We start from the raw sequence: 72,089 nt of genomic DNA, 5'->3' as shown, positions 1-72,089 counted from the left end.
TCATCAGTTAAAGTCATATAGAAGCGGTTAGCATCCCTTGTGGCGGTTCTAAAGGGCCCACACACACATGTGTGTATAAGATCCAACAAACCTTCACCCCTTTCACAAGTGCCAGTGAAGGGTGACTTGGTCATCTTTCCAAGTAAGCAAGATTCGCAAGTGTCATCCGACCTTAAGTCGAATGACTCCAAAACTCCAGCCTTTTGGAGTTGGACTATGCGCTTCTTGCTGGCATGTCCAAGACGAAAATGCCACAAGCATGCCTTATCCAATTCATTGGAAGAATCGATGTGCAAAACATTATTTCCTAAGTTGTGTACAACCATCATAGTTTCATATACACCATTACAAGGCAATGCTTTGAAACAAAAAACACCATTATAATAAGCATTAATAGCACCAATTTCACTATCAAATGAAAAACTAAAACCTTGTTTGTACAAATCATGAAAGGAAATAACATTTCTCGCCATTTCAGACGAGTAGCAACAATTATTTAAATCTAATTCTAACCCACTACTCAACAATAAAGAATAAACTTCAATCTTGGTGTCAGGTGAAACCTTCCTATTCCCCATGATCAAGTTTATCTTCCCGTGCTCCACATCCTTACTTCTTTTTAGTCCTTGCAAATCAGAAAAAATATCAATTCCACAACCTATATCAAGGACCCAAGAACAAGAATGTGATGAGTTATTAGATAGAATAGTATAAATACCTGCATGGGTGGCCTTAACCTTCCCATCTTTGACATACTGTAAGTATTTGGGTCAGCTTCGCTTCCAATGCCTTTTATCATGACAGTAGAAACACTCTACTTCCTTAGGAATGGAAAAGGGAGCAGCAGAACCAGCCTTGGTCCCACTTGAAGAGGATCCATCAAGATACTTTCCCTTGCGGCTATTGGAAGGAGCATTCCTCTTCTTCCCCTTTCCTTGTCCAATTGCCAGAACAGGGGCATTTGCTGTAGGAGTAGGAACAACCGATTTACCTTTGAGACTACTTTGAGCAGTCCTCAAAAGCCTTTGAAGTTTGCTAAGTGTGACCTCCTACTTGTTCATATGATAGGTCATGCGGAACTGATCATAACATGGAGGTAAGGAGTGTAAAATGATATCTATAGCCAGCTCCTCATCGAAGTTCACATTCAATTTTAGCAAACAGTCCACAAACCTTTGCATTTTCTGCAAGTGGTCCGTGATGGATTCACCATCCTTCATCTTGGTTGTTATCATGGAGACAATGATTTCATACCTCTCTTGACGAGCACTCTTATGGTATCTTTCCATCAGGTCCTGGTGCATCTCAAAAAGGTAGAAGTCCTCATACGACTTTTGGAGTTCAGCTATCATGGTGGCCAACATGATATAAGACACCTTGGTGGCATCCTTCCCATGAGTCCTAAACTCAGCGATCTCCTCAGGAGTAGTAGAAGACTCATCGATTTCCTTAAGCTCCTTGTCTAGGACATATTCCTTCTCCTGATAGCGAGTGACCATCCTGATGTTCCTAATCCAGTCATTGAAATTAGTCCCATCAAATATGACTCTCCCATAATATTTCACGAGAGAAAAGGATCCAGTAGGGTTTGAGCCAGAAGCAGTGTTGGAAGACATCTGAAAAAGAAAGAAAGACAGTTTAGATTAGATAAGAGTCCTTAATATAACACCCAAATGAAATATTAAGGCTAGGACCCATCACAATATTTTACAATTTGGAAGAGGGATACTGTAATCCAACTTGCAAAATATTTGAAGGTAGGTAAATGACGATTTACCAATTTCCACCATGCAAAATGAAATTGATTATTAAGTTTTAATTGGATTGAAATTCCTAGATTCCTTTGAGATTCATTAAACTTTTCAATGGAATGTTTAAATCTCGAATATGCCCTTCAAGTTTGTGACTGGGATACCGAGGATCACAAACAAGGTATGAATAACCGTGCAAATTAACTTGGTACACTTGATGTCATTTATCACCTAATCGATGTGCCGGTTAACCACACACGCTCCACCGATCTATGATAAACACCAAGATACCCTTTGCCACCCTTACTAGTCCAAGTTAGTGTGTCGGTTAACCACACAAGCTCCACTAACGACTTGGCAAGGTGCAAAGTGCAACTTCATGGATTAGCATCAAATTCACATTTTCCTAAAGTAACTAAGATTGGTAATTTAATAAAACATTTAGTTACTTTATAATTTTCATTATACTTTTAACGAGAACTAATGTCCTATCCTACCCATTCGGCTAAAGACCCTCCACCAGTCAAGGAAGCGGTGGGTGAGAGTGGACACCCATTAAACTGCCATTTTATAGGCAGTAACCTTACACCCCCCCCCTATAGACCGGCTTCGTGAATGAGGCCTACTAACGGTAAGACTGACTTGTCTTATACATATATATATATATATATATATATATATATATATAATTATTAAACTTATAATATCATAATAGTATAAGGGTTGAATTTTAAACTTTCAAAATTTTTGGCTTTGGAATTAAAGTATTCATAAGTGTGACTTTACAAATTCCAAAACTTGAGGACAAGTTTTGACACTATTCAAAACTTTTCATTTTCATAACTTATGAGTTTAATGGCTTTTAAGGAAAAGACTTTTGGTTTTCCATAACCTGAGGACAAGTTATGGAGTCCATTAAAACCATTAAGATCACTAATTTAATTAACACAATAATCAAAAATTCATACATGATCTAATTAAACTCATAAGCATAAGATAATTCATATCATCAATCTTCAAGAAATTAGCCTAATCATATAAACTAATACAAATCTTGAAATTATGACAACTATCTTTTAATTGGACAAGCATGATCATTACCTTATGAAAAAACAGATTTCATGGTTCAAAAAATAGTTTGGGGTAATGATCCTCATCTAATTTCTGGCCAAAAGTCGAAAATCTGCTCACTGGAGCACCAACTCGGTGAGTACATGAATTTGACTCGTCGAGTTGGTCATTTTATGAGTGGACTCGGCGAGTTCACTATACAGAATGCAGAAATTCGATTTTTGCAACTTTGAAAACCAATAAAACATCAAGTATAATAGAAAACAATCCTAGGCTCTGATACCACTGAAGGGTTGTTGAGCATCCTAACAACCTTAAGGTGCACAAACAACCCTAAATGCTTTAGATCTATGTTTTCTCTAATTCTACATGTAATTTGATTTTCCAAAGCATTTTCCTAACTAGCATACAAAACATGGGTGCTTGTATAACAAAAACTAGTTAGATGACATACCTTTTCTTATAGCTTGATTCCTTGGACCTTTAAGAGCCTAGCACCCCATATGTGATGCCTCAAATGCTTCACACAACACCACCTACAATGGATGATTGAGAGAGAATGGCTTGCACACAAAATCGGCTATGACTCATCCAAAGATCACTAGGTGCCGATTTCACTAACCAAGGGGCTTCTTATATAGTGTGGCAAAACTAGGGTTACACCATGTAAACCCTATTGTGCATGACCTTCCATATTCCTTATACTCCATGGGTTTAAACCACCATGGACCATCCATGGGTTATGACATTGGTTTAGCCCAACTGAAAGAACTATAGATCATTGGCCCACATTAAAAGAAACAATTATTTACACAATTAATCCCCATATGTTTAATTAGTCTCTTTTGATCACTAAATTAATTCCAAATTAATTATTGATCAATACGGTTTTGGCAATCACCCCAAAAGTCCTTGGGAATCAAACTCGATGTGAGTGCAGCTTATCACCCTCAAACAGACGGTCAAAGCGAAAGGACCATTCAGACGTTGGAAGACATGTTGAGGGCATGTGTGATAGACTTTGTTAAGGACTGGGATACCCACTTTCCACTCGCCGAATTCTCCTACAATAACAGCTATCACACAAGCATCAAAGTCGCACCATTCGAAGCCGTCTATGGACGCAAGTGCAGATCCCTTCTGTGTTGGGCCGAGGTTGGTGACACGCAACTGGAAAAAAGACGAGTGCTTAATAGCACACTCACCGTCCCAAAGATCATATGGGAAACCACAGAGAAGATCGTTCAGATCCGTGAACGATTAAAGGCATATCGGGACCGGCAAAAGAGCTATGCTGATAAGCGACGAAAACCCTTGAAATTCTAGGTTGGTGACCACGTTCTGTTGAAGGTATCTCCCTCTAAGGAATGATACATTTTGGCAAACATGGAAATCAAAATCCAAGGTATATCGGGCCATTTGAGATCCTTGCTAGAATCGGCCCGGTAGCTTACAAACTCCGACTACCACAAGAACTTAATAACGTACATCCCACCTTCCACGTGTCCAACATAAAGAAGTGTATGTCCGACGAGATTCTTATAGTTCCACTCGACGAAATCGAGGTAAACGAGAGTCTACACTTCGTAGAGGAACCTGTGGAAATCATGGACAAGGAGGTCAAATGGAAAAACAAAGCCGCGTACCCATAGTGAAGGTCCGCTGGAACGCTAAGCGAGGGCCCGAATTTACTTGGGAATAGGAAGATCAGATGAATCAGAAGTACCCACAACTTTTCCTCTAGTTGCAAGAACCCGCCCAAGATGCAAATTTCAGGATGAAATTCCCTCTAACGGTGGGCTGATGTGACGACTGGAAAATTTTGGAGTAAGCAATGTCTAAAATGTATCCATGTATAAGTACAACCACAATGTAACCTTGTGGTAATAAAAACCTGAAAGCCAAAAAGGTCATAGTTTGTATAAGTATATATACATGTATATATACATACTTTGAAAATCATGTTCGTGATAAACATTTAAAAGCCAAGCCAAGACAAGATACTTAGGATTTGATGCATGAATTATGTCATGATTTGGAGATTTAGGTTTTGGGGACCCAAGGACATGAGATTTTGGTTTTGGTAGGGTCAAGATTACAAGCCTAGGCCGAAAACACACCTAGGCCGAAATCCCCAAGACCAAAACCACTAGGACCAAAATCACTTGGTCAAACCATGCCTAGGACCGAAATCACATGTGATTTTGGTCATACTAGGGAGCTTTTAGTGGGTTTTTGGTCAAGATAAAGAGAAGATAAGGAATTTGACCTTATGATTACATATCTCACCCTTCTCTCGTGCAAAGTTCAGCAGTATCCCACGCAATAACCCAACAAATATCTTTACATTATCCAGCAGATAACTAAGCAACTATCCTATCATCCCTTCTTCCTTAACTACGACAGATCACCCCACAAACCCCACCCATTCCATTCTCTCTAAAGATTACATATATTTGTGATATATTAGTTTTCAAATGCAAAACTAACAAAAACAAATCATGATCTATGTTATAAAAATCATGAGAAAAATTATGATTTGAAAAACTATAAGGTTTTTGGAAGCTTTTTACCAAAATATAGTTTTTGTAACAAAAAGGAGCATATTTGTCACAACTAGCCTTTTTGGTTAGGAAATTCTGTCCGCAAGTAAGCAAGTACTATTGTGAGACTTGTGCTAACACTTCTAAGTGTATAATTTGAGTTCCTAATGAGCCATGAAGTGTTAGAATGAAAACTCTCCAAGTATGTGAAATCTCTCCCAATTCTCTCCAAGTATGTGAAATCTCTCCCAATTCTCTCCAAGCATGTGAAATCTCTCCCAAATCTCTCCAAGAATGCGAAATCTCTCTAAGAATAGTGAATCTCTCCCAAATCTCTCCAAGAATAGTGAATCTCTCCCAAATCTCTCTAAGTATGCTAAATCTCTCCAAGAATAGTGAATCTCTCCCAAATCTCTCTCATATGCGAAATCTCTCTAAGAATAGTGAATCTCTCCCAAATCTCTCCAAGTATGTGAAATCTCTCCCAAATCTTTCCACGAATCTCAAATCTCTCTCAAATCTCCCTAAGTACCTTCCTTAGTCGAAAACAGCTCAAAACCGGAAGAGGAAACCCCAAAAGGACCCTTTTTGGTCCGGAACCTCTTGGTCCGGAACCCTCTTGGACCGGACTCCTCTTGGTCCTGAACCTCTTGGCCGGAACCGTCTTGGTCCGGACTCCTCTTGGTCCTGAACCTCTTGGCCGGAACCCTCTTGGTCCGGAATGTCTCCTAAGGAAGCCAAGAGGAAGCTCATCTCGGAAGCCTCTCATCCGGATAGGTTCGCAGCTCCGGAGGATTTCGCTTGAAGCAGCTTCGGAATCTCCAGCCGGATTCGCATCCTCGATCTGAACTCACCTGATCTCGCACCCGACTCCGGAAGTGGGCATCGACTTCGGAAATCCGAGAAAGTGCTCCGTAAGTTACTGTGGACTCCGAAATTTGGATAAGAGCTTCGGAACTCGCCCAGCACCTCCGGAAATTGTAATACAGCTTCGGAAATTGCCCTAGAGTTCCGGAATTCACTATTTAGCCCCGGAATTTGGACTATTCCGGACATTTTCTTCATTTTGGGGTATTTTGAGGTCGGGAATCCCCCCAAACTCGTGTTTTTCTTAGCTAAGACCCCTAAAACCTTTATTTTATGCCAAATTTAATTATTTAAGTTATATTTACATAAAATAAAAAGTTAGGATTTAGGAAAACCTTATCCTAAATCAAGAAAAGGACAAAAGGATTGACCTTGTGATTTGATGAAATTCCTCATTTCCCATGCAAATCACGGTATTTCATGCCTTACCCACCAAATATCCATGCATGGACCACCAGATCCCCATGCATCAAAGATCCCTTTCTTTTCCTTATACTCCAAAGCAACGACAGTGAGGGAGTTTAGACTCCACTTTCTCTCTCACATTTCTCATTTCCTCTCAAAACTCATCTCCAAGCAAGAACAAGAACTTGCTGAAAACAAAATTCTAAACTTCTCCCTGGAGTTATGAGGTAAATTCCTCCACTCATCTAAGATTTTATAATATTTCAAGATGAATCCATATTATCTTATTCATAATAATATATGATGATCATCCTTAGGAAAACATCCCTCCCAGGGAAGTTCTTCATCTCAGCCAAAGTTCAAGCTTGAGATCTTCACTCCATAACTCCAAACAACAACTAACTCAAGGTGAGCTTCATACCCCACCTTTTCAATATTTTAATGTTTTTGGGGGAGAGTACAAGTCAAATCTTGCCTAAATACTTGAATAATTGCATATATATGTATGTTTCTATGTGTGTGTGAAATATTATTAAATTAATATTTTAGTAATATACTCATGAACGTAAGAATTCTCAATTTCATAAAGAACAGAGGAGACTTTGTACAAAAGATCCTCCCAACTATTGGATGTGTCCAACTTAACCCCTTTATCTATGCTTTCATGTCTAAAGATAAAAGTATTAATAGGGATCTTGATAAGTGGACACCATTTCTAGTAAATTTTCGAAAATGGAAACCTTGTGACTATCTTGCAAACTGTCAGGGGGTATTTTATAAATATTCAATATAAAAGTTTGCGTCAAGAAAATACACAAATATAGCCTTTATGACAGAAATATTGCATGTCATGAACTGCTGTCATAGAACCACCAGGAGCATAAGTAATGTTCTATATGTCATAAAACAGAAAATGCGTGTCATAACCGGCAGTTAATAATTTATATAAATTATAACTTGACACTTTTTCTCTTGACTAAAATGACTCATTTTTCAATAAACGAAAAGGAACAAACACGAGCATCTAGTTAACGAGCACAATCAGCGATACGGAACGAGAACGATATTTCTATTCAATAAGTACGAGTTTCGTTATTTATCTAACAAATAATGGATCTCTAACGATTGCTCAAAAGGTTGTTAATATTCTAGTCAGACAAATCTCAAAAGTACCTAAATATAAAAATATTAGTCTACGTCTAATTCCTGTAAGGAGTTACAGCCAGAGTCTCCTGGAGGGAGAGCGGGAATTTGTGTACAGATCTATACGGGGTTGACACCCCGCACCTTCGATGTTCGCTACAGCTAGACAGGCCAGTCTAGGGTGACAAATGTCTTTTTCCAAACCGAGGGCGCTTGAGTCTCGCCAAAACAGGCACTTCGTCAGATTAGTATGGTTATAACGACTCCCTATAATATGTTATATTAACTGGAAATTCACGTAAGGAAAACCTCATAAATAAACTTTGGCACATTGTGTTGACTGTCCTACACGTGATAGGTGATGGTCTGCATTTGTTGTGTTGACCGTCCTTCTTCATCGCGTAGAATGTCCACAATAGCCATGTTGATTCTTTCTACTACAAGTATAGAGTCGTAATACTGCTATTTTTACAAATTAAAAAGCGTATGACTCTATGGAAAACGTTTGTAAACGATTTTGATAACGATAAACTAACCCACACATATACATAGTTGGAAACTAGAACTTACGATTATTTTATAGTAGAAAATATAGGATTTTCTGGGGAAAACGATTTTTCTACGATTTCGATAACGATAAACTAGAAAGCACACACTTAATTTTACTCGATAAGAGGAACAAGATTTTCAACCATATTTCCTTTTTGAAAATAAGGGATTTTTCTTGAAACGGTTGATTGTTACTATTCAAACGAACTATTCTCGGACACAGTTCGCTTTTACAAATCACACTACTTTTCAAAATCACTCCTTATAAGGATGAACAAAAGTAATGTCATGCATACTCATATTCATGATTTTCAAGGCAGGACTTCAAACGATTTCATAGAAAATATCGGATTTTCTAAAAGTACAACAAGAACGATTCTAAACAAGTGTAACCAATTTTATACACAAAACTGCTTATGAACTCACCAACTTTTTAGTTGACGCTTTTCAAAACGACTTGTATTCTCAGGTATCTAGTAAACAGGTAACAAGGGACATGGATGCAAGACTTTTAGTTGTAGCTTGGATTTTTTCTGCTTATGTCTCTTTTGTGTAAATGGAAGAACAAATACAATATGTAAACAATGTAAGTTTGTTATCTCAATGTATGATGTTTGGATTGCTCTGTTTCATTTATATTCAATTGTTATGTGTGACAACCCGAAATTTCTATTCTGTACAACCATTCACTTCAATAGAAGTCAGAACTCTTTCTGCTAACTTTTAAGCTTTTTGGAGTCAGTTTGAGTGTTTTAAAGCTTAGTACTTCAAGAGATAACTGGAGAGAGGATACCCTAGGGTTTATTGTGCATCAATAAAGTCTCAAAACTCCAAGAGTTAGGAGTTTATGGCCCAAACATGGTGTTTACGGCCGTAAACTCTAAGGAGTATATATATGACACTTAGTCATTTTTATCACTTTTTCACCATTTCAGGACTAGAACTCAAATCCTCTCAAGTATCATCCGATTTTCCTTCTTGATCTTCAACTTTGTAAGTGTTTCTTGCCCTAATTAATTGATATCTTACTTAATCTAGTGATCGTACATGATTCCATCCGTGAAATCATTCCATTTGTGTAGATCTTCAAGTGTTCTTAGTTTCACCAAGAACACCAAGAACACACACTAGTGTTCTTGGACTTTTAACACCCTTTCAAGCTTCTATATAGTAAGTACTCTTACCTTGGCTTGTTATAAGGCTTGTTACACTTCTCAATCAACTAGAAAACACAAAGAAACACAAGATCAAGGGTGTTTACGGTCCAAACATGTTCTTGGACCGTAAACCCTAATGAAGGGGCCATTGTGTGCCCTAGTCCCTTACCAAGCCTTAGATACTAGTCTAGATCATATCCTTAAAGTGCTTAGGACCTTAAACATCAAAAACATCAAGGACCATTAGAGTTTACGGCCGTAAACTATTGGAGAAATGGTCCATGGGCCGTAAACTCTACAAAGGGGTGAAATGATGCCACAATCACTTCCTAAGGCTTAGACTTGAAGTAGGATGCTTCTTTATGACTTATAAAGCTTCAAAACACAAAATGGTAGAAGTACCATGGGTTTACGGCCGTAAACTCATGGGTTTACGACCGTAAACTCCATGAGAGTTGGCCCCAAAACCGTAAACACCAAAAGAGTTTACCCTTAGACCCTAAACTCAAATACAAGGCCCTATAACCCTTAGATGCAATCCTTAGTACTTATAACACTTGAATCAAGTGTTGTTCATGTCCTAGGGTGTCTTAACATGATTAATTAGTTGTTTCATGACTAATTGGATACATATATGTGTTATTATATGTTAATTAGGATCCTTGTGTGTGTTCAAGTCTTCACTTGACACTTAGCATCCTATATCATCCGTTCATCCAAACCACTCACTACAGGTGAGTTCATACCCCTTAATCAACCTTTAAATGATTTTAAATGCTTTTATAGGGGGGGGGGTGGAATACAAGTTGAACTATTATAATATTATATCAATCACATGTGATTAATAACTACCAAACAGGTGGATTTCTTACTTTTCAAACTGTGTTATCAAACAAACTACTTCAAACTGTTTTATTAAACTCTTTTACATGTCAAATACTTTTATTAAACTTCTGTACATGTCAAATACTTTTATTAAACTCTTTTACATGTCAAATACTTTTATTAAACTTTTGTACATGTCAAATACTTTTATTAAACTTATATTCTGCTAAATGTGTATCTATATAGATATAGTTATATAAGTAGGATTTAAAGGACTTAGGACTGATAGCTCACCTTACCTCCTGTTCCTTGTTTGGTTGTGGACATAGGGTATTGGTTGTTTGTCCGAAGGTCGTTTGAATCCTAGTCATATATCATGTATATGTGTATAGATATAAAAGGTTACTTCTTTCTATTCAATACCTTTGGGTAGCAAAGGTATACACACCTGTTCATACATTCAAACAACATTACTAGTAAGCTATAATAGGTATAGTTTAGGGAGATACTAATACTATTACTAGAACAGTGAAACATACAAAGAGTCAGTTCATAGATGAGTCAATACCATACAGAGAGAACATAACATATAGATAGAGAATAGTATGATGAGAAACAAACAATACCATACAGAGAGAACATACATACATACTAGACAGAGAGAGAACATACAATACAGCTAGTACATTCAATACATACATAAGTGCACTAATACAGTTATGTGAGCCACGTAACGGGGCATGGTATCACCTGTCATGGCCCGTTTTGTATCCAGAATCTCCTTAAATGGAGAGCGTTGAGTTTGTGTATAGATCTATACTGGATTGACTATCCTACACCTTGCTGCTAGCTACAGTGGGACTTGCAAGTCTACGGGTGCCAAACGTTATTTCTTCCGACGTCTTACATCGTCGTGTTTATAGTCGGTAGTATGGTACAGTCTGATCACATGGTACTTTAAATAACAATTGGTTTAAGGTAGTTAATACAGCAGTAGTTACTTAATACAACACTACAGTACTATTTCATTTTCCCATTGCATTCACTTTGTGATCTTCACACAATAAACAGTAATGTAAAAACTATATTTTTGGTTAATGATAGTCAGATTTGGGAAAATACATACTCTTACAAGAGACACACACACGACCACTAGATGCCTTGGTAGAAGGTATCACACCCCAAAACCGGAACGGCGGAAACGTTCGGGGGTGGAGGACGTCATGTTCAGTATCACAACAATGCAAAGTAGTAAACAAGCAACAACATCATCCATTGCATTAATAATATAATTTCATACAAGTGTGTTCTGTCAAGTTATATATACACCAAAAATATACATCAAAAATAAAAGATGAGTCTTGAACGAGCTCCATCTTCTCAGAACCTGGCACCGGTACCTGTCTACTGGTGACCTGAGAATACAAGTTATTTTGAAAGAGTTTATCAGCTTTAAAGCTGGTGAGATCATAAGTATATTAGTGTCTGTATTTTTATGAAAGTGTTTGTAAGTCTGTAATGTATAAGTTTTGTAAAAGTTTGTAATTGTTTGAACTCTCCTAGAAAACCCTATCTTTCCTACTAAAAGTAGTCTTCTACCAAGGCATCTAGTATCTGTGTGTGTGTCTCTTGTAAGAGTGTGTATTTTCCCAAATTTGACTATTATTAACCAAAAATATAGTTCTTACATTATTCTTTATTGTGTGAATATCAAAAAGTAAATGTAAAGGGAAAATGAAATAGTATTGTAGTGTTGTATTAAGTAACTACTGCTGTACTAATTACTTTAAACTATTTGTTATTTAAAGTACCATGTGATCGGCCTGTATCCTGCTACCGACTCTATAGTAAAACGACGATGTAAGACGTCGTAAGAAATGACGTTTGGCACCCGTAGACTTGCAAGTCCCACTGTAGCGAGCAGCAAGGTGTAGGATAGTCAATCCAGTATAGATCTATACACAAACTCATTCGCTCCCCACTTAAGGAGATTCTGGATACAAAACGGGTCATGACAGGTAGTGCCATGCCCCCGTTAAGTGGCTCACATAACTGTAAGTAATGTATATGTATATGTATATGTATGTGCTAGCTGTATTGTGTGTTCTTTCTCTGTCTAGCCTGTATGTTTTGTTTCTCATCACTGTGTATTATGTTTGTTTCTCATCACTGTGTATTATGTTTGTTTCTCATCACTATGTATTATGTTTGTTTCTCATCACTATGTATTATGTTTGTTTCCCATCACTATGTATTACTCATGAATGAACTGACTCATTTTATGTTTCATTGTTCTAGTAACAGTACCTTCCTAAACTATACTTATTATAGTTTACTAGTAATGTTGATTGTGTATATGAACATGTTTTTATACCTTTGCTACCCAAAGGTATTGAACTGAATGAAAGAAGTAACCTTTTAGATCTACAAACATATACATGATATATAACTAGGATTCAAACGACCTTCGGACAAATAACCTGAATGCCCTAAGTCCACAACCAAACAAGGAACAGGAAGTAAAGTGAGCTATCAGTCCTAAGTCCTTTCAATCCTACTTATATAACTATATCTATATAGATACATAGAATATAAGTTAAAAGAATTTAAGTAAAGGTATTTAACATGTAAAAGAGTTTGATAAAAGCATTTGGTATGTAAAAGAGTTTGTAAGACAGTTTGAAGTAAAACAGTTTGGTAACAGAGTTTGAAAAGTAAGAAATCCACTTGTTTGGTAGTTATTAATCACATGTGATTGATATAATAACTATAATTGTTCAACTTGTATTCCCCCCCATAAAAGCATTTAAAAACATTTAAAAGGTTAATTAAGGGGTATGAACTCACCTGTAGTGAGTGGTTTGGATGAACGGAATGTATCGGATGCTAGGTGTCAAGTGAAGACTTGTACACACACAATGATCCTAGTTAACATATAATAACACATATATGTATCCAATTAGTCTTCAAACAACTAATTAACAAAGTTAAGACATCCTAGGACATGTAAAACACCTTATATAAGTGCTATAAGTCCTAAGGATTGCATCTAAGTGTTGTAGGACATTGCTATTGAGTTTAGGGTTCAAGGGAACCCTTTATTTCAGTTTACGGTTTTGTGACCATAACTCATTGAGTTTACGGTCGTAAAACCATGAGTTTACGGCCGTAAACTCATGTTTCTTGACCCTCTTGCGTTTTAAAACCTTAAAGATCACAAGAAGCATTCCTACTTCATGTTTAAGCCTCAGGAAGAGATTAGGGCACCATTTCACTCCTTTTTAGGAGTTTACGGTCCTTGGACCATTTCCCTTTGGGTTTACGGCCGTAAACCCAAATGGTTTGTGGTCTTTTGATGTTTTAAAGATCTAAACACATTAAGGAAGCGATCTAGGCTAGTTTCCAAGGCTTAGAAGGGACTAGGGCACACTTTGGCACCCTTAATAGGGTTTACGGTCCAAGAACACCTTGGACCGTAAACACCTTGATCTTGTGTTTCTTGGGTGTTTTCTTGATGTTTAGAAGTGTAACAAGCTCTATAATACTCTAGGATAGAAGTACTTACTAGGTAGAAGCTTTAAAAGGTGCTAAAAGTCCAAGAACACTAGTGTGTGTTCTTGGTGTTCTTGGTGAAACTTGAAGATCTACACTTTTGGAATGATTTCACGGATGGAATCATGTTAGATCACTAGATTAAGTAAGATATCAACTTTTTAGGGCTAGAAACACTTACTAAGTGTCATATTTATACCCTCTTTTAGGGTTTACGGCCGTAAACACCTTTGTTTAGGCCGTAAACTCCAAACTCTTGGAGTTTTGGAATAATATTGTTGCACAATAAACCATAGGGCATCCTCTCTCCTGTTATCTCTTGAAGTACTAATCTTAAAATACTCAAACTTATTCCAAAAAGCTTGAAAATTAGCAGAAACAGTTTTGACTCCTATTAAAGTGAATGGTTGTACAGAATAGAAATTCCGGGTTGTCACATCATCCCCCCCCCCCTGTTAGAAGGAATTTCGTCCCGAAATTAGAATTTAAGCAAATAAGTAGTAATAACTATGTAAAAAGAAGAGGATATTTCAGTTTCATCTGATCCTCTCGCTCCCAAGTGAATTCAGGTCCTCGCTTGGCGTTCCAGCGAACCTCCCGGTCCATGATCTCTACTGGTTCTTCCACGAAGTTGAGGCTCTCGTTGATCTCGATCTCGTCGAGTGGGATTACAAGAGTCTCGTCGGACAGACACTTTTTCAAGTTCGATACGTGGAAAGTAGAATGTACGTTACTGAGTTCGCGTGGTAAGTTAAGTTTGTAAGCTACAGGGCCGATTCTTGTGAGAATCTCGAAAGGCCCTATGTACCTTGGATTTAGCTTTCCACGCTTTCCGAAGCGCATCAAGCCCTTCCAGGGTGAGACCTTCAATAGAACACGGTCGCCCACCTGGAATTCCAATGGTTTCCTTCGTTTATCAACGTAGCTTTTCTGTCGGTCTCTAGAGGCTTTCAATCGTTCACGAATCTGAACGATCTTCTCTGTCGTTTCCCGAATGATCTCCGGACTTGTGAGAGTGCTTTCAGGAACTCGTCCTTTAGCTAACTGGGTATCACCCACCTCAGCCTAGCACAGAGGGGATCTGCACTTTCGGCCATAGAGGGCCTCGAATGGAGCAGCCTTTATGCTCGTGTGATAACTGTTGTTGTAGGAAAATTCTACAAGGGGTAAATGAGTATCCCATGCTTTCTCAAAGTCGATCACACAGGCTCGCAGCATATCTTCCAAGGTTTGGATAGTCCTCTCACTTTGCCCGTCTGTCTGTGGATGGTAGGCTGTACTCATGTCCAGCCTAGTTCCTAGGGAACTTTGTAACGACTGCCAGAACCTCGAAGTGAATCTACTATCTCGGTCTGAGATAATGGATATGGGAACACCGTGCAGTCGTACAATCTCCCTAATGTAAGTTCTTGTAAGTTTCTCCTTCTTGTCTGTTTCCTTGATAGGCAGGAAGTGTGCGGACTTGGTCAATCTGTCGACGATGACCCATATGGTATCAAGTCCACCCGTTGTCTTGGGCAACTTGGTTATGAAATCCATAGTGATCCGCTCCCACTTCCATTCCGGTATCTCTGGCTGTCGTAGTAGATCGGAGGGTTTCTGGTATTCGACCTTGACCTTTGCGCAAGTAAGGCATTTACTTACGAAGGTAGCAATCTCTGCTTTCATGTTAGGCCACCAGTATAGCTTTTTAAGATCCAGATACATCTTATCTGAACCTGGGTGGACGGAATAACGAGTGTTGTGCGCCTCGTTCATGACCAAGTCTCTGAAACCACCAAGTTTCGGGGTCCAGATCCGATCCATGAGAAAATAAGCTCCGCCACCCTTAACCTCCAAGTTCTTATCCATCCCTCTCAGGGATTCACCCGCCACATTTTCAGGTTTCAAAGCGTCGAGCTGAGCCTCCTTAATTTGCGTGGACAAGTGTGAATGGATAGGCATAGTCAAAGATTTGACTCTACGACCAGAATATTCTTTCCGACTTAGGGCGTCAGCTACTACGTTGGCTTTACCCGGATGATAACGAATTTCGCATTCGTAATCACTGAGTAGCTCGACCCACCGTCGTTGTCTCATGTTGAGCTCTTTCTGGTAGAATATGTTTTGTAGGCTCTTGGAGTCTGTAAAGATTGTGCTCTTTGTACGGTACAGGTAATGTCTCCAGGTCTTCAGAGCAAACACAAGTACTCCGAGTTCAAGATCGTGGGTAGTGTAGTGGACCTCATGTGTTTTTAGCTGTCTCGAGGCATAGGCGATGACCTTACCTCGCTGCATCAGAACACATCCGAGTCCTTGATTTGACGCATCGCAATAGACAACGAAGTCTTCTATCCCTTCGGGGAGGGATAGTATTAGTGCGGTTCACAAGGATCTTTTGAGCGTTTGGAACGCTCTCTCCTGCTTCTCTTCCCAGTCAAAGGCCACGCCCTTCTGGGTCAGTGTCGTAAGAGGTTTCGCAATGCGGGAGAAGTTCTGAATGAACCTGCGATAGTAGCCAGCGAGACCAAGAAATTGACGAATTTATGTAGGCGTCTTCGGTGCTGGCCAGTTCTCAATGGCTTCAATTTTGGAAGGGTCCACGTGTATTCCCTCTTTGCTAACCACGTGCCCTAAGAATTCAACTCGTCGGATCCAAAATTCGCATTTCGAGAACTTCGCATAGAGCTTCTTCGAACGAAGGGTTTCTAAGACTAGTCGCAGATGTTGACTATGCTCCTCCTTACTACGAGAGTAGATAAGTATGTCATCGATGAAGACGATGACGAACTGATCCAAGTAAGGACGACACACCCTATTCATTAAGTCCATGAATACAGCAGGTGCGTTTGTTAATCCGAACGGCATCACTACGAATTCATAGTGCCCATAACGAGTTCGGAAGGCTGTCTTCGGAACATCCTCCCCTAGCACTCGTAGTTGATGATATCCGGAACTTAAGTCAATTTTTGAAAAGAAGTTCGCCCCTTGAAGTTGGTCAAATAAATCGTCAATACGAGGCAAAGGATAACGATTCTTGACGGTCAGTTTGTTGAGCTCCCTATAGTCGATGCACATACGAAACGATCCGTCTTTCTTCTTGACGAACAAGACTGGAGCTCCCCAGGGTGAGAAGCTTGGTCTTATAAAGCCCTTGCTGAGCAGTTCGTTAAGTTGACAGGACAGCTCTTGCATCTCTGCAGGTGCTAGACGATAGGGCGATTTGGCTACGGGGGTAGCCCCTGGAACTAATTCGATTTGAAACTCGACTTGACGTGGCGGAGGTAATCCTGGGAGTTCTTCCGGAAAGATGTCGGGAAAGTCGCGTACTACTGGAATGTTCTGAATGTCTTTCGCTTCTTGGCTCACATCGACCACATGAGCAAGGAATGCGCGACATTCCTTTCGCAAGAATTTCTGAGCTTGAATGCTCGAGATGATACGAAGGTTCGTGCCAGGTTTTTCGCCATAGACTACTAGAGTTTCGCCAGACGGCAGATTAAGGTGTACAGCCTTTTCGTAACACATGATGTCGGCACGATGAAGACTCAACCAATCCATGCCGATAATGACGTCGAAACTTTTAATAGAAACCGGCATGAGGTCGATCGAAAATGAATGGCTATCAAGTGTTAGGGTACACCCTATGAATATACTGCTAGTGCTATCTGTCTTTCCATTAGCCATTTCTACAGTGAACGGTTCTTTAAGTGCTCGTGATTTTTGCTTAAGTAAATGAGCAAAATTTTGGTTCACGAAACTCCTCCCTGCTCCATTATCAAACAGTATGCATGCATAAGAGTTATCGAGGAGAAACGTACCAGTGACCACTGTGGGGTCGGCAACCGCTTCCTCGTGGCCTATGGCCAGAACGCTTCCCACTCCACCGGCATTCCCTGCCTTCGGGCAGTTCCTTTTGTAGTGGCCCACCTCGCCACAACCGTAGCAAGTTTGGCTCACACCAGCGCCGGGGACTTGGGTGATTCGCCTCGCCGGAGCTTTGCAGAAATGGGCAGTGTGCCCCTTCCTGTTGCAGTTCAAACACTACATTTCCCGGCAGGCTCCTACGTGGTGGAAGTTGCACTTGTTGCACTTGGGCAAACTTCCAGCGTACTGCTTTACCGGAGCAGCAGCGGCAGGTGCTATCGCAGCATGAACTGCCACGACCTGCTGCTTTTTGGCAGCCTTTGTTGTTGTTGCGGCCGGGGTACGAACCCCATGGTCTATGAGCCGCTGTGCCAATCGCTTGGCACGATCGAATGTAGTGGGGTTTGAAGCCAAAACATTTCCCTGGAATGGAGGCACCAGCCCCCATATGTATCTTTCAATCTTCTTCCCCTCCGTATGAACCATGTTGCGACAGAGGGCCACCAGTTCACAGAACCTGGCGGTGTAGGAGACTATGTTGGAGCCCTTCATGGTTAGGCTCCACAGTTCTTCCTCTAGCTTTTGGATTTCACCCCTCGGGCAGTACTCCTCAACCATTAGCTCTCTCAGAGCTTCCCAGCCCATAGCATTTGCCACTATAAGGGATAGTGACTTGACATGGCTATTCCACCATGTTAGGGCTTTTTGACTCAAAGGTGCAAGCAGCAAACTTGACCTTGCTCCCTTCTGGATAGGAGCAGATCTCGAAAACCGATTCGGTCTTCTCGAACCATTGCGAGAGGGCAATGACTCCTCCAGTCCCTTTGAAGGACAATGGTTTACAGTTTGTGAAGTCCTTGTAGGAGCACTCTCTGGAGCGCACAGGGATTTCACCATGAGTAGATAGGACAGGGATTCCTCCTCCAGCGGAACCAGAAGAATGATATTGTGCCATGGCCGTAGCCACAGCCGCAGCTACAGCAGCATTCAGGGCTGTTGTGTCGAATTGAGGAGCAGGTGGTGTCGGTACGGGAGGATCGCGTCTTGTTGATTTACGTGGAGGCATCTTTTAACTATAAGTTTAGAAAGATGAAGATATTGAGAAGAATTTAATAGGAAGTAGATAAGAATGACTCATGGACTAACTCTCCATAGTCCAACAGCACAAATGAATAGCACGATTGAATAGTATGATTGAATGAAGGTCTAGTACTAACAGATGATAGCAATTGGATATTGATTTCCATAAGGTTAGATATATGTCAATAATACTGGAATTACAGATGTAATGAGTTCGGGAAAAATGACCTAGAAGTAGGTCTTACATCGACCAAGATGGAAAATTTTGACAGACTACTACCTAATCAAGACCTAACGGGTCTAAGATTTACAAAGATAGGAAATTAGACTAGAGTTTTTACACAAACTAGGTTATATCCAAAAGAGAAATCGATAAGACTCTATCGGCGATGAGAACTACTAGAGTGAGTTCTTGAATCCGACAGAAGGCGTTCTATGTCTCTCACGCGCCTATCAGATCTTGCTTGCTGAGCTCGAAGTTCCCTGACTTCAGTTTGGGTTTCAGCAAGTTCCCTCTGTAGAACTGCATTGCGGACCTGAGTCCTTTCATGAGCAGACTCTAGTTGGCGAATGCAGACTTTGTTAACGCCAGAGTTGGCGTCAATCTCCACGACTCGGTCGATAGCTTCTCGACCTTGCTCGGTGTTCCGAGCAATCCTACGGACTATTATGGGTAGGACCCTGTCAGCTGAACCTCCCTCGGTGAGGTTGTAGAAGCTTCTGTCTCCATTGTAGGGTATGGGTTGACCCTGTTCCTGACTCCATCTATTCAAGTTTGTGGCCCACAGAGGAGTGGGTCCTTGAAATGCTTGACGAGGGTTCAGGTTTGGGTCTTGAGCAGCTGGGTGTAGGTTTTTGACTGCAGGCTCTGAGTTAGAACCATTAGAAAATCCTTCAGCTTCGTGATCATCCAAAGGGATTGGGTGATCATCTTCTGGCTCTTCTCCCAGCCATCCTGCATTGTCGTTGTTGGGATAGTACGGGTCTCCGGGAAGATGGAATCCAGCCATTATATCTACGCGAGAAAAGGGATAAGGAAATAATTAATAGACGAACTAACTAGATAAATATAAGATGATCTTTATCATTTACTCCAACATTTTCGTAGTGCATACCAGTCATAGGTAACCTAGATAGGATAGACCTTCGAATAAGTGACCCTAACTCTAAGCCCACAACCAAACAAGGAACAGGAAGTAGAGCAAATATCACAGATTCTAAGTCTATGCCATCCTAGTTACCTATAACCTTAATGTATCCACCCCGCAACTATTAACATACCAATAAAGACCTTTTTACTTCTCAGATAAGTAATTAATAGACACACAAAATACTCCTATAGTATTTTAAGTTTATGTTCTGTTCTACTGTTCTCGTTGTAGTAGTGTTGGTAAGTTTTTAGACTTGTTGCAACCTCACGACCACACTTAGGCACATGCTAATCACTCCTCGAATAATGTAGTTGATCAGGCTACATCTTCCCAGGGTTGACCATATGTCTCTAAGTCTACTTGTGCTGTCCAACAATCATAATACTTTTGTTCTGTCCTAGTGACACTGATTTTAGTATGAATGCAGGTATGTATACTTAGTTAAATATTTTATTATTTAAAAGTATAAACTCTTTATCAGAGTATTTTAATCCCGCTGTGTTTATAGTTCGTATATCTTTTATGGGTTGATACACTCGATTCACTATAAACAATGCTCTGATACCAATCTGTCACACCCCAAAACCGGAATGGCGGAAACGTTCGGGGGTGGAGGACGTCATGTTCAGTATCACAACAATGCAAAGTAGTAAACAAGCAACAACATCATCCATTGCATTAATAATATAATTTCATACAAGTTTGTTCTGTCAAGTTATATAGACACCAAAAATATACATCAAAAATAAAAGATGAGTCTTGAACGAGCTCCATCTTCTCAGAACCTGGCACCGGTACCTGTCTACTGGTGACCTGAGAATACAAGTTATTTTGAAAGAGTTTATTAGCTTTAAAGCTGGTGAGATCATAAGTATATTAGTGTCTGTATTTGTATGAAAGTGTTTGTAAGTCTGTAATGTATAAGTTTTGTAAAAGTTTGTAATTGTTTGAACTCTCCTAGAAAACCCTATGTTTCCTACTAAAAGTAGCCTTCTACCAAGGCATCTAGTATCTGTGTGTGTGTCTCTTGTAAGAGTGTGTATTTTCCCAAATTTGACTATTACTAACCAAAAATATAGTTCTTACATTATTCTTTATTGTGTGAATATCACAAAGTAAATGTAAAGGGAAAATAAAATAGTACTGTAGTGTTGTATTAAGTAACTATTGTTATACTAATTACTTTAAACTATTTATTATTTAAAGTACCATGTGATCGGCCTGTATCCTGCTACCGACTCTATAGTAAAACGACGATGTAAGACGTCGTAAGAAATGACGTATGGCACCCGTAGACTTGCAAGTCCCACTGTAGCGAGCAGCAAGGTGTAGGATAGTCAATCCAGTATAGATCTATACACAAACTCATACGCTCCCCACTTAAGGAGATTCTGGATACAAAACGGGTCACGACAGGTAGTGCCTGTATTGGCTCACATAAGTGGCTCACATAACTGTAAGTAATGTATATGTAAATGTATATGTATGTTCTAGCTGTATTGTGTGTTCTTTCTCTGTCTAGCCTGTATGTTTTGTTTCTCATCACTGTGTATTATGTTTGTTTCTCATCACTATGTATTATGTTTGTTTCTCATCACTATGTATTATGTTTGTTTCTCATCACTATGTATTACTCATGAATGAACTGACTCATTTTATGTTTCATTGTTCTAGTAATAGTACCTTCCTAAACTATACCTATTATAGTTTACTAGTAATGTTGTTTGTGTATATGAACATGTTTGTATACCTTTGCTACCCAAAGGCATTGAACTGAATGAAAGAAGTAACCTTTTATATCTACACACATATACATGATATATAACTAGGATTCAAACGACCTTCGGACAATAACCTGAATGCCCTAAGTCCACAACCAAACAAGGAACAGGAAGTAAGGTGAGCTATCAGTCCTAAGTCCTTTCAATCCTACTTATATAACTATATCTATATAGATACACAGAATATAAGTTAAAAGAATTTAAGTAAAAGTATTTAACATGTAAAAGAGTTTGATAAAAGCATTTGGTATGTAAAAGAGTTTGTAAGACAGTTTGAAGTAAAGCAGTTTGGTAACACAGTTTGAAAAGTAAGAAATCCACTTGTTTGGTAGTTATTAATCACATGAGATTGATATAATAACTATAATTGTTCAACTTGTATTCCCCCCCCCCATAAAAGCATTTAAAAACATTTAAAAGGTTAATTAAGGGGTATGAACTCACCGGTAGTGAGTGGTTTGGATGAACGGAATGTATATGATGCTAGGTGTCAAGTGAAGACTTGTACACACACAATGATCCTAGTTAACATATAATAACAAATATATGTATCCAATTAGTCTTCAAACAACTAATTAACAAAGTTAAGACATCCTAGGACATGTAAAACACCTTATATAAGTGATATAAGTCCTAAGGATTGCATCTAAGTGTTGTAGGACATTGCTATTGAGTTTAGGGTTCAAGGGAACCCTTTATTTGAGTTTACGGTTTTGTGACCATAACTCATTGAGTTTACGGTCGTAAACCCATGAGTTTACGGCCGTAAACTCATGTTTCTTGACCGTCTTGCGTTTTGAAACCTTAAAGATCACAAGAAGCATTCCTACTTCATGTTTAAGCCTCACGAAGAGATTAGGGCACCATTTCACTCCTTTTTAGGAGTTTATGGTCCTTGGACCATTGCCCTTTGGGTTTACGGCTGTAAACCCAAATAGTTTGTGGTCTTTTAATGTTTTCAAGACCTAAACACATTAAGTAAGGGATCTAGGCTAGTTTCTAAGGCTTAGAAGGGACTAGGGCACACTTTTGCACCCTTAATAGGGTTTACGGTCCAAGAACACCTTGGACCGTAAACACCTTGATCTTGTGTTTCTTGGGTGTTTTCTTGATGTTTAGAAGTGTAACAAGCTCTATAATACTCTACGATAGAAGTACTTACTAGGTAGAAGCTTGAAAAGGTGCTAAAAGTCCAAGAACACTAGTGTGTGTTCTTGGTGTTCTTGGTGAAACTTGAAGATCTACACTTTTGGAATGATTTCACGGATGGAATCATGTTAGATCACTAGATTAAGCAAGATATCAAATTTTTAGGGCTAGAAACACTTACAATGTTGAAGATCAAGAAGAAAAGTCGATGATACTTGAGAGAGAATTGAGTTTTGGATCTTGAATTTGTGAAAAGTGATAAATAATGACTAAGTGTCATATTTATACCCTCTTTTAGGGTTTACGGCCGTAAACACTTTTGTTTAGGCCGTAAACTCCAAACTCTTGGAGTTTTGGAATAATATTATTGCACTATAAACCCTAGGGCATCCTCTCTCCTGTTATCTCTTGAAGTACTAATCTTAAAATACTCAAACTTATTCCAAAAAGCTTGAAAATTAGCAGAAACAGTTTTGACTCCTATTGAAGTGAATGGTTGTACATAATAGAAATTTCGGGTTGTCACAGAAGGCTACTTTTAGTAGGAAACATAGGGTCTTCTAGGAGAATTCAAACACTTACAAACATTTTCAAACTTATACATTACATACTTACAAACACTTCCATACAAACACAGACACTAATATACTTATGATCTCACCAGCTTTAAAGCTGATAAACTCTTTCAAAATAACTTGTATTCTCAGGTCACCAGTAGACAGGTACCGATGCCAGGTTTTGAGAAGATGGAGCTCGTTCAAGACTCATCTTTTATTTTGATTCATATTTTTGGTGTCTATATAACTTGACAGAACACACTTGTATTAAATTATATTAATAATGTAATGGATGATGTTGTTGCTTGTTTACTACTTTGCATTGTTGTGATACTGTACATGACGTCCTCCACCCCCGAACGATTCCGCCATTCCGGTTTTGGGGTGTGACAGATTGGTATCAGAGCATTGTTTATAGTGAAGTGAGTATATCAACCCATAAAAGATATACGAACTATAAACACAGCGGGATTAAAATACTCTGATAAAGAGTTTATACTTTTAAATAATAAAATATTTAACCAAGTATACATACCTACATTCATACTAAAATCAGTGTCACTAGGACAGAACAAAAGTATTACGATTGTTGGGCAACACAATTAGACTTAGAGACATATGGTCAACCCTGGGAAGATATAGCCTGATCAACTATATTATCCGAGGAGTGACTAGCATGTGCCTAAGTGTGGTTGTGAGGTTGCAACAAGTCCAAAAACTTACCAACATTACTACAATGAAAACAATAGAACAGAACATAAACTTAAAATACTATAGGAGTATTTTGTGTTACTATAATTACTTATCTGAGAACTAAAAAGGTCTGTATTAGTATGTCAATAGTTGTTAAGTGGATACACTAAGCTTATATGTACTAGGATGTCATAGACTTAGAATCTGTGATCTTTGCTTTACTTCCTGTTTCTTGTTTGGTTGTGGACTTAGAGTTAGGGTCACCTATTCGAAGGTCTATTCTATTTTGAGTACATATAACTGGTATGCACTAAACAAGTATTGGAGTAACTGATAAAGATCATCTTATAATTATCTAATTAGATCGTCTACTTAGTTATATCTTATACCCCTTTTCTCGCGTAGATTTCATGGCTGGATTCCATATCCCCGGAGACCCGTACTATCCCAACCACGGCAATGCTGGATGGCTAGGAGAAGAGTCAGAAGATGATCACCCAATCCCATTGGATGATCACCAAGCTGAAGGTTTTTCTGATGGTTCTGACTCAGAACCTGAAGTCAACAACCTACCCCCAGCTGCTCAAGACCCAAACCAAAACCCTCGTCTAGCATTTCAAGGACTCACACCTTTGTGGGCCACAAACTTGAACAGGTGGAGTCAGGAACAGGGCCAACCCATGCCCTACAATGGAGACAGAAGCTTCTACAACCTCACCGAGGGAGGTTCAGTTGACAGGGTCCTACCCATCATGGTTCGTAGGCTTTCCCGGAACACCGAGCAAGGTCGAGCAGCTATCGACCGAGTCGTGGAGATTGACGCCAACTCTGGCGTTAACACAGTCCGCATTCGCCAGCTAGAGTCTGCTCATGAAAGGACTCAGGTCCGCAATGCAGCTCTGCAGAGGGAACTTGCTAAAACCCAAGCTAAAGTCAGGGAACATCGAGCTTAGCAAGCAAGATCTGAAAGGCGTATAAGGGACATAGAACGTCTTCTGTCGGAGTCAAGAACTCACTCTAATAGTGCTCGTCGCGGATAGAGTCTCCTCGACTTCTCTTTTGGATATAACTTAGTTTATGTAAAAACTCTAGTCTAATTTCCTACCATTGTAAATCTTAGACCTGTTAGGTCTTGATTAGGTTGTAGTTCTGTCAAAATCTTCCCATCGTGGTTGATGTAAGGCCTACTTCTAGGTCATTTTTCCCAAACTTATTACATCTGTAATTCCAGTATTTTTGACAGATATCTAATCTCATGGAAATTATTATCCAAATGCTATCATCTGTTGGTACCAGATCTACATTCAGTCGTGCTATTCAATTGTGCTGTTGGGCTATGGAGAGTTAGTCCATGAGTCATTCTCATCAATTTTCCTATTAAATTCTTAACAATATCTTCATATTTCTAAACTTATAGTTAAAAGATGCCTCCAAGCCGATCAACGAGACGCGATCCTCCAATCACTGCGACACCACCTACTCCTCAAATCGATACGGCAGCACTAAATGTTGCTGTAGCTGCGGCTGTGGCTACGGCCATGGCTCAATATCAATCCACCAACGCCAGTGTAGCGGAAACGCCTGTTCATTCCACTCATGACGAAGCTCCTGTGCGCTTGAGAGAGTGCTCCAATAAGGACTTCACCAACTACAAGCCCAAGTCCTTTAGAGGGACTGGCGGAGTCATTGCCCTCTCGCAATGGTTCGAGAAGACCGAATCGGTTTTTGAAATCTGCTGCTATCCAGAGGGGAGCAAGGTCAAGTTCGCTGCTTGCACATTTGAGGAGAAAGCCTTGACATGGTGGAATAGCCATGTCAAGTCACTATCTCTTGTGGTGGCTAATGCCATGGGCTGGGAAGCTCTGAGAGAGCTAATGATCGAAGAGTACTGCCCGAGGGGCGAGATCCAAAAACTGGAGGAGGAACTGTGGAGCCTAACCATGAAAGGCTCCGACATAGTCTCCTACACCGCCAGGTTCTGCGAGCTGGTGGCCCTCTGTCCCAACATGGTTCATACAGAGGGAAAGAAGATAGAAAGGTATATATGGGGGCTGGTGCCTCTATTTCAGGGAAATGTCCTGGCTTCAAACCTCGCTACATTCGACAGCGCCAAGCGGTTAGCACAACCGCTTATTGACCATGGGGTTCGTACCCCGGCCGCAACAACAACCCTGGCCATCTCAGAACCTTCCAAAACCGCTGATTCCAAGCGGAAGTTCTGGGATGACAAAAAGAAGAAGAAGGCTGCCAAAAAGCAGCAGGTCGTGGCAGTTCATGCTGCGATAGCACCTTCCGCTGCTGCTCCGGTAAAGCAGTACGCTGGAAGTTTGCCTAAGTGCAATAAATGCAACTTCCACCACACAGGAGCCTGCCGGGAAATGCAGTGTTTGAACTGCAACAGGAAGGGGCACACCGCCCGTTTCTGCAAAGCTCCGGCGAGGCCACTCAACCAAGTCCCCGGCGCTGGTGTGGGCCAAGCTTGCTACGGTTGTGGCGAGGTGGGCCACTACAAGAGGGACTGCCCAAAGGCAGGGAATGCCGGTAGAGTGGGGAGGGTTCTGGCCATAGGCCACAAGGAAGCGGTTGCCGACCCCACAGTGGTTATGGGAACGTTTCTCCTCGATAACTCTTATGCATGCATTCTGTTTGATAGTAGAGCGGAGAGGAGTTTCGTGAACCAAAAATTTGCTCATTTACTTAAGCAAAAATCACGAACACATAAAGAACCGTTCACTATAGAAATCGCTAATGGAAAGACGGAGAGCACTAGCAGTATATTCATAGGGTGTACCCTAACTCTAGATAGCCATTCATTTTCGATCGACCTCATGCCGATATCAATTAAAAGTTTCGACGTCATTATCGGCATGGATTGGTTGAGTCTTCATCGTGCCGACATCATGTGTTACGAAAATGCTGTATGCCTTAATCTACCGTCTGGCGAAACTCTGGTCGTTTATGGCGACAAACTCGGCACGAACCTTCGTATCATTTCGAGCATTCAAGCCCAAAAATTCTTGCGAAAGGAATGTCGCGCATTCCTTGCTCATGTGGTCGATGTGAGCCAAGAAACGAAAGACATTCAGAACATTCCAGTAGTACACGACTTTCCCGACATCTTTCCAGAAGAACTCCCAGGATTACCTCCGCAACGTCAAGCCGAGTTCAGAATCGACTTAGTTCCAGGGGCTACCCCCGTAGCCAAATCGCCCTATCGTCTAGCACCTGCAGAGATGCAGGAACTGTCCTGTCAACTTAACGAACTCCTCAGCAAGGGCTTTATAAGACCAAGCTTCTCACCCTGGGGAGCTCCAGTCTTGTTCGTCAAGAAGAAAGACGGATCGTTTCGTATGTGCATCGACTACAGGGAGCTCAACAAACTAACCGTCAAGAATCGTTATCCACTGCCTCGTATAGACGATTTATTTGATCAACTGCAAGGGGCGAACTTCTTTTCAAAAATCGATCTAAGATCCGGATATCACCAACTACGAGTGCTAGGGAAGGATGTTCCGAAGACAGCCTTCCGAACTCGTTATGGGCACTACGAATTCGTAGTGATGCCGTTCGGATTAACAAACGCACCCGCAGTATTCATGGATTTAATGAATACGGTGTGTTGTCCTTACTTGGATCAGTTCGTCATCGTCTTCATCGATGACATACTTATCTACTCTCGTAGTAAGGAGGAGCATAGTCAACTTCTGCGACAGGTCTTAGAAACACTGCGTTCGGAGAAGCTCTATGCGAAGTTCTCAAAATGCGAATTTTGGATCCGAAGAGTCGAATTCTTAGGGCACGTGGTTAGCGAAGAGGGAATACACGTGGACCCTTCCAAAATCAAAGCCATTGAGAGTTGGTCAGCACCGAAGACGCCTACTGAAATTCGTCAATTTCTAGGCCTCGCTGGCTACTATCGCAGGTTCATTCAGAACATCTCCTGAATTGCGAAACCTCTTACAACACTGACCCAGAAGCGTGTGGCCTTTGACTGGGAAGAGAAGCAGGAGAGAGTGTTCCAAACGCTCAAGCGAGCCTTGTGCACCGCACCTATACTATCCCTCCCCGAAGGGATAGAAGACTTCGTTGTCTATTGCGATGCGTCAAATCAAGGGCTTGGATGTGTTCTGATGCAGCGATGTAAGGTCATCGTCTATGCCTCGAGACAGCTGAAGACACACGAGGTCAACTACACTACCCACGATCTTGAGCTAGGAGCAGTTGTGTTTGCTCTGAAGATCTGGAGACACTACCTGTATGGTACAAAAGGCACTATCTTTACAGACCACAAAAGCCTACAACACATATTCGACCAGAAGGAGCTCAACATGAGACAACGACGGTGGGTCGAGCTACTCAGTGATTACGAATGCGAAATTCGCTATCATCCGGGTAAAGCCAACGTAGTAGCTGACGCCCTAAGTCGGAAAGAATATTATGGTCGTAGAGTCAAATCTTTGACTATGACTATCCATTCACACCTGTCCATGCAAATTAAGGAAGCTCAGCTCGATGCTTTGAAACCTGAAAATGTGGCGGGTGAATCCCTGAGAGGGATGGATAAGAACTTGGAAGTTAAGGGTGCAGAGCTTTTTATCTCATGGATCGAATCTGGACACCAAAACGCGGTGGTTTCAGAGACTTGGTCATGAACGAGGCGCACAACACTCGTTATTCCGTCCACCCAGGTTCAGATAAGACGTACTTAGATATTAAAAAGCTATATTGGTGGCCTAACATGAAAGCAGAGATTGCTACCTTCGTGAGTAAATGCCTTACTTGCGCTAATGTCAAGGTCGATTACCAGAAACCCTCAGGTCTACTACAGCAGCCGGAGATACCGGAATGGAAGTGGGAGCGGATCACTATGGACTTCATAACCAAGTTGCCCAAGACAACGGGTGGACTTGATACCATATGGGTCATCGTCGACAGATTGACCAAGTCCGCACACTTCCTGCCTATCAAAGAAATAGACAAGATGGAGAAGCTTACAAGAACTTACATACGGGAGATTGTACGACTGCACGGTGTTCCCATATCCATTATCTCGGACAGAGATAGTAGGTTCACTTCGAGGTTCTGGCAGTCGCTACAAAGTTCCCTAGGAACTAGGCTGGACATGAGTACAACCTACCATCCACAGACCGACAGACAAAGTGAGAGGACTATCCAAACCTTGGAAGATATGTTGCGAGCCTGTGTGATCGACTTTGGGAAAGCGTGGGATACTCATTTACCCCTTGTCGAATTTTCCTACAACAACAGTTATCACACGAGCATAAAGGCTGCTCCATTCGAGGCCCTCTATGGCCGAAAGTGCAGATCCCCTCTGTGCTGGGCTGAGGTGGGTGATACCCAGTTAGCTAAAGGACGAGTTCCTGAAAGCACTCTCACGGGTCCGGAGATCATTCGGGAAACGATAGAGAAGATCGTTCAGATTCGTGAACGATTGAAAGCCTCTAGAGACCGACAAAAAAGCTACGCTGATAAACGAAGGAACCGTTCGAATTCCAGGTGGGCGACCGTGTTCTATTGAAGGACTCACCCTGGAGGGGCTTAATACGCTTTGGAAAGCATGGAAAGCTAAATCCAAGATACATAGGGCCTTTCGAGATTCTCGCAAGAATCGGCCCTGTAGCTTACAAACTTAACTTACCCCGCGAGCTCAGTAATGTACATTCTACTTTCCACGTCTCGAACTTGAAAAAGTGTCTGTCCGACGAGACTCTTGTAATCCCACTCGACGAAATCGAGATCAACGAGAGCCTCAACTTCGTGGAAGAACCTGTAGAGATTATGGACCGGGAGGTCAAGCAAACAAAACAAAGCTGTATCCCGATAGTGAAGGTTTGCTGGAACGCCAAGCGAGGACCTGAATTCACTTGGGAGCGAGAGGATCAGATGAAACTGAAATATCCTCGTCTTTTTACTTAGTTATTTGTACCTACTTATTTTCTTAAACTCTAACTTCGGGACGAAATTCCATCTAACGGGGGGATGATGTGACAACCCGAAATTTCTATTTTGTACAACCATTCACTTCAATAGAAGTCAGAACTGTTTCGGCTAACTTTTAAGCTTTTGGAGTCATTTTGAGTGTTTTAAAGTCTCAAAACTCCAAGAAATAGGATTTTACGGCCCAAACATGGTGTTTACGGCCGTAAACTCTAAGGAGTATAAATATGACACTTAGTCATTTTTATCACATTTTCACCATTTCAAGACTAGAACTCAAATCCTCTCAAGTATCATCCGATTTTCCTTCTTGATCTTCAACTTTGTAAGTGTTTCTTGCCCTAATTAGTTGATATCTTACTCAATCTAGTGATCTTACATGATTCCATCCGTGAAATCATTCCATTTGTGTAGATCTTCAAGTGTTCTTAGTTTCAACAAGAACACCAAGAACATACACTAGTGTTCTTGGACTTTTAACACCCTTTCAAGCTTCTATATAGTAAGTACTCTTACCTTGGCTTGTTATAATGCTTGTTACACTTCTCAATCAACTAGAAAACACAAAGAAACACAAGATCAAGGGTGTTTATGTGACATCCCGGATTTTTGGTCAAAGACTGTGAACGGTCAAGTTCACAGTAAGTCTCTTTGCAGTTTGAATCATTGAGTTTTGGTGCATCTAATATAAAATAAATGAGTTATTTCAACTATTATAAGATACCAGATGATATTTTACTTGCAAATGTGTAAGTTGACAAACAAATCAAACAACTCAAACTGCAACCTTAGTTAACGCGTCTGAAAAACTGAAATTTTGTATTAAGTTGTTGTGAACAATACAAACACTCTAGTCTCATAGTATGCATTTCCCTGATTCCGAAAATATAAACGACGTCCAAAACGGAGTTCATCTGTAAAAGATATGATCGTTTTAAGAATAAAAAAAACCAGTATAATACTGATTTTCTTAAAATCGCTAAAACTGTTTCTAAACGTTGAGGGACTTGCACACCTCAAGCGGTTTTTCCGAAAATATTTTTGGACTCAGGCAAAACCTAATATCTAATTTCATATTTGAAATATTTTTAGTAAAAATATTTATAAAAGTTGAAAAATCATTCGTTTTCAAATTTATTAATCGCAAAACCTTAAACTATTGATTTCGACATGATTTCAATTATTGACAATATATTATGGAAATAATATATTGTTAGCCAGTCTAGTTATGACGGATCTTAACGAAGAGATAACTCAAAGTTTCTGAAATTATGTACATCTACATACATATATATGTGTGGAGAACGTATTTTTCAAAAAAAAAATATTTTGAATTTTTTTATAATTTTTATAAAGTCATATTGTATATAACAAAAAAATTAATCATGCAATCACAATGCATATACGTTATAATTAAAGTTACATAACATCACTAAATATATATAAATTTATATACATATGTATATACGAGTATGTGATATATGTCAATTTTAAATATAAGAAACAAAGGTTTAACAAATTAACTATTTCACATTTCCTAAGGTATTAGTTTAATTATATATATATATATATATATATATATATATATATATATATATATATATATTACACAAATTATATAACAAACTTATGACAAAAGAAAATAGATTTCATTTATTAAGATATGATTTGTAAAAGTCTTAAGTATACATACATGTGGATACTAATAAGAGTGTCTAATCAAATGTATATACAATTATGGGCAAAAGAAAGCAAGTTAAATATATTATTTCCCTTCACATTCCAATTTAACTAATACATACACAAGATACATAATGAAATTTATTGTATACCAATTTACACACAAAATACACACATTAATATATTATTCATAAATAACAATTACTGAACCATGCATATATAAAATTCCACACAAAGAAAATGTGTTGGTATGCCTCAAGTTGCTTACACTCTTCCTTATCCAAATCAAGACTCAAACACTATACCGTACAATTACAATGTATATAAACAAATCTACCTCTTCAAATAAATGAAACCTAAAAATGACACGTGTCAGTTTTTTAGAATGTATCTTTGACACGTGACATTTTTCTATGATTTTTATTATTTCCTTTTTTTGGTAACAAATCAAATTGAATTCAAATTTTAAAAATACAAAATCATATCCTAATAACATTATTCTATTTATTTTGCTTAACAAATTAATTTATAATTATTTACAATCAACAATATCTTGGTTTTTTTATATTTATTATTTATCTATTTTTTAAAAAATTTTAAATATACCGACGGTGGTTTCCACGAGTTATAACCTAGTCATCTGATAAACAAAAATATATATCCTACACACTCATACCCCACGTGCTACTCCCACAAGTTAATACTCTGACTCGTTCTTCATATGATCACACACGCAAGTTTGTGCTCCATCTTCTGCACACTCAAAAAGGAAACCAATTCTTGCACTCCACTATCTTCCTTCCCTCCCATGTTTTTCTCACCTGTAACAACTCACACTCATCCTTCCATGGAAGGCCACGAGCCAAACATCCCCTGTTCGCCTTATGCTTCCAGTCAACGCCCTTACTCCTTCTGTTCAAGATGAACACACCAAACCCAATCAATCCTTTTCACCCATTGATTTCTGTAAAACAATAAACCCAAATCATCTTTCCCTTCATCAGTGTTCATCAACACACACACACACACACACAAATGATAAACAAATAAATCAAGAGGAGTACCTGTTAGCCACCATCGATCCATCTTTTGAAATGGTTGCTTCTGCTCATCTTCTTCCCGATTTCTAATCGACCACAGCAGCCCCGATTGTGCCCCTTGTTCTTTCCACTGTCAAGAATCAATCAGCAAACACTCATCTTAACCTAAATCTATTGACTAAACCCCATGGATTTACAGTCAAAGTAAAAAGAAGAGAGATGAAAGGAAACCTGTGATTGTTGAGCAAACAGAAACCCCGCACACCCCCCATCGCACCTGTCCTCTCTCATTTCGGCCTTCACCACCGAATCCCCACCTGCTTGCAATGTCCGGACCTCAAACCTCGCAGCCGGACGAGACGAAGAAGAATTCGCTGCTTCTTCACGACCCCATCGACCCTCGTTGCTGCGCTACCCCCATCCCGTTCTTTCTTCGTCTCGTCAAGACCCGGAGACACCTCTCTCGTCGCCGATCGAACCTTCTCGCTCGCACCTAGCAGCCGACCGAGAAGCAGCGGACGTCCGCCCCTCCTCTGCCTGCTGCTGTCACAGAGCCACCCTCCGCCACTGTCTCCGCTTGTTGTCGTTGCTATCGAACCTCGACCGGCCACCACTCACTGCCACTGTGAGTATTCGATCGACCACCACCACTATGTAATTTCTACTGATTGGTTGTCCATTTGACTGCTCAAGTCGGAAACGCTAGACCTAGGTCATGGTCTCGTCCCCAAATTGTCTGAACTGCAAAGAAATCGTGACTGGTAAATGAAGGGGAACTGTTCAAACTTGAATCCCAATTAATTAAATATAACCCTCAAGTTAGATGAATTTACGAAATCGGTCCCTCCTGTGAAATGACTTTCACTTAAGTCAAACTGCCATCAAAATAATCAAAAACAGACCCTCCCTTCAGAAATCTTAACAAGATGGGTCCGAAACTGTAATTTAGACTGAGAATGTACACTTTCAGTCCCTGTCTTCTAAACAGATTACAAGATCAGTCCCTGAACTATGATTTTGGCAAAATCAAACCCTAGAGTTTATTCATTTTAAGAAGGACCACCATATACTTAATAATTAATACCAAAACCACCATTTGGTTTATTAGGAAATACAAATATACTCGATGATTTGTCTTACGAACGAGGAATGTCAAGTAATAAATCTCACGACAAGTTTCCCAAAGGAATCCGAATACCGTACGAATCGAACTCACGCTTCAAGGGTGAGTGCTTACGGCCCCTTTTTAATATTTCAATTACTTCGGGGGAAATATATGTGTCGATATATTTTGTTTATACAAACCAATTACCTTTTTATGCGAAAAACCTAGTTTATAAAAATATTATTATTTAACAAATTACTATATTGTTACGAACAAACTAGTATAAATTTTCGTATACGTATTATGGTTATTTTATCGTGAAATAACCATTTCACACAACAAATACTACATGATACAAAGTTTTATGAATTTTATATTATAACAAGTAAGTTATGAAATTGTGTAGTATTTCAATGGTTCAAGATATTACTATATATGTATATTTATATGTTTATATGAATAAAGTTTATACATGTACATATGTTCATTAATTTGAAACATTCATTTTTAGTCTTATATGATATGCATACTACCAATTTAAAGTATTCCAAAGTTTTAAGACTTCTATACATGAATACTTTTATGCATAAGGCTTTACACACATATACAAGTTTAAAGTATTTAAAAGTTTCAAAGACTTTTATACATGAATACTTTTATGCATGGGGCTTTACACACTTATAAAAGAACATTATATTGAACTACATTTCTCTATAAATGCGAGTAATTTATACATTTATAAATACGACAACCATACTCGGCTTTTACGAATGCTATACTACGAAATTCATTATGCCTGGCACTTAATTTAATTAAGTTAGGGCTGAGAGTTATTCACAACTTTTCGTTAATGGTTTTTGAGTGAGACGCTACTATTCATTAGCTGAGTTTAATTACTTAGCCTGCCCCATACTGCTATAATCGTTAATCTTCGGAGCGAGGTACATATGTATAGATCTATATGGGGTCGACAACCCCACCTGCGGTTGCTAGCTACAACCATCGACTGATCAATCGTAGCAGGTGATATGTGTCTACGATCGTTACTACGACGTCCAATGAAGCGTCGTAGGGAGGGGTACTTTTCGTCCATAGCTCGATTATAGAACTCACTAAAAACATTAACACGAATCTCTCTATCTCTCTCTCTTACTACAACCATAGGTTTGGTTGCTTTCAAGTACATTTTTAAGTATCAAAATTACTTATACAAAGCATTCATTTGGACTTTTAAGAAGTCATTACAAGTATATTTTTAAGTATGGAAATTACTTATAAAAAGCATTCATTTTGACTTTTAAGAAGTCATTACAAGTACATTTTATGTATGGAAATTACTTATGGAACACAACGTTTTGGCTTTCAAAGATTCATTACAAACACAATTTTAAGTATGGAAGTTACTTATAAAGAGCATTCATTTTGACTTTCAATGAGTTATTACAAGTACATGTTAAAAGCATGAATTTACTCATATCAAAATACAGTCTTTGCTTTTAAAGACTCTTTGCAAATACTATTTTTAAAGATTGTTATACATACAAAGATAATACTTTTTAGACTTATTAAAAGTATTACTGCGTTAGCAGAAAACCTGTGACACTCACCAACCTTTGTGTTGACTTTCAAAACTACATGTATTCTCAGGAAAACACTAAACAAGCATTCAAGACAGATTGGATTACAGGTGACCTAGTTTACTTACTGTTGTATTAAATGCCTATTTGTTGAGGCAATTCATGTATTATTATTATTATTTGTAAAAAAACCTTGTATTCAAATATCAAGATGGAACATGAATGCTATTTTGTTTATTGTTGTACTTGTGCTATATATTCAATTTGCCTGTGATCCATGAACTTAGTCGCACAGCCCGGCGTGTTCCGCCGCCTCGGCCGGGGGTGTGACAGATTGGTATCTGAGCTAAATTGGCTATAGAGAACCCGTATCCTCGAAAGAGGTATACAACTATAGCAACTAGCTTCTAATAAAAGTATTATTAATATTAATTACACTACTTCTTGACTACTTACGGTACGGGGAATCTGGTTTGAAAGGCGGATTTCAGAATGGCTTAATTGCTTAAATGGTCCTGCCCTCCGGTGTTTCCTGTCTGGCCCTCGTTTGTACTCGGTAGTCTTGGAGTACAAAACAAAACTTAATAATGCTGCAAACCCCACCAATAATAACATATAAGAGTTATATATACTCTGACCCGCGATGAGAACACTTAATAAAATTCTAACATGCCTCCAACTAAAACTACCAACTCAACCCTTTAGGTCAAACGCCTCAATTAAGGTTTGTACCGTACATAAGCTATACCATAAATAAACCTGGAACGTACGCCTATGTTATTTATGGTCGGGCCGGTGAACAACAAACCTTGAGCCAGGAGTTTGACAGACTACAATGGTTGAAAGTTTTAGAGATTGAAGGATGTTCTCAAGATTCGGTGCAGAAACCTAGTACCTTAGAAGCCATATATCAATCCCAAAACAATGTATACATTTTAAAAATACTTAAAAATCTGGAATAACGTTTAGATTTCGAGTCACACTTTATAATTTGGAAGCTTACCATGAGAAGATTAAAGGTGACTGCCTATACTTCCCGATTTAACAACCGCACAAACCTTTACCCAAGAATGGTGAACCCGGAATACAAAAAAAATACTAAAGGTAAAACTGGGGATTAGCTTCACAGTTTAAGGTCCAGTTACTGCATCCAGGCCCACTACCTTTGATAGTGCTAAGAAATCGGCTTATCAATTGACAGAATAGTATATATGTCAGGGTAACATGACCCCACAAACCAAAAAGAACCAGATTAGGAGTACAAAAAAGAAGTCCCATGGCAAGTCAAAAGGGAACTTCAAACATCGCAAACTCGGTCCAGAACCTGTAATTGCGTACACTATAATCATAAACACACCCACTCAATCAAAGCCCTACTGTAGGACTTTACCTCACTATACCAAGTGTAATTTCCACCCTATCGGAAATTGTGTGATCTGCAACATCTGTAACTTGAGAGGTCATAACTCTAAGTTTTGCAGAAAGGCCCCGAATAACCACGTCTTTCACGTCAACCTAATACCTACGACCATTGGAAGTTTCGATGTGATCATCAGAATGGATTGGTTATCACTTCATCAAACAAAGATTTTATGTTACAAAAAGTTGTCTGACTACCTATACCCAACAACGAAGCTCTTGTGATTTATAGAGACAAATCAGGAAAGAATCTAAGAACCATCTCTTGCATAAAGGCAAGAAGGTGTTTATAGAAGAGATGCTTCTCTTTCTTGGCCCACGTGGTGGATATGCAAGACAAGGGTAAGGAAATCATAGACATACTGCTAGTGTGCGATTACCCGGGTATATTTCCAGAGGATATACCTGGAGTACCCCCAGTCAGACATGTCAAATTCCGAATTGACCTAATCTTGGGTGCAGTACCGGTGGCACGATGTCCTTATCATCTGGATCCATCGGAAATGCAAGAACTATCCAGCCAACTCCAAAAACTTCTTAACAAAAGCTTTATCCGGTCAAGCTTCTCTCCATGAGGAGCTTCGGTATTGTTGTCATATAGAAGGATGAATCGTTCAGGATATGCATCGACTATCGAGAGTCGAACAAACTCACTATCAATAACCAATATCCACTCCCGATGATCGATGACCTGTTCGACCAACAACAAGGATCTCGTTATGACTCAAAGATCGATCTAAGATTCGACTACTACCAACTCAGAGTGTAAGAAGCAGACATTCCAAAGACGACATTCAGGACTCGGTACAGTCACTATAAGTTTCTGGTTATGCCATTCGGACTGACTATTGACTCCAAATGAAGTACACCAATTCATAGGGCTTGCAGACTATTATAGGAGATTCATCGAGAATTTCTCAAAAATAACCAAGCCTTTTACCGAAAAAAGCTAGAAAGACAAGAAATTCGATTGGGGAGACAGACAAAAGTCTGCCTTCTAGAAATTGAATCAATTAGTGTGCAGTGTACCAATTGTGTCTCTTCCAGAGGGAACAAAGACTTTGTAGTATTCCGCGACGCCTCTCACCAAGGGTTGGGATGCGTGCTGATACAGAAAGAATAAAGTTATTGCATATGCATCCAGATAACTCAAGCCAAACAAGACCAACTACACTACCCACGACTTAGAGTTAGGAGTTGTGGTGTCTGCCTTAAAGATTTGGAGACGCTACCTCTACAGAACAAAGTGTGTCATGCTCATCGACCATAAAACCCTTTAACACATCTTAGATTAGAAGGAGCTCAATATGAGATAACGAAAATATGTCAAGTTGCTAAATGATTACGAATGCGAAGCTCGTATTCATCCTATTAAGAAAATGTCGTGGCAGATGCATTAAGCAGGAAAAAGCAAGCAAAGCCTCTTCGTGTAAAGGCTCTAACCCTAACCACCCACTCCAATCTCACCACCCAAATTCGTGATGCTCAACTAAGAGCACTCAAACCCGAGAATATCGTGGAAGAAAAACCTTCGAGAAATGGACAAACAGTTCGACCTCAAGGAAGACGGAACACGATATTTCATGAATAAAATTTAGACCCTAGACCAAGATAGTAGATTCACTTCCAGGTTTGGGTAATCACTGTAAAGGTTCTTAGGAACCAAACTCAATATGAGTATAACCTACCATCCTCAAACGGATAACCAAAGTGAAAGAACGATACAAACTTTAGAATACATGCCCCCATGCTTGGGTGATAGACTTCAGTAATTCATGGGAAAACAAGGTAAACTAAACCCCCGTTACATCGGACCTTTTGAAATCCTGGCAAGGGTTGGTTCGATGGCTTACAAACTCAACTTACCTCAAGAACTCAACAAAGTTCACAACACCTCCCACGTATATAATTTCAAAAGTGTCTCTCTAATGAGAACCTTGTCTTTCCTCTCGATGAGATCCAGGTCAACACTAAACTTCACTTCATGAAGGGACCGGTGGAGATCATGGATCAAGAAATCAAACGCCTCACACAAAGCCGAATAACTATAGTAAACACCCGATAGAACTCTCGTAGAGAACCAGAGTTTATATGGAAACATAAGGATCAAACAAAACAAAAGTATCCGCAATTTTTCAGCGGTGCTCCTCCCACTAGTGGAACGAAAATATACTGGAACAAAAAAATACTGGAATGAATGATACTAAAACAAAATGATAGCATAACAAAATAATCTAGAACATAATAATTTCGGGACGAAATTCCCTTAACAGGGAGGTAATGTGACATCCCGGATTTTTGGTCAAAGACTGTGAACGGTCAAGTTCACAGTAAGTCTCTTTGTAGTTTCAATCATTGAGTTTTGGTGCATCTAATATAAAATAAATGAGTTATTTCAACTATTATAAGATATCAGATGATATTTTACTTCCAAATGTGTAAGTTGACAAACAAATCAAACAACTCAAACTGCAACCTTAGTTAACACGTCTGAAAAACTGAAATTTTGTATTAAGTTGTTGTGAACAATACAAACACTCTAGTCTCATAGTATGCATTTCCCTGATTCCGAAAATATAAACAACGTCCAAAACGGAGTTCATCTGCAAAAGATATGATCGTTTTAAGAATAAAAAAAACCAGTATAATACTGATTTTCTTAAAATCGCTAAAACTGTTTCTAAACGTTGAGGGACTTGCACAACTCAAACGGTTTTTCCGAAAATATTTTTGGACTCAGGCTATAGCCTAATATCTAATTTCATATTTGAAATATTTTTAGTAAAAATATTTATAAAAAGTTGAAAAATCATTCGTTTTCAAATTTATTAATCGCAAAACCTTAAACTATTGATTTCGACATGATTTCAATTATTGACAATATATTATGGAAATAATATATTGTTATCCAGTCTAGTTATGACGGATCTTAACGAAGAGATAACTCAAAGTTTCTAAAATTATGTACATCTACATACATATATGTGTGGAGAACGTATTTTTCAAAAAAAAATATTTTGAATTTTTTTATAATTTTTATAAAGTCATATTGTGTATAACAAAAAAATTAATCATGCAATCACAATGCATATACGTTGTAATGAAAGTTACATAACATCACTAAATATATATAAATTTATATACATATGTATATACGAGTATATGATATATGTCAATTTTAAATATAAGAGACAAAAGTTTAACAAATTAAATATTTCACATTTCCTAACGTATTAGTTTAATTTATATATATATATATATATATATATATATATATATATATATATATATATATATATATTACACAAATTATATAACAAACTTATGACAAAAGAAAATAGATTTCATTTATCAAGACATGATTTGTAAAAGTCTTAAGTATACATACATGTGGATACTAATAAGAGTGTCTAATCAAATGTATATACAATTATGGGCAAAAGAAAGCAAGTTAAATATATTATTTCCCTTCACATTCCAATTTAACTAATACATACACAAGATACATAATGAAATTTATTGTATACCAATTTACACACAAAATACACACATTAATATATTATTCATAAATAACAATTACTGAACCATGCATATACAAAATTCCACACAAAGAAAATGTGTTGGTATGCCTCAAGTTGCTTACACTCTTCCTTATCCAAATCAAGACTCAAACACTATACCATACAATTACAATGTATACAATCTGTATAAACAAATCTACCTCTTCAAATAAATAAAACCTAAAAATGACACGTGTCAGTTTTTTATAATGTATCTTTGACACGTGGCATTTTTCTATGATTTTTATTATTTCCTCTTTTTGGTAACAAATCAAATTCAATTCAAATTTTAAAAATACAAAATCATATCCTAATAACATTATTCTATTTATTTTGCTTAACAAATTAATTTATAATTATTTACAATCAACAATATCTTGGTTTTTTTATATTTATTATTTATTTATTTTTGAAAAAATTTTAAATATACCGACCGTGGTTTCCACGGGTTATAACCTAGTCATCTGATAAACAAAAATATATATCCTACACACTCATACCCCACGTGCTACTCCAACAAGTTAATACTCTGACTCATTATTCATATGATCACACACGCAAGTTTGTGCTCCATCTTCTGCACACTCAAAAAGGAAACCAATTCTTGCACTCCACTACCCCCATCCCGTTCTTTCTTCGTCTCGTCAAGACCCGGAGACACCTCTCTCGTCGCCGATCGAACCTTCTCGCTCGCACCTAGCAGCCGACCGAGAAGCAGCGGACGTCCGCCCCTCCTCTGTCTGCTGCTGTCACAGAGCCACCCTCCGCCGCTGTCTCCGCTTGTTGTCGTTGCTATCGAACCTCGACCGGCCACCACTCACTGCCACTGTGAGTATTCGATCGACCACCACCACTATGTAATTTCTACTGATTGGTTGTCCATTTGACTGCTCAAGTCGGAAACGCTAGACCTAGGTCATGGTCTCGTCCCCAAATTGTCTGAACTGCAAAGAAATCGCGACTGGTAAATGAAGGGGAACTGTTCAAACTTGAATCCCATTTAATTAAATATAACCCTCAAGTTAGATGAATTTGCGAAATCGGTCCCTCCTGTGAAATGATTTTCACTTAAGTCAAACTGCCATCAAAATAATCAAAAACAGACCCTCCCTTCAGAAATCTTAACAAGATGGGTCCGAAACTGTAATTTAGACTGAGAATGTACACTTTCAGTCCCTGTCTTCTAAACAGATTACAAGATCAGTCCCTGAACTATGATTTTGGCAAAATCAAACCCTAGAGTTTATTCATTTTAAGAAGGACCACCATATACTTAATAATTAATACCAAAACCACCATTTGGTTTATTAGGAAATACAAATATACTCGATGATTTGTCTTACGAACGAGGAATGTCAAGTAATAAATCTCACGACAAGTTTCCCAAAGGAATCCGAATACCGTACGAATCGAACTCACGCTTCAAGGGTGAGTGCTTACGGCCCCTTTTTAATATTTCAATTACTTCGGGGGGAATATATGTGTCCATATATTTTGTTTATACAAACCAATTACCTTTTTATGCGAAAAACCTAGTTTATAAAAATATTATTATTTAACAATTTACTATATTGTTACGAACAAACTAGTATAAATTTTTGTATCCGTATTATGGTTATTTTATCGTGAAATAACCATTTCACACAGCAAATACTACATGATACAAAGTTTTATGAATTTTATATTATAACAAGTAAGTTATGAAATTGTGTAGTATTTCAATGGTTCAAGATATTACTATACATGTATATTTATATGTTTATATGAATAAAGTTTATACATGTACATATGTTCATTAATTTGAAACATTCATTTTTAGTCTTATATGATATGCATACTACCAATTTAAAGTATTCCAAAGTTTTAAGACTTTTATACATGAATACTTTTATGCATAAGGCTTTACACACATATACAAGTTTAAAGTATTTAAAAGATTCAAAGACTTTTATACATGAATACTTTTATGCATGGGGCTTTACACACTTATAAAAGAACATTATATTGAACTACATTTCTCTACAAAAGCGAGTAATTTATACATTTATAAATACGACAACCATACTCGGCTTTTACGAATGCTATACTACGAAATTCATTATGCCTGACACTTAATTTAATTAAGTTAGGGCTGAGAGTTATTCACAACTTTTCGTTAATGGTTTTTGAGTGAGACGCTACTATTCATTAGCTGAGTTTAATTACTTAGCCTGTCCCACACTGCTATAATCGTTAATCTTCGGAGCGAGGTACATATGTATAGATCTATAGGGGGTCGATGTCACACCCCGCTAAAGCGGAAACACGAGGCGTGGCAGTATAAAGGGTTTCATAGCAAAAGTTAAAAGACAACACCAAGCATAGTATTAAAAATCATTACAAATTTACAATGGGTTTGAACAACTTTTAAAAGAAATTACAATGAAAATTGGAATACGACACATGCGAATGCTCCTAACAGTGAAGTGTCCCTAAGTGTCACTTACTCGATGATTCCAGAAAAAGCATGTAAAACGAGCGTCAACTATAAAAATAGTTGGTGAGTACTCACAGATAAACAAAATAATACTGGTTCCATGAATTGAAATCAAATTTTTGATAAAAGTTTCCAATAATAAAAGTATATTGTTAAAATGAGTAAATAAGTTTGTAAAAACAAAGTTTTTTTTCATCATGAGAGATAAGGTATGTTGCCCAAATAAGATGCAACATTCATATTCTCATGGAAGATAAAGTTCGTTACTCAAACGAGTAAACAAGTTTCATTGCTAAAATGAGCAATCAATTTCGTTGCTACAAGGAGCAAACAATTTCATTGCTAAAACATGTATATAAGTTTTCAGTAATAACAGTTCGTTGTTGTAATGAGAAACAAAGTTCATTGCTATAATTAATAAACAAGTTTATTGCTATAATAAGTAACGAGTTTGTATGTGTATGAGCAAACAATGAGTCTCAACCAAACCTATGACTGAAGCCCTATCAAGATCTATGCTTATCGTTCCATAGATGAATATGGTATCATGCACTCCAGAAATAGGGCGAGTGAGGAGTTGTCAATTCCTAATAGCGCTATCCATAATGACCATTGGCTCAAAGAGTTAATGGTTAGAGATAAGGGAAGGGCCTTAATACGATAAGTTCTCATGTTCCGTGTTGCATAGACATACATAGAGAAATATAGCAATAAAATAGCAATCATGTTTGATACAAATCAATTTAAATACAACATTCAAATAATAGTTTTTCGGGACATGCTTTTCCACCCCAAAACATAAAAACTGAAAATAGGGGAATGCGTGAATACTCACAATATGCAAAATATAGCAACCAAGTTTATACGAGTCAAATAAAATACAACGAATAATAAATGGTTTTTGGACATGCTTTTCCACCCCAAAACATAAAAACTGAAAATAAGGGGAGTCGTGAATACTCACAATGCATTGAGATGATGCAAATGATGCCTTGATCTACGCTCCACTCGTACCACTATCGTTTTCCTACAACGATGTTACACACTAATGAGTCTCTAATTGAAATCTAATACTAGTATACTTACTACTACAATAGAATTATGCCAATAATGTGTCAAAATTTAATATTGATAAGTTACAAACATTTTTCTGTGGAAATTAAGTTTCAAAGAATCAATTGTTATATAACAATTTAAGTGGAAAATTTCCATTATTGAAATGTTAGTATTTAACATTTTAGAGGTGTTCCAATGATTAAATATTCAAAACGAAATCAATTTAGTTCTAAACTTTCCCAAACTTTGTATTTCATTTTTAATTGAAGTCAAACACCTTAAGATAAATTTTCTTGAATTTTTTATTTGTCTAACTATTTTTCACCATTTAATTCCATGAATAATCATAAAATCATGGAAAAATAGTAAATTATCATGAAAAATTCTTCTAATTTTTGTGTAACTATTATACAGTGTACATAATCTAGGAAAAATAATAATATGTGTTTTCAAAAAGTTTAACACAATTTTTCTGATTTTTGTACATTTAAGTGTATTAAATCTTGGGAAAATAGAAGAAAAATAGCATACAGAAGATAAAAATCATCAAAATTTTTATGTATCATCCTAACATATTATAAGAGTTTCTGGTAAATTTTCATGAATTTTGGATGAGTAAAACTATTTTTCCTGTTTTTTGTCCATTATAAACACAAAAATTCAAGACAAATAGATATACATTTTCAAAAATTCCCAAACTATTTTTCGGAGTCTTAAATATAAGGTACAAGCTGCGAAAAATACGAAATAATATTTTCACATTCCCTAAAGTGGTTTTATGATTTATTAGAGCTAAATAAAAAGAAAATTAAAAACCATACTAAACAGTAACAAAAATCAATGAAACTTTATGAGAGATGTTTATTAACTTAAAGGGTCATCCACAAATATTTCCAGAATTTATTTACAAGTTTAAGTATTTTATATGCTTTAACACTCTATTTTATTATTATTTTCATGTAAAAATAAAGAAAATATATATTGAGCTGAAAATTTCCAGAATGCAACTTCAAACAATTTAATAACAATGAAAATTTGTTTTCTTATTTTTGATGTCGAAAAATATGCCTAAAGGCTCAAACAATTATAGAGAAAACTTGATTCTTGTGATTTTGGTAAAAGTTATTGATGTTACTTTGAGAATTTTTGCAACATGTTCCAAAGGCTTTTGAATCAAGATATTTTTATACCTCTTAATACATGATGTTAAGTGCTCAAGTTAATTTTTCCTTGATTTTTAGTGATGAATAAGATCTTTGAACATGCAATACAAAACTAGTATTCACAAAAAGGTGCTGATTGAGCAACAGTTTTGTAAAAATTGCTACAAATCGAAATATTTGAATTTTCCAGTGAGGTCAGATGGGTTTGAAAGCTAACTCAAAATATTATATTTCAGAAAATGAATCCCGAATTTTGGTTAAGAAATGAGTGAGATATGATAGTTTAAAGTCAGGTAAAGAAATCTGGCAGATTGCATGCATGGTGATTGGTTAGAAAAATGAGTTTTCATCATTTCTTTGAGTAAATCTTTTGAAATATTTTAAAAGATATCATGATAAACTTATATTCTAGTCATGTTTCCAGAGATCAAAAGATTAAAACTTATCAAAATGTATACATTCATTTATGAACAAAATTTTGTTTCTCAAAAACTCTTAACTTGAGTTTGATGTTTTAATCCTTAAAATCGATTTTTGCACTAAGATCATGAACATGCAACCTTGTTTATCATACATGCATGGTGTTAAAACACATCCCTGATGTTCTAAAAACCATTTTAACAAAAAGAAAACAAGTTTGAAGAAGATGAAGAAGTAGAAGTCGGTTTTTGAAGTAAAATGCACATGCATGGCTTAAATCATTGTTGTGGATCTTCAAGAGATGTATGTTCTTTACCTTAAATTTATTTGTGGATTGAAAAACCCTTATGAATCTCCATAATTTCGTGGTTAAGAGGCTATGGTTGTGGTGTTTGGAGAAAAAAAATTAGAGAGAAGGTAGAGAGAGTTTTCTAGAGAGAGAAAGAAGAGAGATGTGTGTGTGTTGGAGAATGAGAGTGTGAGAGAGAGATATGGGAAGAGAGGGGTCCGAAATTTTGAGTATTATAACCCTTTCTCATTCATTTTGTTTTATAAAATTTAAGTTATTTTATAAAATATCTAAATTTTATATAAAATGTGCACTAAAATCAAGTTTTTATTCATGAAACCTTGATTTTTGACTTATAAATTAAGGATGAATGTTAATGACTTAAATTTTTATTTTCCTTGATTATATTTCCCTGAATTTAATTGTTTTAAGATAATATTATAAGTTTAATAACTATTTTTATAGAATTCTTGATGTTAAACTTTATAAAATTTAAATTTTAGGGTTTTTAGGGTTTTTGAGAGTTTGTAAAAATTTGGATATCAAAATAAATAGAATATTTGAGACTTTAAATTATCTTATGGTATTATAACTCTTTTATAGTTATAAATAATGTTTGTAATTTATTTTTATCGGTTTATTGGCATTCTATGTAGTGATTCCGAGATTCAAGCGAAATTGAGGAATCAAGTATACTAGTCCTAGTCTTCAACTTTGACTTAAGTTTCTATGAGACTTTGACCTAATTTCTACTTCTAGGTCAAGTGCATGATGTGTGTATATGATTCATGAAAAGGTGTTCGAGTCAAAGAGTGACCCGAATATGGATAGCCTCTACAGTTAAGTAGTTGTAGAATTCACATATCAATGTGAAATCTAAGTACATTATCCATTGTTTCTTGTTGCTTCCAAGTTTCTAGTAGGTTATAACTGAGCTTCTAGTCACTAAGTCCAGTATGTGTCGTGCGTATCTGTGCAACTAAGTTTATTCAAATCTAGAACCGACTCGAATGTTGACGGTTGTCACAGTCGACAACCCCACCTGCGGTTTCTAGCTACAACCATCGACTGATCAATCGTAGCAGGTGATATGTGTCTACGATCGTTACTACGACGTCCAATGAAGGGTCGTAGGGAGGGGTACTTTTCGTCCATAACTCGATTATAGAACTCACTAAAAACATTAACACGAATCTCTCTCTCTCTCTCTCTCTCTCTCTCTCTCTCTCTCTTACTACAACCAGAGGTTTGGTTGCTTTCAAGTACATTTTTAAGTATCAAAATTACTTATACAAAGCATTCATTTGGACTTTTAAGAAGTCATTACAAGTATATTTTTAAGTATGGAAATTACTTATAAAAAACATTCATTTTGACTTTTAAGAAGTCATTACAAGTACATTTTATGTATGGAAATTACTTATGGAACACAACGTTTTGGCTTTCAAAGATTCATTACAAACACAATTTTAAGTATGGAAGTTACTTATAAAGAGCATTCATTTTGACTTTCAATGAGTTATTACAAGTACATGTTAAAAGCATGAATTTACTCATATCAAAATACAGTCTTTGCTTTTAAAGACTCTTTGCAAATACTATTTTTAAAGATTGTTATACATACAAAGATAATACTTTTTAGACTTATTAAAAGTATTACTGCGTTAGCAGAAAACCTGTGACACTCACCAACCTTTGTGTTGACTTTCAAAACTACATGTATTCTCAGGAAAACACTAAACAAGCATTCAAGACAGATTGGATTACAGGTGACCTAGTTTACTTACTGTTGTATTAAATGCCTATTTGTTGAGGCAATTCATGTATTATTATTATTATTTGTAAAAAAACCTTGTATTCAAATATCAAGATGGAACATGAATGCTATTTTGTTTATTGTTGTACTTGTGCTATATATTCAATTTGCCTGTGATCCATGGACTTAGTCGCACAGCCCGGCGTGTTCCGCCGCCTCGGCCGGGGGTGTGACAGATTGGTATCTGAGCTAAATTGGCTATAGAGAACTCGTATCCTCGAAAGAGGAATACAACTATAGCAACTAGCTTCTAATAAAAGTATTATTAATATTAATTACACTACTTCTTGACTACTTACGGTACGGGGAATCTGGTTTGAAAGGCGGATTTCAGAATGGCTTAATTGCTTAAATGGTCCTGCTCTCCGGTGTTTCCTGTCTGGCCCTCGTTTGTACTCGGTAGTCTTGGAGTACAAAACAAAACTTAATAATGCTGCAAACCCCACCAATAATAACATATAAGAGTTATGTATACTCTGACCCGCGATGAGAACACTTAATAAAATTCTAACATGCCTCCAACTAAAACTACCAACTCAACCCTTTAGGTCAAACGCCTCAATTAAGGTTTGTACCGTACATAAGCTATACCATAAATAAACCTGGAACGTACGCCTATGTTATTTATGGTCGGGCCGGTGAACAACAAACCTTGAGCCAGGAGTTTGACAGACTACAATGGTTGAAAGTTTTAGAGATTGAAGGATGTTCTCAAGATTCGGTGCAGAAACCTAGTACCTTAGAAGCCATATATCAATCCCAAAACAATGTATACATTTTAAAAATACTTAAAAATCTGGAATAACGTTTAGATTTTCCTAGTTTGCCGAAATCCAAAGAACAACAAAGAACCACTATCTCAATTGATCATTCAGTAATCTCCAAACTTCTCTCTCAATCATTTGAAATCGGTAGGATTTCGAGTCACCCTTTATAATTTGGAAGCTTACCATGAGAAGATTAAAGGTGACTGCCTATACTTCCCGATTTAACAACCGCACAAACCTTTACCCAAGAATGGTGAACCCGGAATACAAAAAAAATACTAAAGGTAAAACTGGGGATTAGCTTCACAGTTTAAGGTCCAGTTACTGCATCCAGACCCACTACCTTTGATAGTGCTAAGAAATTGGCTTATCAATTGACAGAATAGTATATATGTCAGGGTATCATGACCCCACAAACCAAAAAGAACCAGATTAGGAGTACAAAAAAGAAGTCCCATGGCAAGTCAAAAAGGAACTTCAAACATCGCAAACTCTGTCCAGAACCTGTAATTACGTACACTATAATCATAAACACACCCACTCAATCAAAGCCCTACTGTAGGACTTTACCTCACTATACCAAGTGCAATTTCCACCCTATCGGAAATTGTGTGATCTGCAACATCTGTAACTTGAGAGATCACAACTCTAAGTTTTGCAGAAAGGCCCCGAATAACCACGTCTTTCACGTCAACCTAATACCTACGACCATTGGAAGTTTCGATGTGATCATCAGAATGGATTGGTTATCACTTCATCAAACAAAGATTTTATGTTACAAAAAGCTGTCTGACTACCTATACCCAACAACGAAGCTCTTGTGATTTACAGAGACAAATCAGGAAAGAATCTAAGAACCATCTCTTGCATAAAGGCAAGAAGGTGTTTATAGAAGAGATGCTTCTCTTTCTTGGCCCACGTGGTGGATATGCAAGACAAGGGTAAGGAAATCATAGACATACTACTAGTGTGCGATTACCCGGGTATATTTCCAGAGGATATACCTGGAGTACCCCCAGTCAGACATGTCAAATTCCGAATTGACCTAATCTTGGGTGCAGCACCGGTGGCACGATGTCCTTATCATCTGGCTCCATCGGAAATGCAAGAACTATCCAGCCAACTCCAAAAACTTCTTAACAAAAGCTTTATCCGGTCAACCTTCTCTCCATGAGGAGCTTCGGTATTGTTGTCATATAGAAGGATGAATCGTTCAGGATATGCATCGACTATCGAGAGTCGAACAAACTCACTATCAATAACCAATATCCACTCCCGAGGATCGATGACCTGTTCGACCAACAACAAGGATCTCGTTATGACTCAAAGATCGATCTAAGATTCGACTACTACCAACTCAGAGTGTAAGAAGCAGACATTCCAAAGACGACATTCTGGACTCGGTAGAGTCACTACAAGTTTCTGGTTTTGCCATTCGGACTGACTATTGACTCCAAATGAAGTACACCAATTCATAGGGCTTGCAGACTATTATAGGAGATTCATCGAGAATTTCTCAAAAATAACCAAGCCTTTTACCGAAAAAATCTAGAAAGACAAGAAATTCGATTGGGGAGACAGACAAAAGTCTGCCTTCTAGAAATTGAATCAATTAGTGTGCAGTGTACCAATTGTGTCTCTTCCAGAGGGAACAAAGACTTTGTAGTATTCCGCGACGCCTCTCACCAAGGGTTGGGATGCGTGCTGATACAGAAAGAATAAAGTTATTGCATATGCATCCAGATAACTCAAGCCAAACAAGACCAACTATACTACCCACGACTTAGAGTTAGGAGTTGTGGTGTCTGCCTTAAAGATTTGGAGACGCTACCTCTACAGAACAAAGTGTGTCATGCTCATCGACCATAAAACCCTTTAACACATCTTAGATTAGAAGGAGGTCAATATGAGATAACGAAAATATGTCAAGTTGCTAAATGATTACGAATGCGAAGCTCGTATTCATCCTATTAAGAAAATGTCGTGGCAGATGCATTAAGCAGGAAAAAGCAAGCAAAGCCTCTTCGTGTAAAGGCTCTAACCCTAACCACCCACTCCAATCTCACCACCCAAATTCGTGATGCTCAACTAAGAGCACTCAAACCCGAGAATATCGTGGAAGAAAAACCTTCGAGAAATGGACAAACAGTTCGACCTCAAGGAAGACGGAACACGATATTTCATGAATAAAATTTAGACCCTAGACCAAGATAGTAGATTCACTTCCAGGTTTGGGCAATCACTGTAAAGGTTCTTAGGAACCAAACTCAATATGAGTATAACCTACCATCCTCAAACGGATAACCAAAGTGAAAGAACGATACAAACTTTAGAATACATGCCCCCGCGCTTGGGTGATAGACTTTAGTAATTCATGGGAAAACAAGGTAAACTAAACCCCCGTTACATCGGACCTTTTGAAATCCTGGCAAGGGTTGGTTCGATGGCTTACAAACTCAACTTACCTCAAGAACTCTACAAAGTTCACAACACCTCCCACGTATATAATTTCAAAAGTGTCTCTCTAATGAGAACCTTGTCTTTCCTCTCGATGAGATCCAGGTCAACACTAAACTTCACTTCATGAAGGGACCGGTGGAGATCATGGATCAAGAAATCAAACGCCTCACACAAAGCCGAATAACTATAGTAAACACCCGATAGAACTCTCGTAGAGAGCCAGAGTTTATTTGGAAACATAAGGATCAAACAAAACAAAAGTATCCGCAATTTTTCAGCGGTGCTCCTCCCACTAGTGGAACGAAAATATACTGGAACAAAAAAATACTTGAATGAATGATACTAAAACAAAATGATAGCATAACAAAATAATCTAGAACATAATAATTTCGGGACGAAATTCCCTTAACAGGGAGGTAATGTGACATCCCGGATTTTTGGTCAAAGACTGTGAACGGTCAAGTTCACAGTAAGTCTCTTTGTAGTTTGAATTATTGAGTTTTGGTGCATCTAATATAAAATAAATGAGTTATTTCAACTATTATAAGATACCAGATGATATTTTACTTCCAACTGTGTAAGTTGACAAACAAATCAAACAACTTAAACTGCAACCTTAGTTAACGCGTCTGAAAAACTGAAATTTTGTATTAAGTTGTTGTGAACAATACAAACACTCTAGTCTCATAGTATGCATTTCCCTGATTCCGAAAATATAAACAACGTCCAAAACGGAGTTCATCTGCTAAAAATATGATCGTTTTAAGAATAAAAAAAACCAGTATAATACTGATTTTCTTAAAATCGCTAAACTGTTTCTAAACGTTGAGGGACTTGCACAACTCAAACGGTTTTTCCGAAAATATTTTTAGACTCAGGCTATAGCCTAATATCTAATTTCATATTTGAAATATTTTTAGTAAAAATATTTATAAAAAGTTGAAAAATCATTCGTTTTCAAATTTATTAATCGCAAAACCTTAAACTATTGATTTCGACATGATTTCAATTATTGACAATATATTATGGAAATAATATATTGTTATCCAGTCTAGTTATGACGGATCTTAACAAAGAGATAACTCAAAGTTTCTAAAATTATGTACATCTACATACATATATGTGTGGAGAACGTACTTTTCAAAAAAAAATATTTTGAATTTTTTTATAATTTTTATAAAGTCATATTGTATATAACAAAAAAATTAATCATGCAATCACAATGCATATACGTTATAATAAAAGTTACATAACATCACTAAATATATATAAATTTATATACATATGTATATACGAGTATATGATATATGTCAATTTTAAATATAAGAGACATAGGTTTAACAAATTAAATATTTCACATTTCCTAACGTATTAGTTTAATTATATATATATATATATATATATATATATATATATATATATATATATATATATATATATATATATATATTACACAAATTATATAACAAACTTATGACAAAAGAAAATAGATTTCATTTATCAAGACATGATTTGTAAAAGTCTTAAGTATACATACATGTGGATACTAATAAGAGTGTCTAATCAAATGTATATACAATTATGGGCAAAAGAAAGCAAGTTAAATATATTATTTCCCTTCACATTCCAATTTAACTAATACATACACAAGATACATAATGAAATTTATTGTATACCAATTTACACACAAAATACACACATTAATATATTATTCATAAATAACAATTACTGAACCATGCATATACAAAATTCCACACAAAGAAAATGTGTTGGTATGCCTCAAGTTGCTTACACTCTTCCTTATCCAAATCAAGACTCAAACACTATACCATACAATTACAATGTATACAATCTGTATAAACAAATCTACCTCTTCAAATAAATGAAACCTAAAAATGACACGTGTCAGTTTTTTAGAATGTATCTTTGACACGTGGCATTTTTCTATGATTTTTATTATTTCCTCTTTTTGGTAACAAATCAAATTCAATTCAAATTTTAAAAATACAAAATCATATCCTAATAACATTATTCTATTTATTTTTCTTAACAAATTAATTTATAATTATTTACAATCAACAATATCTTGGTTTTTTTATATTTATTATTTATTTATTTTTGAAAAAATTTTAAATATACCGACCGTGGTTTCCACGGGTTATAACCTAGTCATCTGATAAACAAAAATATATATCCTACACACTCATACCCCACGTGCTACTCCAACAAGTTAATACTCTGACTCATTATTCATATGATCACACACGCAAGTTTGTGCTCCATCTTCTGCACACTCAAAAAGGAAACCAATTCTTGCACTCCACTACCCCCATCCCGTTCTTTCTTCGTCTCGTCAAGACCCGGAGACACCTCTCTCGTCGCCGATCGAACCTTCTCGCTCGCACCTAGCAGCCGACCGAGAAGCAGCGGACGTCCGCCCCTCCTCTGTCTGCTGCTGTCACAGAGCCACCCTCCGCCGCTGTCTCCGCTTGTTGTCGTTGCTATCGAACCTCGACCGGCCACCACTCACTGCCACTGTGAGTATTCGATCGACCACCACCACTATGTAATTTCTACTGATTGGTTGTCCATTTGACTGCTCAAGTCGGAAACGCTAGACCTAGGTCATGGTCTCGTCCCCAAATTGTCTGAACTGCAAAGAAATCGCGACTGGTAAATGAAGGGGAACTGTTCAAACTTGAATCCCATTTAATTAAATATAACCCTCAAGTTAGATGAATTTGCGAAATCGGTCCCTCCTGTGAAATGATTTTCACTTAAGTCAAACTGCCATCAAAATAATCAAAAACAGACCCTCCCTTCAGAAATCTTAACAAGATGGGTCCGAAACTGTAATTTAGACTGAGAATGTACACTTTCAGTCCATGTCTTCTAAACAGATTACAAGATCAGTCCCTGAACTATGATTTTGGCAAAATCAAACCCTAGAGTTTATTCATTTTAAGAAGGACCACCATATACTTAATAATTAATACCAAAACCACCATTTGGTTTATTAGGAAATACAAATATACTCGATGATTTGTCTTACGAACGAGGAATGTCAAGTAATAAATCTCACGACAAGTTTCCCAAAGGAATCCGAATACCGTACGAATCGAACTCACGCTTCAAGGGTGAGTGCTTACGGCCCCTTTTTAATATTTCAATTACTTCGGGGGGAATATATGTGTCAATATATTTTGTTTATACAAACCAATTACCTTTTTATGCGAAAAACCTAGTTTATAAAAATATTATTATTTAACAATTTACTATATTGTTACGAACAAACTAGTATAAATTTTCGTATCCGTATTATGGTTATTTTATCGTGAAATAACCATTTCACACAGCAAATACTACATGATACAAAGTTTTATGAATTTTATATTATAACAAGTAAGTTATGAAATTGTGTAGTATTTCAATGGTTCAAGATATTACTATACATGTATATTTATATGTTTATATGAATAAAGTTTATACATGTACATATGTTCATTAATTTGAAACATTCATTTTTAGTCTTATATGATATGCATACTACCAATTTAAAGTATTCCAAAGTTTTAAGACTTCTATACATGAATACTTTTATGCATAAGGCTTTACACACATATACAAGTTTAAAGTATTTAAAAGATTCAAAGACTTTTATACATGAATACTTTTATGCGTGGGGCTTTACACACTTATAAAAGACCATTATATTGAACTACATTTCTCTATAAAACAGAGTAATTTATACATTTATAAATACGACAACCATATTTACGAATGCTATACTACGAAATTCATTATGCCTGGCACTTAATTTAATTAAGTTAGGGCTGAGAGTTATTCACAACTTTTCGTTAATGCTTTTTGAGTGAGACGCTACTATTCATTAGCTGATTTTAATTACTTAGCCTGCCCCACACTGCTATAATCGTTAATCTTCGGAGCGAGGTACATATGTATAGATCTATATGGGGTCGACAACCCCACCTGTGGTTGCTAGCTACAACCATCGACTGATCAATCGTAGCAGGTGATATGTGTCTACGATCGTTACTACGACGTCCAATAAAGCGTCGTAGGGAGGGGTACTTTTCGTCCATAGCTCGATTATAGAACTCACTAAAAACATTAACACGAATCTCTCTCTCTCTCTCTCTCTCTCTCTCTTACTACAACCAGAGGTTTGGTTGCTTTCAAGTACATTTTTAAGTATCAAAATTACTTATACAAAGCATTCATTTGGACTTTTAAGAAGTCATTACAAGTATATTTTTAAGTATGGAAATTACTTATAAAAAGCATTTATTTTGACTTTTAAGAAGTCATTACAAGTACATTTTATGTATGGAAATTACTTATGGAACACAACGTTTTGGCTTTCAAAGATTCATTACAAACACAGTTTTAAGTATGGAAGTTACTTATACAAAGCATTCATTTTGACTTTCAATGAGTTATTACAAGTACATGTTAAAAGCATGAATTTACTCATATCAAAATACATTCTTTGCTTTTAAAGACTCTTTGCAAATACTATTTTTAACGATTGTTATACATACAAAGATAATACTTTTTAGACTTATTAAAAGTATTATTGCGTTAGCAGAAAACCTGTGACACTCACCAACCTTTGTGTTGACTTTCAAAACTACATGTATTCTTAGGAAAACACTAAACAAGCATTCAAGACAGATTGGATTACAGGTGACCTAGTTTACTTACTGTTGTATTAAATGCCTATTTGTTGAGGCAATTCATGTATTATTATTATTATTTGTAAAAAAACCTTGTATTCAAATATCAAGATGGAACATGAATGCTATTTTGTTTATTGTTGTACTTGGAAGCAAATTGGAGCATTGTTATGTGTTTTGTGAAGAGATCTTGAAGATCAAGAAGCTTGGATCAAGGAGATTTGTGGAGATTCAAATTACTCTTCAGCAGGAGGTCGTTTTGGAGGTAATGAATCGTTATCCTTGGCTTTCCCCTTTCTAGATCCATTTTCATGGAAGTTTTAGGGCTTGTTTGGAGATGATATGATGAGATCTTGGTGTATAAGTTAGATCTGGAGTTGAAACTCCAGATCTGAGCTCTATTTGGATCAAAGATGCAGAAAGCCCTTTTGGTTGCTATGCAAAAGCCTTTCCCCAAGAGTTAAGTCCCTTTCTAGCTTGTTTTTTGGTATTGTGGGGCAAGAAGCACGTAAAGGTAGCAACTTTATGTTGCTAATGGACTCTAGAGATCCCGATCTATTGTTTGGAGCAAAGGAGCAGCTCTGTGTCTCGAGATTTTGGGAATGCACGTATGGACTCGACGAGTCTGGGAGATGACTCGGCGAGTCGGGCTAGAGATCAGACTTTGAGTGACGTAGTAACTCGGCGAGTCGCATGGGTGACTCGGCGAGTCTTATGATGATGAGCTTGGACTCGACGAGTTGGAAGAACAACCCGGCGAGTCTATTGAAGATTGTCGTGGACTCGGCGAGTCTGGTCGCAGAATCCCTAACCCCTTTTGGTTAAGACGCAGATCAGTGAGTTGAGGGGTGACTCAGTGAGCTGGACAGGATGGGACTCGAAGATCGTTGGACTCGACGAGTCTTGGGGTGACTCGGCGAGTAGACTCGGGTTATGGGAATTTCTGAGTATAGGGACTCGAGGAGTCGACGGGTCGACTCGGCGAGTAGAGTCAGTCAGGGAGGTTGACTTTGACTGAGGACTTTGACTTTGACCAAGAGTTGACCAGTTTGACTTCCAAGGGTATTTTGGTGATTTTGGTATTTATGGAATTGGTTCTTTGGTAGTGTTCGGTGGTGGAGTTCGTGTCGGTGATCGGAGCAGCTGATCTTATCCTTTCAGTCGGCAATTGCGAGGTGAGTTATCCTCTCTATATCGACAGGGTCTACGGCACCAAGGACGGCCCTTTATCGGATGGAAATCCGTGTATTGTTTGTTATGTTATTGTTTTGGTAGATCTGCATCCTGGTATTTAGGATGGTGTTATGTTAGCGACCTGGTTAAGTTCGGTACCCGGGATATAGGGTAATGTTATGCTAGTGACCGGTTAGGTCAGAATCCTGGTTAGGATGTTGATATGATATGTGATCTGTTAGACTGTTTGTCTGGTTGAGGATTGTTATGTGATTGATTGTTTTATGTGCACATGGTTGTTTGACGGGGGTTGGGTTGAGCAGGCTCAGATGTCCCGATATCTGAGTATGCTCAAGAGGGACATCAGGCAGTTTGTGTCCACTCAAAGGTGTGATACCTTGTTAGAGCTGCAGGAGGCCGCCAGGCGGCGGGAGTTAGAGATTGAGTTGCAGTTGCGAGAGGAGAGGCAGGCCCCAGTGCAGTCGCAGCCGGCGCCGAAACGGTTCAAAACCGTTGACTCCAGGATTCGGAGTCAGAGCAGCCACACTTGTGAAAAGTGTGGGAAGGGTCATACCGGAGTTTGTAGGTCCAGTGGTGCGTGACGCAAGTGCGGAAGAGAGGGGCATTATGCGAGGGATTGCCGTCAGTCAGCCCCGGTGTAGGATATGAGGATTTGTTATCATTACCATCAGGTTGGACACTTGAGGGCCAACTGCCCACAGTTTGCTGCAGGAACGGTGCAGGCTCCAGCACCGGCCACTTTGAGGATTACTGGCACGGGTCAGGGTGGAGCGGAGCCTTCGAGGGCTCAGGGACGCGCTTTTCAGCTTACAGTAGAGGAGGTCAGGGCAGAGCCGGATGTAGCTGCGGGTATGTTTCCTTTTTGATATCTTGTTATCTTGTTGATTGTGTAGTATTGTAAATCTGTCTGCATTGTTCCGCATGTTTCATAGTATGATTGAGGATCTTAGTAGTTAGGAGTGGTAGTTAGTGTTCAGGAGGATTCTTGGTCGAAAGATAAGGTATATGATCTCGTTGCTTGGAATAGCGACTGCTTTGCGAGGAGTGTTCAGTTGAGATTCGAACTTCCTTGGAGTTCAGGTGTGCGATGGCGGAAGGGTTATACGGTGAAAGTTACTCACTCCCGAGGGAGTCAGTTCATGGATAAGAGGGAATATATGGAGTAAGGGCGTTTGAGCCATGCCGGTTTTGGGAACGGTGGTTAGTAGTCGATGCACTAAGTGGGGGAGAATTGGAAAATTGAAGGGTGCTAAGTGAAAATAAAGGAAGGGACTCGGCGAGTAGGTCTCTTGACTCGCCGAGTCGAAGCGGGTGCGTGGCACGGGGTTAAGTGGCCTGACTCGGCGAGTCGGCGGCTGGACTCGACGAGTCAGTGCTGGTCGAGGAAAAACCCTAATCTTCGGGGTTGCACCCTATTTAAAGGACTTAATGTCCTCCCCTCAGCTCCCTTAGCCCCCTTTGAGACCCAGAAACCCTAGAATCGTGAGTGAGAGCCATTGGAAGCAAATTGGAGCATTGCTAAGTGTTTTGTGAAGAGATCTTGAAGATCAAGAAGCTTGGATCAAGGAGATTTGTCGAGATTCAGATTACTCTTCAGCAGGAGGTCGTTTTTGAGGTAATGAATCGTTATCCTTGGCTTTCCCCTTTCTAGATCCATTTTCATGGAAGTTTTAGGGCTTTTTTGGAGATGATATGATGAGATCTTGGTGTATAAGTTAGATCTGGAGTTGAAACTCCAGATCTGAGCTCTATTTGGATCAAAGATGCAGAAAGCCCTTTTGGTTGCTATGCAAAAGCCTTTCCCCAAGAGTTAAGTCCCTTTCTAGCTTGGTTTTTGGTATTATGGGGCAAGAAGCACGTAAAGGTAGCAACTTTATGTTGCTAATGGACTCGAGAGACCCCGATCTATTGTTTGGAGCAAAGGAGCAGCTCTGTGTCTCGAGATTTTAGGAATGCACGTATGGACTCGACGAGTCTGGGAGATGACTCGGCGAGTCGGGCTAGAGATCAGACTTTGAGTCACGTAGTAACTCGGCGAGTCGCATGGGTGACTCGGCGAGTCTTATGATGATGAGCTTGGACTCGACGAGTTGGAAGAACAACCCGGCGAGTCTATTGAAGATTGTCGTGGACTCGGCGAGTCTGTTCTTGGACTCGGCGAGTCTGGTCGCAGAACCCATAACCCCTTTTGGTTAAGATGCAGATCAGTGAGTCGAGGGGTGACTCAGTGAGCTGGACAGGATGGGACTCGGAGATCGTTGGACTCGACGAGTCTTGGGGTGACTCGGCGAGTAGACTCGGGTTATGGGAATTTCTGAGTATAGGGACTCGAGGAGTCGACGGGTCGACTCGGCGAGTAGAGTCAGTCAGGGAGGTTGACTTTGACTGAGGACTTTGACTTTGACCAAGAGTTGACCAGTTTGACTTCCAAGGGTATTTTGGTGATTTTGGTATTTATGGAATTGGTTCTTTGGTTGTGTTGGGTGGTGGAGTTCGTATCGGTGATCGGAGCAGCTGATCTTATCCTTTCAGTCGGCAATTGCGAGGTGAGTTATCCTCTCTATATCGACAGGGTCTACGGCACCAAGGCCGGCCCTTTATCGGATGGAAATCTGGGTATTGTTTGTTATGTTATTGTTTTGCTAGATCTGCATCCTGGTATTTAGGATGGTGTTATGTTAGTGACCTGGTTAAGGTCGGTACCCGGGATATAGGGTAATGTTATGCTAGTGACCGGTTAGGTCGGAATCCTGGTTAGGATGTTGATATGATATGTGATCTGTTAGACTGTTTGTCTGGTTGAGGATTGTTATGCGATTGATTGTTTTATGTGCACATGGTTGTTTGAAGGGGGTTGGGTTGAGGCGGGTCCTGCTTTGTGCTGAAGGCCAACATACCCAGGGTAGACCGGATATTCCGAAGGCCCAGCGAGCGGTCCGGATAGGCTGAAGGCCCCAAGAGGGCGGACCAGACGTGTCAAGGCTCGGGGAGTGGACCAGGCCGACTGAAGGCCCGGTGCGGGCGGACTAGTCATATTGTAGACTCAGAGAGTGGACTAGGTGGATTGAAGGCCCGGTGCGGGCGGACCAATCACATTGTAGACTCGACGTACATGGCTAGACTCGGAGGGTGGACCAGGTGGACTGAAGGCCCGGTGCGGGCGGACCAATCACATAGTAGACCCGATGTGCATGGTTGTTCTATTTATGATATGTTATGAGTGTGATATGTGTGGTTAGTATTTTGGGGGTAACTCACTAAGCTTTCGGGCTTACAGTTTTAGTGTATTGTTTCAGGTACTTCAGGAGATCGTGGCAAAGCGAAGGCGTGATCGTACCGCTCCTCATGTTTTATGATTTATATGATATGGTTCTGGGGGATACTTTGATGTTTAAACTATTTTGAAAACGAGTTGTATGAACGTAATGGTTTTGAATGTTTAAAATGTTTTAATTTGGCTCAAATTTTATGGGTGTTACAAGTTGGTATCAGAGCCTTGGTTTGAGTGAATTGGAGGAACATTCGTGTGAAACTAGTCTCAAATCAGAGAGGGATTTTCAAAATGGTTTTCAAAAGGTTTTCAAAATAAGTAAAGGAGGATGCAGAGGGTATGATCAGCTAGAGCCAGTAAGTAGACCCCAAAATACCATACAAGTTATTTCATTATGTGATATGTTAGAACAGCATGCAAGTACTAGGCTAGGGATCTTCAGGAATTGCATGATAGAATTGCCTGATTATGTGATGCCTATTAGCCTAGGGTTTTCCTTATTTGAGATATGCAGCTTTTCCTCTAGGAGTGAGGATTGAGCGGGTGTGTGTATATGGTTAGAGTGTTGTGGTAATACTTGAGACAAATATGGGTAGGTGTGGAAGGTAGTATGGGCCCGTACTACTGAAAGCACAGGACCCATACGCATATCAAGGAAGTCACAACTCTCAAGGGTATCGGTTATGAGATAGTCCCCGGGTGATTATGAGATGTGTCTAAGGGTCTCGTTGGCGTATTGCAGTATGGCGATTACGAGGCGTTTCGGGGCAGGATCCAGTTCGGGATCAGGATCGGGAGAGGGTGGTCAGGATGGGTCAGTACCACCCGAGGTCATTGGTCAGATGAGTACGGACGAGTTGGATGCCAGGATTCGTGAGATCCTGCATGATGAGGTTGCTGCTATGTTCCGGGCCGAGTTGCCGGAAATGTTTGGGTCGATCAAGACTGCCATGGTTGAGTACTTTGATGAGCGTTATGCAGCTATTCCGGAGGCGGCTGCCACGGCAGCTACAACGGCTGTAGCAGTGGCAGGAGGAGGAACCGGTCGAGGTTTTCAGTATCGGGACTTCGATAATACGAAGCCCCCTACTTTCGATGGAGTTCAGGATCCGATCGTTGCTATGAGGTGGTTGTCAGACGTGGAGGGATGTTTCTTCACGTGTTCATGCTTTGCTGATCAGAGGGTGAGGTGTGCTCTGAACCTTTTGAGGCTCGGAGCGAAGGATTGGTGGAGGTTGACTACGGGATCTTATTCTGACGCGCAGCGGGCTGCGGTTACGTGGGATCAGTTCCGGGAAATGTTCAGTACCCGTTATGTTCCACGGGTTGAGAGAGAGAGGTTGGCTCAGGAGTTCCTGGAGCTGAAGCAGGATTCAGAGTCGGTGACGGAGATCACCAGGATGTTTACTGAGAGGGCGATGTTTTGCCCAGAGTTTGCTTTAGAGCAGGCTCGGATGTCCCGATATCTGAGTATGCTCAAGAGGGACATCAGGCAGTTTGTGTCCACGCAAAGGTGTGATACCTTGTTAGAGCTGCAGGAGGCCGCCAGGCGGCGGGAGTTAGAGATTGAGTTGCAGTTGCGAGAGCAGAGGCAGGCCCCAGTGCAGTCGCAGCCGGCGCCGAAACGGTTCAAAACCGTTGACTCCAGGATTGGGAGTCAGAGCAGCCACACTTGCGAAAAGTGTGGGAAGGGTCATACCGGAGTTTGTAGGTCCGGTGGTGCGTGACGCAAGTGCGAAAGAGAGGGGCATTATGCGAGGGATTGCCGTCAGTCAGCCCCGGTGCAGGATATGAGGATTTGTTATCATTGCCATCAGGTTGGACACTTGAGGGCCAACTGCCCACAGTTTGCTGCAGGGACGGTGCAGGCTCCAGCACCGGCCACTTTGAGGATTACTGGCAGGGGTCAGGGTGGAGCGGAGCCTTCGAGGGCTCAGGGACGCGCTTTTCAGCTTACAGCAGAGGAGGTCAGGGCAGAGCCGGATGCAGCTGCGGGTATGTTTCCTTTTTGATATCTTGTTATCTTGTTGATTGTGTAGTATTGTAAATCTGTCTGCATTATTCCGCATGTGTCATAGTATGATTGAGGATCTTAGTAGTTAGGAGTGGTAGTTAGTGTTAAGGAGGATTCTTGGTCGAAAGATAAGGTATATGATCTCGTTGCTTGGAATAGCGACTGCGTTGCGAGGAGTGTTCAGTTGAGATTCGAACTTCCTTGGAGTTCAGGTGTGCGATGGCGGAAGGGTTATATGGTGAAGGTTACTCACTCCCGAGGGAGTCAGTTCATGGATAAGAGGGAATATATGGAGTAAGGGCGTTTGAGCCATGCCGGTTTTGGGAACGGTGGTTAGTAGTCGATGCACTAAGTGGGGGAGAATTGGAAAATTCTCTGGTGGAACAACATGTATCCAGGGATGGTTAGCTGTTGGATTTTAGCGTTGTGCTAGCCGAGAATGTGGAGATAGACACGTGGGGCAGGGAACAGACCATGGTTTTCAGAGAAAGTGATTGATTGTTGAGAGGCCTGGGATCAGGCCGGGGTAAAAGATTCATAGAACGGATGTGGAGTTCGGAACCCCTAGAGGGCTAGAACAGACTGCATGGGAGGGATTCCCGGAAGGAATGGTTCAGGGTGATGTGCGACGGCATTTGAGCGGTCCGGATAGACTGAAGGCCGGGAGGCGTACAAGTCAGGCCGAAGGCTCGGGGAACGGTCCAGACAGGCTGAAGGCCCAGGAGGGCGGTCCAGACATGATGAAGGTTCTGAGAGTGGTCCAGATAGGCTGAAGGCTTGGGAAGGCGGTCTAGTCATGCTGAAGACTCTGTATGTGTTCATGGATCGATAGGAGGAGAATGAGTGAATAAGTCACCATGCAATAGTAATCGATATGGTCTGGCCCCAAGTATTGATCATGATGATGGAGTCGGCTGGAGGTTCAGGGAACGGTCCAGACAGGCTGAAGGCCCAGGAGGGCGGTCCAGACATGCTGAAGGCTCTGAGAGTGGTCCAGATAGGCTGAAGGCCTGGAAGGGCGGTCCAGTCATGCTGAAGACTCTGTATGTGTTAGTGGATCGGTAGAGTGGAGTTTAGCTCAGTGGCACTTATAAGTGTGGTTATGGTTGTGGAGTAGACTTCCTGGAAAGGAAAGGTATGTAACTCCGGAAGGAGTGTGGGTCCTCTGAAAGGGAGGCAGTGGAGTAAATGGATGATCGAAAGTGCTTCAGTTATTGGTAGTAAGCACTAGGAGTGTACCAGATATATGGAAGCACATACGGGTTGGATGCCCGTTGAGGTTGTGGCAATGTTGGATGATGCGCAGGCATGTTTTCGGTCTCCTTGGAAGAGGAGGAGGATAGTGGTTCCAGATCGGGGAATGGGACATAGGAAGGTGATTCAGCAGGATAACAGACTCGGGAGCAGTCTGGACCGGTGCTGAGGACTGCATAAGGATATTACAGTCGGAGGTCAAGGACCTAGAGATCACGATAGGGAAGTGTGGGGGACGCAAGGACAAGGTCCTTAGTTCCGAGTATGGTTGTAGGCTTGAGTTATGTATGTGGAGGTATTCCAACCTGGGGTATTCCATCATGAGGATTCGTTCCAGGTTGCTAGTTGTCAGGGTTATCGCCAATCTTGGGCGAAGGAAGATGAATTAGTGTCTTGGCGGAGCTCAGTGGGTGTTGTGGTATCTAGTTTTCGCAGGTTGCGAATGAATGCGTAAGACGGAAGTAAGGTAGTGTCTTCAGGTGGCACTTAGTTGATGAGTGTTGTCATCAGAGAAAAGAAGCCGATGGCCAGCTTGAAGTAGTTGATCAGGACCCTGCAAGGGAAGAGATGGATTTTAGGGATTCGATAGCAGTGATTAAAGGAGTCTGGGCCGGTTTGAGATCAGTGGATGCATTGTGGGAGTATCATCCGGAAGTTCGTGTTGCTGCAGGCTTCGAGGACGAAGCCTAATTTAAGTGGGGGAGAATTGTAACATCCCAAGTTCGGAAGCAAGAAATTGAAGGGTGCTAAGTGAAAATAAAGGAAGGGACTCGGCGAGTAGGTCTCTTGACTCGCCGAGTCGAAGCGGGTGCGTGGCATGGGGTTAAGTGGCCTGACTCGGCGAGTCGGCGGCTGGACTCGACGAGTCAGTGCTGGTCGAGGAAAAACCCTAATCTTCGGGGTTGCACCCTATTTAAAGGACTTAATGTCCTCCCCTCAGCTCCCTTAGCCCCCTTTGAGACCCAGAAACCCTAGAATCGTGAGTGAGAGCCATTGGAAGCAAATTGGAGCATTGCTAAGTGTTTTGTGAAGAGATCTTGAAGATCAAGAAGCTTGGATCAAGGAGATTTGTCGAGATTCAGATTACTCTTCAGCAGGAGTTCGTTTTGGAGGTAATGAATCGTTATCCTTGGCTTTCCCCTTTCTAGATCCATTTTCATGGAAGTTTTAGGGCTTTTTTGGAGATGATATGATGAGATCTTGGTGTATAAGTTAGATCTGGAGTTGAAACTCCAGATCTGAGCTCTATTTAGATCAAAGATGCAGAAAGCCCTTTTGGTTGTTATGCAAAAGCCTTTCCCCAAGAGTTAATTCCCTTTCTAGCTTGGTTTTTGGTATTATGGGGCAAGAAGCACGTAAAGGTAGCAACTTTATGTTGCTAATGAACTCTAGAGACCCCGATCTATTGTTTGGAGCAAAGGAGCAGCTCTGTGTCTCGAGATTTTGGGAATGCACGTATGGACTCGACGAGTCTGGGAGATGACTCGGCGAGTCGGGCTAGAGATCAGACTTTGAGTCACGTAGTAACTCGGCGAGTCGCATGGGTGACTCGGTGAGTCTTATGATGATGAGCTTGGACTCGACGAGTTGGAAGAACAACCCGGCGAGTCTATTGCAGATTGTCGTGGACTCGGCGAGTCTGTTCTTGGACTCAGCGAGTCTGGTCGCAGAACCGCTAACCCCTTTTGGTTAAGACGCAGATCAGTGAGTCAAGGGGTGACTCAGTGAGTTGGACAGGATGGGACTCGGAGATCGTTGGACTCGACGAGTCTTGGGGTGACTCGGCGAGTAGACTCGGGTTATGGGAATTTCTGAGTATAGGGACTCGACGAGTCGACGGGTCGACTCGGCGAGTAGAGTCAGTCAGGGAGGTTGACTTTGACTGAGGACTTTGACTTTGACCAAGAGTTGACCAGTTTGACTTCCAAGGGTATTTTGGTGATTTTGGTATTTATGGAATTGGTTCTTTGGTTGTGTTGGGTGGTGGAGTTCGTATCGGTGATCGGAGCAGCTGATCTTATCCTTTCAGTCGGCAATTGCGAGGTGAGTTATCCTCTCTATATCGACAGGGTCTACGGCACCAAGGCCGGCCCTTTATCGGATGGAAATATGGGTATTGTTTGTTATGTTATTGTTTTGCTAGATCTGCATCCTGGTATTTAGGATGGTGTTATGTTAGTGACCTGGTTAAGGTCGGTACCCGGGATATAGGGTAATGTTATGCTAGTGACCGGTTAGGTCGGAATCCTGGTTAGGATGTTGATATGATATGTGATCTGTTAGACTGTTTGTCTGGTTGAGGATTGTTATGTGATTGATTGTTTTATGTGCACATGGTTGTTTGAAGGGGGTTGGGTTGAGGCGGGTCCTGCTTTGTGCTGAAGGCCAACATACCCAGGGTAGACCGGATATTCCGAAGGCCCAGCGAGCGGTCCGGATAGGCTGAAGGCCCCAAGAGGGCGGACCAGACGTGTCAAGGCTCGGGGAGTGGACCAGGCCGATTGAAGGCCCGGTGCGGGCGGACTAGTCATATTGTAGACTCAGAGAGTGGACTAGGTGGATTGAAGGCCCGGTGCGGGCGGACCAATCACACTGTAGACTCGACGTACATGGCTAGACTCGGAGGGTGGACCAGGTGGACTGAAGGCCCGGTGCGGGCGGACCAGTCACATAGTAGACCCGATGTGCATGGTTGTTCTATTTATGATATGTTATGAGTGTGATATGTGTGGTTAGTATTTTGGGGGTAACTCACTAAGCTTTCGGGCTTACAGTTTTAGTGTATTGTTTCAGGTACTTCAGGAGATCGTGGCAAAGCGAAGGCGTGATCGTACCGCTCCTCATGTTTTATGATTTATATGATATGGTTCTGGGGGATACTTTGATGTTTAAACTATTTTGAAAACGAGTTGTATGAACGTAATGGTTTTGAATTTTTAAAATGTTTTAATTTGGCTCAAATTTTATGGGTGTTACAAGTTGGTATCAGAGCCTTGGTTTGAGTGAATTGGAGGAACATTCGTGTGAAACTAGTCTCAAATCAGAGAGGGATTTTCAAAATGGTTTTCAAAAGGTTTTCAAAATAAGTAAAGGAGGATGCAGAGGGTATGATCAGCTAGAGCCAGTAAGTAGACCCCAAAATACCATACAAGTTATTTGATTATGTGATATGTTAGAACAGCATGCAAGTACTAGGCTAGGGATCTTCAGGAATTGCATGATAGAATTGCCTGATTATGTGATGCCTATTAGCCTAGGGTTTTCCTTATTTGAGAATTGCATGATAGAATTGCCTGATTATGTGAAGGGGGTTGGGTTGAGGCGGGTCCTGCTTTGTGCTGAAGGCCAACATACCCAGGGTAGACCGGATATTCCGAAGGCCCAGCGAGCGGTCCGGATAGGCTGAAGGCCCCAAGAGGGCGGACCAGACGTGTCAAGGCTCGGGGAGTGGACCAGGCCGACTGAAGGCCCGGTGCGGGCGGACTAGTCATATTGTAGACTCAGAGAGTGGACCAGGTGGATTGAAGGCCCGGTGCGGGCGGACCAATCACACTGTAGACTCGACGTACATGGCTAGACTCGGAGGGTGGACCAGGTGGACTGAAGGCCCGGTACGGGCGGACCAGTCACACAGTAGACCCGATATGCATGGTTGTTCTATTTATGATATGTTATGAGTGTGATATGTGTGGTTGGTATTTTGGGGGTAACTCACTAAGCTTTCGGGCTTACAGTTTCAGTGTGTTGTTTCAGGTACTTCAGGAGATCGTGGCAAGGCGAAGGCGTGATCGTACCGCTCCTCATGTTTTATGATTTATATGATATGGTTCTAGGGGATACTCTGATGTTTAAACTATTTTAAAAATGAGTTGTACGAACGTAATGGTTTTGAATGATTAAAATGTTTTAATTTGGCTCAAATTTTATGGGTGTTACACCAACCTTTGTGTTGACTTTCAAAACTACATGTATTCTCAGGAAAACACTAAACAAGCATTCAAGACAGACTGGATTACAGGTGACCTAGTTTACTTACTGTTGTATTAAATGCCTATTTGTTGAGGCAATTCATGTATTATTATTATTATTTATAAAAAAACCTTGTATTCAAATATCAAGATGGAACATGATTGCTATTTTGTTTATTGTTGTACTTGTGCTATATATTCAATTTTCCTGTGATCCATGAACTTAGTCACACAGCCCGGCGTGTTCCGCCGCCTCGGCCGGGGGTGTGACAGTTTACGGTCCAAACATGTTCTTGGACCGTAAACCCTAATGAAGGGGCCATTGTGTGCCCTAGTCCCTTACCAAGCCTTGGATACTAGTCTAGATCATATCCTTAAAGTGCTTAGGACCTTAAACATCAAGGACCATTAGAGTTTACGGCCATAAACTCATGGAGAAATGGTCAATGGGCTGTAAACTCTACAAAGGGGTGAAATGATGCCACAATCACTTCCTAAGGCTTAGACTTAAGTAGGATGCTTCTTTATGACTTATAAAGCTTCAAAACACAAAATGGTAGAAGTACCATGGGTTTACAGTCGTAAACTCATGGGTTTACGACCGTAAACTCCATGAGAGTTGGTCCCAAAACCGTAAACTCCAAAAGAGTTTACCCTTGGACCCTAAACTCAAATGCAAGGCCGTACAACCCTTAGATGCAATCCTTAGTACTTATAACACTTGAATCAAGTGTTGTTCATGTCCTAGGGTGTCTTAACATGATTAATTAGTTGTTTAATGACTAATTGGATACATATATGTGTTATTATATGTTAACTAGGATCCTTGTGTGTGTTCAAGTCTTCACTTGACACTTAGCATCCTATATCATCCGTTCATCCAAACCACTCACTACAGGTGCATTCATACCCCTTAATCAACCTTTAAATGATTTTAAATGCTTTTATGTGTTATCAAACAAACTACTTCAAACTGTTTTACAAACTCTTTTACATGTCAAATACTTTTATTAAACTCTTTTACATGTCAAATACTTTTATTAAACTCTTTTACATGTCAAATACTTTTATTAAACTTCTGTACATGTCAAATACTTTTATTAAACTTCTGTACATGTCAAATACTTTTATTAAACTCTTTTAAACTTATATTCTGCTAAATGTGTATCTATATAGATATAGTTATATAAGTAGGACTTAAAGGACTTAGGACTGATAGCTCACCTTACCTCCTGTTCCTTGTTTGGTTGTGGACATAGGGTATCGGTTGTTTGTCCGAAGGTCGTTTGAATCCTAGTCATATATCATGTATATGTGTATAGATATAAAAGGTTACTTCTTTCTATTCAATACCTTTGGGTAGCAAAGGTATACACACCTGTTCATACATTCAAACAACATTACTAGTAAGCTATAGTAGGTATAGTTTAGGGAGATACTAATACTATTACTAGAACAGTGACACATACAAAGAGTCAGTTTATACATGAGTCAATACCATACAGAGAGAACATAACATACAGATACAGAATACTATGATGAGAAACAAACAATACCATACAGAGAGAACATACATACATACTAGACAGAGAGAGAACATACAATACAGCTAGTACATTCAATACATACACAAGTGCACTAATACAGTTATGTGAGCCACGTAACGGGGCATGGCATCACCTGTCATGGCCCGTTTTGTATCCAGAATCTCCTTAAATGGAGAGCGTTGAGTTTGTGTATAGATCTATATTGGATTGACTATCCTACACCTTGCTGCTAGCTATAGTGGGACTTGCAAGTCTACGGGTGCCAAACGTCATTTCTTCTAACGTCTTACATCGTCGTGTTTATAGTCGGTAATATGGTACAGGCCGATCGCATGGTACTTTAAATAACAATTGGTTTAAGATAGTTAGTACAGCAGTAGTTACTTAATACAACACTACAGTACTATTTCATTTTTCCATTGCATTCACTTTGTGATCTTCACACAATAAACAGTAATGTAAAAACTATATTTTTGGTTAATGATAGTCAGATTTGGGAAAATACATACTCTTAAAAGAGACACACACACGAGCACTAGATGCCTTGGTAGAAGGCTACTTTTAGTAGGAAACATAGGGTCTTCTAGGAGAATTCAAACACTTACAAACATTTTCAAACTTATACATTACATACTTACAAACACTTTCATACAAACACAGACACTAATATACTTATGATCTCACCAGCTTTAAAGCTGATAAACTCTTTCAAAATAACTTGTATTCTCAGGTCACCAGTAGACAGGTACCGGTGCCAGGTTTTGAGAAGATGGAGCTCGTTCAAGACTCATCTTTTATTTTGATTCATATTTTTGGTGTCTATATAACTTGACAGAACACACTTGTATTAAATTATATTATTAATGCAATGGATGATGTTGTTGCTTGTTTACTACTTTGCATTGTTGTGATACTGTACATGACGTCCTCCACCCCCGAACGATTCCGTCGTTCCGGTTTTGGGGTGTGACATTATGATACTGCACAACGAAGTCACCCGCCTCCGGACGTTTCCGCCTTCTGGTCCGGGGGTGTGACAGATTGGTATCAGAGCATTGTTTATAGTGAACTGGTATATCTAGCCATACAAGATATACAACTATAAATACAATGGGACTAAAGCACACTCTGCCTGAAAGTATACTTAAAAAAGATAAGTATTTTATGAAAGTATACATATCTACTAACACAATATCATAACGAGAAGAAACCGAAAGTAACTAAAGTTTGAACACTACAGTCAAACCTGGGCAGTTATGTAATCATATATGGGATCAATATAGCATGATCAACTATATTTATTTGAGATATGACCAACATGTGCTTGGGAGTGATGGTAGTGTTGCAACAAACCTAAAACCTACCAACTATGAGTACAAGAGAATACTATAATCGAACATCAAGTTTAAAATACTATAGGAGTATTTTAGGACACTATGAACCCCTCCCACACCTAAACTTTCCCCGTATATCTCGTGCCTCGATTCTCGCACAAACAAGTAATTGAAATTCCTCGCCAAGACTTCTACTACCCTGTCCCGGTAAATTACAGATGGGGCAAGGAGAGACCAGAAGAAGTCCATGAGGAAAAATCCAGAAGTGGATCCTAAGGAACACCAAGGGATGAATCGTGAAAGGGAGAATTCCGATCAAGAACCCAGCAAGGATAAAAGCGCCAAGGAAACCCTTGATAAGATTTGCCCAATTGATAGTAGATCAGAGACCCTTTCACCTTTCTTTTCGCAGATACATAAACACCCGATATAAGTACTCCTGGAATAGACATACCTAGAAACAAAACGATACCCACGCAAACACAAGTTGAGAAATTGGCTCCTATCCCATTTAGGGCGTATCTCCACAAAAGACAACCCGATCCACAATCGACGTACACCGAACTCCAATAGCCAACGCCCTCACGAATCAGACATTCGTTTAAACCACAAGTAACCCAAAGTGACTCCCGGTTTCCAACCCTCTGTCATGGAGTAATGGAGACCATAAACAAAGCCCGATATATAGGAATGTAAATCCGATCCCCCAACAAGTAACCAGAACACCATTCCAAATGCCTTGCGAAACCCACAAGTAGGACCAGAAAACTAGGCAGACCATGTGCACTCCTTAAAAAGGGAAATGGTCGTTTGGAGACCACAACTCATAGCAATCAAGGTTAGGACAGCCTTAGCAGCGTAAGGAACACAAAAAGGGCACCCTTAATATAAGTAAAATGGCCAAGCACTTTGTGCGCCAGAAGAGGACCACCACACTACTCGCCTTAGGTCTGTAATGCCCTTAATCGCAACCAGTAGTAGTAAACCAAGAGTAGTACACCCTCCAAGAATCCATACAACCGAATCCGTTAACTATAGTGCCAGCTACGTGCTATTTTGACGGACTTTACGTCAGACAATACATGTTCCCACTCAATACCATAACTGCATCATGGGGATGTAGGTTGACACAATTAGCACCAGTACGTCAAGGTTATAGGAGTAAACCCACTTGAAACTAGCTACAACTACTTACGAGCTCACTTTTCGTGTGCAACAGGGTCATGTCTTCTCATGAAGATAACCAGTACCCCGACCATGCACTGGTCCTACGAATAGACTCCGCCACTTTCTAAGCCACTGTAACAGCGGCTGTGGCAGCCGTCATGGCGTACTTTAATGCCAACGACACAAGCGAAGTTGAAAGCAGTGTTGGTAACTCCAACCGTAACAACAACCAAGGAAACCAACGAAGTACAACCCACCCATGCACTCAAAAACCTAAACCTAAGAACAAGAAACGAAAGTTCGGGAACGAAAAAGGAGATAGTTCGACTCAAAGGCTTACTAAAAGGCAACAAGCGGGACCAGTCCCTACCCCTATTAACCCTACACCTCCCCATCGAGACCATCATACCTTGGGAACAATCCACCCCGCAACAAGTGCAAATACCATCATTGGGGAGCCTGTCGTAAAGTTCGTTGCAGAAGATGTAACAAGATGGGACACACCTCCCGCTACTGTAGGGCCCCAGCCCCATACATCACCCCAACCTGCAACCCAGAAATAAATTCAGTTTGCCACAAGTGCGGTGCAACAGGACATCTCAAGAGAGATTGTCCAACAGAGATGACTAACAAAGGAGTCGACGACTAGACAAGAGTTGACGACAAGGAACCCTACCGCAGCTTTTGGTACGTTCCACGATAAAGTTAAGCATCGATCAAGCACAAAAGTTTTTGTC

The 72,089-nt window shown here is 39.3% G+C and overlaps 4 long non-coding RNA genes across 5 annotated transcripts; 3 read left to right on the top strand and 1 right to left on the bottom strand.

The window, feature by feature from the left end:
- Positions 1 to 32,311: 32,311 nt before the first annotated feature.
- LOC145126276 (uncharacterized) lies at positions 32,312 to 33,141 on the bottom strand. Its single transcript, XR_013716378.1, has 3 exons — positions 33,030 to 33,141; positions 32,823 to 32,928; positions 32,312 to 32,722 (listed from the first exon to the last, which is right to left on the bottom strand). It is a non-coding gene; the product is annotated as an uncharacterized LOC145126276 (long non-coding RNA).
- Positions 33,142 to 33,315: 174 nt separating this feature from the next.
- On the top strand, positions 33,316 to 35,725 carry LOC145126277 (uncharacterized). Of its 2 annotated transcripts, none has more exons than XR_013716380.1 (3): positions 33,316 to 33,423; positions 33,907 to 34,023; positions 35,551 to 35,725. It is a non-coding gene; the product is annotated as an uncharacterized LOC145126277 (long non-coding RNA). The 2 variants fall into 2 exon arrangements; XR_013716379.1 differs by lacking the exon at positions 33,316 to 33,423 and adding an exon at positions 33,452 to 33,559.
- A 5,504-nt stretch (positions 35,726 to 41,229) lies between these two features.
- On the top strand, positions 41,230 to 47,767 carry LOC145125919 (uncharacterized). The gene is made up of 3 exons (XR_013716219.1): positions 41,230 to 41,287; positions 41,771 to 41,887; positions 47,593 to 47,767. It is a non-coding gene; the product is annotated as an uncharacterized LOC145125919 (long non-coding RNA).
- A 5,618-nt stretch (positions 47,768 to 53,385) lies between these two features.
- On the top strand, positions 53,386 to 60,175 carry LOC145126058 (uncharacterized). The gene is made up of 4 exons (XR_013716283.1): positions 53,386 to 53,443; positions 53,927 to 54,043; positions 55,574 to 55,868; positions 60,094 to 60,175. It is a non-coding gene; the product is annotated as an uncharacterized LOC145126058 (long non-coding RNA).
- Positions 60,176 to 72,089: the final 11,914 nt, after the last annotated feature.

The sequence above is a fragment of the Lactuca virosa genome, chromosome 7 (genome assembly GCF_052849685.1).
Source record: "Lactuca virosa cultivar CGN04683 chromosome 7, Lactuca_virosa_CGN04683_v6, whole genome shotgun sequence".
Classification (NCBI taxonomy): domain Eukaryota; kingdom Viridiplantae; phylum Streptophyta; class Magnoliopsida; order Asterales; family Asteraceae; genus Lactuca; species Lactuca virosa.
This window is presented reverse-complemented; position numbering and strand designations above follow the sequence as displayed.